Raw genomic sequence first — 72,089 nt, 5'->3', positions numbered from 1 at the left:
CTGCAGAACTCGCTGCTGACCAGAACTGGCAGTCTCTGCGACCTGTTGTAACAAAATAATAATTTCCCCAAGACAATTCTCTATCACATTGGTGCCTAAGGTTATCATGGGATGAGTTTCTCGGCGATCAATATCTATAATAATCATCCCTTCTGATAGCAATTCTACTCGGCCAACCTTTATGGTCAACTCTTTATACCCCACCTGAGGCAAGGGCTGATCATTGCTGGCAAAGAAGTTAATAGGTTCATCTGGACTGCGGATAATGTCTGAATCAGTCCAGTATCATTTGAAAAGGATATATGGCATCGTTGTTACCTGGGAACCAGTGTCCAGTAACACGTTCATCGGGATGCGGTTGTGACGCTCACAGCCCTCCCTGGGAAATGGGGTACTCGGAGCCGGGTCTGATGTTGGGGAGGCAGTCGTGGCCTGGACCCGTTCCGTGCCCAGGGCCGTCACATGAAAGTAATGGGCTATCAGGGTTGAGTGGTTGCTATCGACTACGCCAACTGTGGTACCAGGTGAAGACCACCAGCGCTGCTGCAGTCCTCTGAGGCTGGATGTTGTGGCAGCCGGCATTGATACTACTCCCCACAGGCGGAGCAGGGCCTCAGGGCAGAGACTTGGATAGAGGGAGACGTAGTGAAGAGGTCTGGTGCCGTGCGGTGTGATGCAGAAATAAAGAGTCTGGAGGCCATAGGGGTTGACTTTCAGGGTTTTTTTACTCACGGTGGAGCATGCAGCTGCAAGGCTTCTCCCTGCTCCTCACAGGGTTCTGCGGTCACCAGGAACGGGGGTCCGACAACCTCCGAGTAATTCAAGTACATAATCAGGACCCCACACCAGAGTGTTCCTAGACTTCAGACTGAGTCCTCTCCTGTCTGTGTTAGTAGATAGGCCGGGTCTCCCTCTGAACTACGTGCAGAAAAAGGGTACGGGTGGTGACTCCGCTCCTTCCGTTACCCGGTGGGATCCTCTGTGCCCTCCGGGCTTCCCTGACTAGGACGTAGAGTAGCAAAGTCAGGTGTCGGGGGCCAGTACCCCTCTTGCAGCCGGAATCCCTCTGACAAGGCTACAATAGCGAGGACAGGTGGCATACACCGTTCCCTCTGCATCCCCCTGGGATCCTTTTGCGATGGAGCTAGACTCCTAAGCTCCAGGCCTTCTTGGGCAGGGACTTTGACCGGGTTGAGACAACCGTTAACTCAGACCCGCTCCTCGACTCAAGGCCAGAGCACGAGGACCGTGCCCCCATCTACTGCAGGTTCACACAGAAAGCCACGTTCAGTGATGAAGATCACAATCAAAAGACCATGAGCCCATGATGGCTGTTTATTAAATAAGAATTATTAAGTGTAACCTAAATGTGCGTCCTCCACCCTCACCCACTACTTGGTTCCCCCTATCTTTTGGTTCCCCAATCTCCCATTTTCCGGCAGGGGCAGCACCTAGGTGCCTATTAGCCCCCCCTGGGTGGGAGAAGTGTGGTGTTGGATGTAGAGGTGGGGTCCTGACAATTGCACCATCCTTACCTCGAAGGAGAGATACCACACCCCACTAAAGAGGTGCAGTATCCCTGTGGCGGTCGAACCCCCAGGGGCGCCACATTCCCCCCTGGTGAAACACAGCACGTCCGCAGGCTGCAAAGAGAGTAAAACCTGGTACAGCCTTTTTATATTTTTGATAACAGTTTAACAATATTCCCATTATGGGAGGCACTTCTCTTTTAACATTACAACAGTAAACATTATAAAAGTATAAAAATATAAAACCATCAAGAGACATTAGGCATAGACAGACGGGTTTAAAGTGCAATGAAGAAGAGTTAGTTCAGAAGCGCGAGGGACCTGTCCCAAACCCCCAGCATATGCCCTGGGGTGGCTGCAGGGCATGAAGATCCCGAGTTGGACCTCCAAGAGAGCCACTCCAGACAGGTTTTTCTTCCGAGGTAGAAGTATACGCGGTTTTACATAAAACCAATAGGGAGCATCTAAATAGATGCAAACTATATACAGTGGAAGAGTCTGCCTACTGCAAGTCCGCAGGGACTAATGTCCCTAGAATCCGGGAGGAGAACATGATAAACATAAAACATAACATTATAACTTCAAACAGGTTACAGCCGCCAGGGCCGCTTAATCCACGGGTCCCCACCGGGGAAAAGGCTCATTCCTCCCGACGGAGGCTGACCGGTCCTCCATTGCCGAGCGCGAGGGGGCATCACTCCTGGACACCTTGTGAACATCCAGGGCGTACCACCCCCGCACCCCGTTGTGGCGGGTGTATGACACAAAGTCACCCGGAAAGAGGTTCCGGCCAGGGTGTCCCTTTTTCAGCCGCGGCTCGACGTCCCGCCGGCTGACGAAGACGTCCTGCTCAAACTGGGGACTCCTGATGAAGCCCCATCCCGCCTCATGGTGGAAGCGGACAAATTGCCCTTCCTCACGGGGGCTTGGACGGCCTGCCTCCTCTTGGCGGGCCCAGGATTTTGCAGCCTTGGTGCGCACCTCGAGGCGCTCGCAGCAAACCTCCCTCTGTCGTTGCTCCCGATCAAGCTGGAGGATCTGCTGGCGACACAGCTCGCTCCTCCTACGCACTTCAGCCCTGGTCTCCCGGGGGAAGCCCATCAGGTCCCCCCCCTGGTTGTCCCAGGCCCACTCTTCAGCTGCCGGCCAGACCACTGTAGGTGCGGGCAGCGGTGACAGCAGGGGCTGCTGCAGGTCCTCAAGAAATGCGGACCAGTCCGGGTTGGGGTCGGTGGATACCCCTGCTGACTCAGGTTCTTCAGAGTCGGGAGCCAGGAGGCAGCGCAGGTCTCCGCCGATAGCGGGGGCCTCAAGCTCTGGAGCAAAGACCTGCTCCCAGGTGACTGCACCAGGCAGCAAGTACTCAGTCATGAGATCCAGAAGGGGCAGGGTGGGCTCAGCAGCCGGGGCAGGGGTAACACACTCATCCGTTCCTGGGCTGCACGCGACCTCTGTTGCTGCCTCCTCCTGAGTTGCTGCTCCTTGGCGGCAGGTCCGGATGCGCTGCAGCATTTCTTCCCGCCAGGCAGCGGATGACGCTTGCTGGGCCTCAGCCACACTCCGAGCAAGGTCCGGGGTTTCTTGGCAGAGAAACTCTATATCTCCCGATGTCAGAGACATGCCACCTTCCTCACCGACGAGAGAAGAACCTGAGCCGGGTTCGGAAGGCTCTGTTTGACTCACTTCAGTGGCGTCCATGTCCGCTCCTGAGGATAGTAAGCCTCCAACTGTTATGGCCGCACCTTGTTGTTTCTTCACGACCTCCTCATTTTGGGGTGGCTCCTGGGCGGTAGGCTGACAGGCACGCCTTTGTACATCCCATCCATTTTGACGGGCATTACCCCGCGGATAGTCTCTGATGGAAGGGGGCTCTTTTGGCGCCATGGGGAAGCCTGGCCCACGATAGGAGGTGCTAGGGGACTGTCTTTTCAGCGCCTTATGGTGTCCGTTCTTCTTGGGTTGGGCGCCATTTTAAGTGGAAACGACAGTCTAATGGTGAAAGGCGCACAGTACCCGGTAGCAATGGGCAATCTCCTTCCGTTGCTGCGGGCACGGGTGCCTGCCGACTAGGCCAGGTTGTGACACTCACAGCCCTCCCTGGGAAATGGGGTACTCGGAGCCGGGTCAGATGTTGGGGAGGCAGTCGTGGCCTGGACCCGTTCCGTGCCCAGGGCCGTCACATGAAAGTAATGGGCTATCAGGGTTGAGTGGTTGCTATCGACTACGCCACCTGTGGTACCTGGTGAAGACCACCAGCGCTGCTGCAGTCCTCTGAGGCTGGATGTTGTGGCAGCCGGCGTTGATACTACTCCCCACAGGCGGAGCAGGGCCTCAGGGCAGAGACGTGGATAGAGGGAGTCGCAGTGGAGGAGGTCTGGTGCCGTGCGGTGTGATGCAGAAATAAAGAGTCTGGAGGCCATAGGGGTTGACTTCCAGTGTTTTTTACTCACGGTGGAGCATGCAGATGCAAGGCTTCTCCCTGCTCCTCACGGGGTTCTGCGGTCACCAGGAACGGGGGTCCGACAACCTCTGAGTAATTCAAGTACATAATCAGGACCCCACACCAGAGTGTTCCTAGACTTCAGACTGAGTCCTCTCCTGTCTGTGTGCTAGTAGATAGGCCGGGTCTCCCTCTGAACTACGTGCAGAAAAAGGGTACGGGTGGTGACTCCGCTCCTTCCGTTACCCAGTGGGATCCTCTGTGCCTTTCGGGTTTCCCTGACTAGGACGTAGAGTAGCAAAGTCAGGTGTCGGGGGCTGGTACCCCTCTTGCAGCCGAAATCCCTCTGACTAGGCCTGAATAGCGAGGACAGGTGGCGTACACCGCTCCGTCTGCATCCCCTGGGATCCTTTTGCGATGGAGCTAGATTCCTAAGCTCCAGGCCTTCTTGGGCAGGGACTTTGACCGGGTTGAGACAACCGTTAACTCAGACCCGCTCCTCGACTCAAGGCCAGAGCACGAGGAAAGTGCCCCCATCAACTGCTGGTTCACACAGAAAGCCACGTTCAGTGATGAAGATCACAATCAAAAGACCATGAGCCCAAGATGGCTGTTTATTAAATAAGAATTATTAAGTGTAACCTAAATGTGCGTCCTCCACCCTCACCCACTACTTGGTTCCCCCTATCTTTTGGTTCCCCAATCTCCCATTTTCCGGCAGGTGCAGCACCTAGGTGCCTTTTAGCCGCCCCCCCCTGGGTGGGAGAAGTGTGGTGTTGGATCTAGAGGTGGGGTCCTGACAATTGCACCATCCTTACCTCGAAGGAGAGATACCACACCCCACTAAAGAGGTGCAGCATCCCTGTGGCGGTCGAACCCCCAGGGGCGCCACACCATTAAGCACGACAGGTAGGACCAGTCGTCCTCCCACGTACTTGTCTCGCCAGCTTTGTGGGCTTGGTCATCTTACTCCTGGGGGTTGAGCCTCTGCCCCAGGGGTTGCTTGTTTAAATCACAGAATCTTGCGAGGTGTCCCACCTTTGGACAGCGGCGGCAGATGGGTTGTCAGTTCTGGTCTTAGCAATCACTGTCTCTCCCTCTGGTCGGTGGAATTCTTCTCTGCCTTCGCCACGGGATGTCACGTGGACTGGAAACCAGCTGGATCCTTTCCTTTGGAGACACTTGCATGGCCTGCACGGTTTTGGTTAGTGTAGCCACACTTTCGGTCACCTCCTGGACCTGAAGACGTAGGTCGGCAGAGGGGTCATTATCTGGGGTCTGCGCGTCAGCCTCCACAGGTGCGGGGGAGAAGGCCGCCGCCTCATTGTGGTATGTGATAACTGGGTGCTGGAGGGGTGCAGTGCCACTTTGGATTGATCCTCGCAGCACCAGGATGGCCCGGTCTTTAAATTGCACAAAGTCCATATCAGGCTTTTGCAGAGCCCTAATAAGCAGCTGTGTCCGGTGTGCATTAGACAGGAGCCCCTCGATAAATTGTTCGGTTACCAATATGTCTTCGTCTCGTACACGGTCGGGGTCTACCTGTTTAATGGCCTGCAGCGCCTCCTGCAGGTTTAGAGCATAGTCCCGTACACTGTCCTGCACCCTTTGTTTGCACCCGTAGAACTTCATTTTAATCTCCGCTGCTGTGCGGGTGTCAAAGGTATCCTTCAACCTGGCCATAATTTGCTTAACAGTTCTTTTGTCCCTGCCCGGTCAGGACTTCACCTCCCTCTGGGCTGCACCGATTAGCTGGCCTATAAGGATGCTGACTTTTTGCTCCTCAGACAGAGGGTACACTTGGAACAAACTGCGCAGTCTCTCCTCAAATTCTCTCAGGGTGTGCGACTCCCCTGAGTACTGAGGCACCTGCATCTGGACCTATTCCAGGTTGGGCATCTTCCTCCCCCCCTAGTGAACCTCAGCCAGGTCCTGGGTTTCTGCTGGCGTACCAGTCTGCTGCTCTGCAGGCGAGAGGGATCGCTTACCCAGTGGTTCCATAATCTGGGCCTCCTGTTTCCCCTCCGCTGATGTCAAATGACGTGATTATACAGTTCAGCAAAGTCTATAGCACACAGTACCCGGTTATACCGGCTTCGAATCCTGTTTGTGACGCCAAAGTTGACGCGCCCCCTGGAGCTATGGGGTACATGGTAGCCGAGCCGGTCCTGTATTGGAGTAGTCACGGTGACAGTGACACAGTCCGTGGCCCAGGGTGGTCAAATAAAGAACAGTCAATTGGAGAAATAAAGTGTTTTGGGATAAAGTTTGTGATGCCACCTGTGGCATGCGGCTATATGGGGCTGCCGCTGTGGTGCAGATCCACTGGAGCTGATGGTGATGCAGCAGAGTTGGTTCAGCTCTCCACAGGCAGAGCTAGGCTCCAGGGCAGTATATGAAGAATTGTGGAGGTAGATGTCATTGGTGTGGTGTAATGCAGCTGATGGCACAGATAATGACCAGTCAACAGATTAATGGCGGTTTCCTCTATATTTTCTTGCGGTTTGTCAAAGCAGACCGGGACATGGGTACTAGCTGGTAGTGGAGGTCCGGGCAGCCTGGAAGCAAGTTGGGGATCCACCTCGCCAGGTAGAGTTGTAGGCCTTCCCTAAGCGATTCTCTTTGGCCCTGCTGCTTGAAGCTATGCTGCGGCCCTCGTCCCTGAGTAAAATGTCTCTTCCTCACCCGTTTGATTGGCAGCTTGAGCCTTCCTCAAGTGTAGCTCCCACGTGGCGGTGCTGGGCCCTATGATACTGCTGAGCCGCCGGGCATCTGGTGGGGCCAAGAGTCCTGCAGTCTCCTGCCCTCTGGATTCAGCTGCTGGGACTTCAGTGCCCCACAACCATGGACTCCAGTGTCCGGCTCCTTTGCACTTCTCTCTGGGGCGAGTTTATTCACAGCTCCCTTCCCCAGGTCCTTCCTTGTCGCTCTCCTGTCTCCAACTCCTCTCAACTCACTCTACTAACTCCGCCTCCAGATTCCAGTTTGAAGGGGAGGAGCTCCCCTTTCTGGTCTGGAGCCAGTAAAGTGTTGGATGCTGCTATACCTGATTAGGGGACCCCTCCTTGTTACAGGCATGGCATCACCCCCTGTGAGGGAGGCAATGCCACTGTGGCAACTGGACTCCTGGGGTGCCACGTATATATGTTGTGGAATACCTATACTAACTATAAACAAGTAAATCTCTCCTTGATGCAGCAGCACCTCTCCCTACTCTGCCTGATTCCGGGGTAGACTGTGACAAGCATGGCGGCGCCCGATCTTATATACACCTGATGATGCTGTGCGGCCATGTACATGGCTATGGCATTACAGTGTGTGGCACGCAATCCCTGCCTGTTCATTGGCTCTCTAAAGAGCACCAAACATGCAGGGAGGGGACCGAGCTCCCGCCCGAGCAACCAGGAAATACTCGCAGAGCGCCAAGCATCTCGAGCAGTGAGATGCTCGGGCTAGTACCGAGCAGTGGCGAGCACGTTTGCATATCACTAGTGACTACTCTATTATCCTCCTTAATATCTATTCCAACCTCATGTGATCCACTGATCTGTCTGTTTGGGGTACTGGAGGAAGACTTTTCATATCCCTATATTAACCCCTTTACCCCCGAAGGTTGTTCGAAGGTTAATGACCTGGGCAATTTTTACAATTCTGACTACTGTCACTTTAAGAGGTAATAACTCTGGAATTCTTCAATGGATCCCAGTGATTCTGAGTTTGTTTTTTCACTACATATTGTACTTCATGATAGTGGTAAAATTTATTAGATATGACTGGCGTTTATTTGTGAAAAAAAATGAAATTTGGCGAAACTTTAAAAAATTTAGCAATTTTCAAACTTTGAATTTTCATGCCCTTAAATTAGAGAGAGATGTCACACAAAATAGCTAATAAATAACATTTCACACATATCTACTTTATATCAGCATAATTTTGGAACAAATTTTTTTTTTGTTAGGAAGTTATAAGGGTTAAAAATTGACCAGTGATTTCTCATTTTTACAACAAAATTTACAAAACCTTTTTTAAAGGGACCACATCACATTTCAAGCGACCTTGAGGGACCTTTATGACAGAAAATATCCAAAAGTGACACCATTCTAAAAACTGCACCCCTCAAGGTGCTCACAACCACATTAAATAAGTTTATTAACCCTTCAGGTGCTTCACAGGAATTTTTGGAATGTGGAAGAAAACAATGAACATTTAACTTTTTTTCACAAAAATGTTAATTTAGACCCAAATTTTTTTATTTTTGCATGGGTAACAGGAAAAAATGGACCTCATAATTTGTTGTGAAATTTCTCCTGAACACGCCGATACCCCAAATGTTGGCGAAAACCACTGCTTGGGTGCATGGCAAGGCTTGGAAGGGAAGGAGCGCCATTTGACGTTTTGAATGTAAAATTTGCTTGAATAATTAGCAGATGCCATGTCGCGTTCGGGGAGCCCCTCATGTGAGTAACTAGTGGAAACCCCGCACAAGTGACATTATTTTGGAAACTAGACCCCTTAAGGAACTTATCTAGATGTCTGGTGAGATCTTTGAACCCCCAAGTGTTTCACAAAAGTTTATAACGTAGAGCCCTGAAAATAAAAAAATCACTTTTACCACAAAAATTATCTTTTAGCCCCAATTTTTTTATTTTTACAACTCACGGCCAACACTGCGATCATGGATTGCATTAGTTACTTCAATAATTCCATATGAGTAAAACAGTCTATCAAAATCGAGGATGTCCATTAAAATTTTCCAAAATTTGGGATTTTTGGAATTGATAAAAAGGCACATGTGAATCTGAGTTTTTTTCCACTCTTTATTATTTATTTTATTTATTTATTATGCTTTGCTTATATAGCGCTATCCTATTCCGCAGCGCTTTACAGACATAATTATCGCTGTCCCCATTGGGGCTCACAATATACATTCCCTATATATATGCCTTTGGAGTGTGGGAGCTAACCAGAGAACACCCACACAAACACGAGGAGAACATGCAAACTCCTTGCAGATGTTGTCCTTGGTGGGATTTGAACCACCTCACAGCTCCCAGTGCACTGCACCATTACAGAGCCAGCTGTCAGTCAAAGTGCCAGGGCGTGCTTACAGCAGCCACTCACAGTGCTATGAGCAGCAACTTTAGACATTTGATATTTATTACAAACAATGTCTACAATTGAGGACGTTTTTCTTTATCTCCGAGAGAGCAGGTTTTGGATGCAAAAATAAAGTTTTTTGCTGCATGTGAACATAGCCTTTAATTTGCATTTAAATAATTCATGTGCCAGTAGCTTGGTCAACATAAGTTTCATCTCATGATTAGCCAGACTGGCAAGATGTCATCTGTGCGCTGCACAATGAACAGATGATGAATGCAGGAGGTCGGCTGAGATAAGCGCTCATTTGTATATGGGAGTTAGAGAGATGGCTTGGCTATGCCACATAATGAATATTTGATATACTAGCAATTTTGCACATTTTTCCACCTACAAACAATGGAGAGGTCTGTAATAGTGATGAGCAAGCGCTATAATGCTCAGGTACTCATTGCTCGGGTCGAGCAAATTTAAATGCTCCAGTGCTCGGTCCGAGTAACGAGCCCAATGTTAGTCTATGGGAAACTCGAGCATTTTTTCTGCTACCCCCGGCGGTCTGCAGAGTGCCTAAAAATTGCCCAAATCGATGGGAACAGTGCTCAAATGACATGGGAACAGCATGGGGAAGACCCCTGGAAGCATTTCTGACTCCCAGGTCACTGCTGTTGTCAGAGGTATTACACCACTTTTACGGACTCACAATTAAACATACAAAAACAAAACCAAAATGGATTTTCCTGGGAAAAATGTTAAGGAACATCCTTTCCAGGGTAATGTCTTGTATATAAAGCAAAATAAATAACCAAAAACAAAAATACTCCTCCACACCTTGGGCTATGTTCACACATAGCGTTTTTGATGCGTTTTTGCACTTTTGCATTGCTTTCAACCAAGACAAATGCATTCAACGGGAAATGTAATTTTAACATTTTACTACCTTATCTGGCCATGTGGTGTGTGAGACATGATCAGACACATCCTGTTTCATTTATGAATGAGGGACTCTGAAAGTCACAAAGACTATTTTTATAGGGCCATCAGGTGACCTTTACTAGTCTTAAAGGGCCAGCTGTCAGCTATGCTTTGTTCTTCCCATTATTAAAGAGTGTGTCTCCTATACTGTTATTGCAGGTAGACTTTCCCAGTAACTGCGTTGTTGAGCGCACGGCTAATGTTGTGGGACACGTGCTCATGTAATGCGGGGACGGCACACTGGGAGAAATAGTGGTGGCTGGGTACCGAGTACCGTGGGACGGCCGCCGCCATCAGGTTGCGGAAAACTTCCGTCTCCACGAGCCTAAAAGGCAACATTTTGAGCGCAAGCATTCGCAAATTGTGTGAATTTAGTAGTGTGGCCTGTGGGTTGTTGGCTGCGTATTTGCTCTTGCGTTCCAAGGACTGGGGTAGGGACAACTGAACGCTGCACTGGGACAAAGACCTGGACGTGCTTACTGATACTGCTAGTTGAGAGTGTGCAATGACACGTGCAGGCTGGGAGGCATCTTTGCATGCGCCATGGACAGGGGACTGGTGTGCATGCACAACAGCGGAAGAAGATGTGGTGTCACCCGTAGACACTGTTTCTGGACCCTGGGGTCTGGCCCGCTTAGTTGGGTGCTTTGCTTCCATGTGCCTGATCATGCTGGTGGTGCTCAGGCTACTGGTTTTGCTACCCCTGCTGATGCTGGCCTGACAGGTGATACAAATGACCTTCATGGGGTTATCTGCAGAGTCTTTAAAAAACAACCACACTCGGGAAGACCTAACAGTTGTACTGGCAACTTCCGTCGTTCTGGCGTTACAGGAAATACTTTCCTGCCTTGTGTCTGCGGCCACCACACTGCTTCTTCCTGACTGTTGTGGTGCTACACCTCCCTCTCGCTGTGTGCTTCTGTCCTCGCTCTGCATGTCCCCCTGCCAGTTGGGTCAGTTACTATATCTCCACCACCTCGTCTTTCACTTCTGTACAGGGGCGTACATAGAAATCATGGGGCCCCATAGCAAAAGTCCAAATTTGCCCCCCCCCTAAAAAATAATAATAAATTCTGCAGTGTACGTAGAATCACAGTATATAGGCGCTTTCACAAAGGGCATAGCTCAACTTTTGAAGACAGGGAAATGAACATGTCTTGTGGCATGTACATAGTGAATGTGCCCATACTGAAGTCCTTTAGTGTTCTCATCCCTTTTTATCGCCCTATTGATTTAAATACAACAAAACATGCATCCAACACACAGCATTATACCCCCCTGCAGTAAATTCCCCTACTGTAACCCCCACACACACACACAGCATGATGACTCTATTTTCCCCACAGTAAGATATGATGCCCTCACAAACACCCACACAGCATGATGGCCCCCCATGTACCCACACTTTATGACGGCTCCCTAGCAACCCCCCTCCCTCACACAGTATTATGGTTCCCAAGAAGTATGATGATACCCACAGACCCACATTGTATGATGGCCCTCACAGCTGCCCACACAGTATAATGGCCCACAGGTCCTCCACTGTATCATGGTCTCCACAGGACCTCCATACAATATGATGAAAGTACCCACAGTATAATGGCCTGCACAGGTACCCCACACACAGTAATGTTGGCCCCCACAGTAGTCCTCACCACAATATGATGGTCACCACAAGCCCTCCACACAGTATGATGACCCCACAGTAGGCGCCTCCACAGTATAAGGCTCCACAACCCCCTACAAGTCCTGACTGATAAAAAAATATATAAAAATTAATCACCTACCCCTGTTTCCCCAATGAGCTGCTCTATGCACCGTGTGAATGGAGGCGATGCACAGCAGACGTGACATAGTGACATCATGCTTGGTGCGCTGAATGGTACAGCAGGGAGCCTTTAAGCATCTGGTCTCCTAAAGAGCTCAAAAGTGGCCATATGATCTGCCGCTATTAGTGGTATGCCACTGGTATTATAGTAAGAGCTATTTTACACAGTGACATTCTTATGTACATACATATGTAGTGAAGTTCATATTACGTATAGAGCTTCACTTATAAAGACAACCTTTGTCCATTTGCCAAAATATCAACATCGTGGATGAAATCCCCTGATCAGAAACTGGGCTAACTTTAGGCTATGTTCACACGTTGCGTTTTTTATGATAATTTTCTGCTGCGTTTTACAGTACCAGCAAAGTCTGAGATTTCAGAAATCTCATGCACACACTTTGTTTTTTTTTCCTGACTGTTTTGTAAAAGAGCTGCGTTTTTGCAAACAGCAGCATGTCACTTCTTTCAGCGTTATTCACCCATAGAAAGCAATGGGTAGTGCAAAATTGCAGCAAAAATGCAGGTATCAAGTTTTGCTGTGTTTTTGGTGCAAAAACCTGAGGAAGTTGAATCATGTTTCTTTTTATGCACTAAACTTTATCAGCATGCACAAGAAACAAATGTACCCTGACAAAAACGCAGAAAAAAACTCAGCAAAACCTGCTTTTTTGACGCTGCTTCTCTACTGCCAAGAGAGCAGGTTTTGCCTGCGGAAAAAAAATTAGCAAAAACACAATGTGTGAATATAGCCTTAAGGGTTTGTAACCTGTGAAGATTGTGCAAAGCGCATCTCTCTATACTCCACTGTGTTAGCACTCAGAACGTCAGCTGGCTGTGAAGAACAGACTGGCCTGCCGAGAATCTGAACAAAAATATGGATGTGTGAATGAGGTCTTAGGCTGATGGGAGGGGATCAGTCAGATATGGAGACAGTCACCACCTCCAATAGTATATGATCTCCCATCAGACTAAGGCCTCAATCACACGAGCAATATTCGCATACGAGTGCTATCCATCGTCTTCAAGGATAGCACTCGTACCTGTGATAGTCTATGGGGCCATTCACATGTCCGTGATTTTAGAGACATGCCCGATTTTGATCCAAGGGTCAGATTACACTTGGCCATGCATGGTCAATGGGTTTGTGAAAAAAAATACGGACTGCACTCTGATGACATCTCAGTGCAGTCGATTTTCATGGTCTGTAAGAATGAAGAAGGTGGAGAATTGTTTTATTTTTTTATTTCTCCTGATACGAGAACAACGGATGACACTCAGGTCACACTCTGATTAAAGTCTGATCAGAATAATCGGTCCATTTTTCTTGTATGTGGAAAAATCAGAAGTGTGAATGAGTCCGAAGGTTGTTTTTAATTAGTAGTGGATCCTACCTGCCCTTTAAATTTGGTTAGTCCTATGAAAGAATGGTACATATTGTCGTTCTTGATGGGCTCCCATTAATTGGCCAATTTATGCACCAAGTACCTTCATTTTCCATATCTCTATGCTTACAGAGGCGACTGTATTCTTTATTATGCAGTGATAGCAGCAGCGCCTGTTCACACTTATTTTATTCTGTCTGCAGGCGATATACATACATAAACACAGAGGGGTTGTCCAAGTTTGGGATGAAAGTCTACAATCGCTCTATATGACTACGGTCATTTGAATCCTCACATCATACGCTGTCAGGATTCTTCGATGACAGTGGCAAGAACAGCCGGTCACGTACAAGTATGTGTTTTGCATATCTGTGGTCACGTGTCGATTAAACGTGCTCGGCCGCATTCAGTTCCCTTGTATTGATCGAGGACGAACACGTCTAGTCAGAATGTGACTGGAAGCATGCAAATTGTTAGAACCCTCCTGTTTGTTTTTTTTTCCTTCCTGTGTTTTGCGGTCATGTGACCATTTGCCTTTATATTCCAGCTCCGCCCTTTTGGCTGTGCTGGACTTCAGTTTTTGACTGCTTCTCTAGCCAGGTGCTTCGGTGCCTTTCTCTGTCAGTTCGCTTGGTCCTTCTGGGACCTTTAGTACCTTTTTGTCAGTTTGTCTTTTTGTGTTCTGCAACTACTTCTCTGTTTAGGAGGTGTCCCATTTTTGTCCCAGTCCTTAGTTCTTTTAGGGACCCCTTCTCTAATGCTATAGGTCTCCGTTCACACTAGCTGAAGACTAAGGCGGGTCTGTTAGCTAGGAACAGGCAGCCCGCTACATTGTAGGGATTCAGCTTAGTCTTATTGTAGGGACAGCCTTCCCCTATCTTTCCTTAGTTCATGTTGCAGATCATAACACAAATCACATACTTGTGGTCGCATGACCGCCTGCACGAGATGTGTGTGCTGTGAGGATTCAGAAGTCTGCAATCTTAGAGTGATTGCAGACTTTCATGTCAAGCCTGGACAACCCTTTAAAGGGGTTGTCCACTACTTTGACATTGATGCCCTGTTCTTAGGATAGGGCATCAATGTATGATCAGCCGGGGTCCCACACGTGGCATACCTGCCGATCAGCTGTTATCGTGCCGGTGGCCGCCGGCCGGAAGTCATTGCCTGTGGTGCCTGGCCGTCAAGTTGTAGTGGCGGCCGCTTGTTGTAACTGTATATCCGCCTCCTATTCAATTGAATGGGAGGCGGATGTGCAGTTACGAGCAGCGGCCACTACAGATGGACCGCCAAGCACCGCAGATAAGGACTTGTGGCCGCTGCCGCTGGCACGATAAAAGCTGATCGATGGGGGTGGGGCGTCCGGGACCCCGGCCGATCATACATTGATGCCCTATCCTATGGATAGGGCATCAATGTCAAAGTAGTGGATATCTTCTTTAAGAGTACATTCCCACTTTCAGGATTTGTTGCGGTTTTCACATTGCAGAATTTTTGTACTTATTATGTAAATTACTGGACACGCATTTTTACACATGCGGATCTTCCTCATCTAAGCAAGTCTATGAGGAAAGTCTACATGCGGACCCACAAGAGAAATCGACATGCTGGGGGTCTGAAGGACACGCCGCATCTCAGTTTCCGCTGGTGATCCACAGGTGCACAGAGACGCATAGTGGACATGGGATTTCTAGAAAGAACATCCACTATGCTGTAACATCTGGCTGTTGCGGGTTTGACACTGCATAAATATGCAGCGTCAAAACCGCAGCATAGTTACATAGTACATAGTTACATAGTTTATAAGGCCGAAAAAAGACAAGCATCCATCCAGTTCAGCCTATTTCTTGTGCACTGCAGCTATTCCGCAGCGTTGATCCAGGGGAAGGCAAAAAAAACCCATGCGGTATAGGCCAATTTACATCATTGAGGAAAAATTCACTTCCCGACACCAATCTGGCAGTCAGATTAAATCCCTGGATTAATTAACTATCACTAAGCATAAGATGTAATTTTATTCTTCTCAAGAAAGGCGTCTAGGCCTCTCTTGAACTCATTAAGTGAGTTGGACATCACCACTTCCTCTCCCAGAGAGTTCCAGAGTCTCACGGCTCTGACCGTAAAGAATCCCCTTCTATGCTGGTGCAGGAACCTCCTTTCCTCCAGACGCATAGTGTGCCCCCTCGTCTTTGTCACCATCCTTGGTATAAACAGGTCATGTGAGAGATCTCTGTACTGCCCCTACGTACCCTTAGGCTATGTGCCCACGATCCGGAGTCGCTGCGGGTTTGACACTGTGTGTTTATGCAGCGTCAAAGGAAAGTTTGCAGGTGAAAAAAAAAATGGCGCCGCTCATTTGCAAATTGATAGCCGGCAGCTATTCCGCAGCATTGGGGGCGCAGGCTGGTACGCATTGTGCGCACATACAGTGTGGCTAGCTGCAGAAATACTAGTGATTAGTGATGGTCTGGGGTCAGATGTACTCACTCTGACAGCCGTGTCCTTTGCTCTGCTGTGCACTCTGCAGCCTGTCCATTCCTCCTTCAGTTAATCCTTCGTTAGGAGTGCATGATCTGCAGTGCAGATAAATGTGTGTAAAGAAGTAATTTAAACAATTTATTAATAGGCTTCCATTGTCACAGGTGTCCTAATGTTTAGCTCAACCCTCTGGTCCCAGGTTCAGGATCTCTGTGGTGACTGACAGACACAAGACAGTGGCTTGGTGTGAGGGGCTTCCTGACTTTTTATTTGTTCACAGCCCTCCTCCCCAGTTACCCTAGCTAGTTGGCAGAATTCCAAACACGACCCCTCCCCCCTGCCTTAACACCCCCACATCCAAAACAGGACACAAGGTAAAAGAAACTCGTTTACATTTCACACTTACAGTACAGAGTGCTGCAGTGAGCCAGTCAGAGACTTACCCTGCAGCCAGGCAGGCTCCCTCTGCAGCCAGTCAGAGACTTAAGGCCCCGTCACACTAAGCGATGCAGCAGCGATCCCGACAACGATACGACCTGTCAGGGATCGTTGCTGCATCGCTAATACATCGCTGGTGAGCTGTCAAACAGGCAGGCTCACCAGCGATGAGAGGAGCAGCGATATCGTGGAAAGAATCGTTCCACGATGTCCTGCTCCCGTTACCAGCCTGCTGCTTAAGCAGCAGCAGGCTGGTAACTATGGTAAATATCGGGTTACTAAGTGCGCGTGTGCCCCTAGTAACCCGCTGTTTACCATGGATACCACTCTGCTACGGTGCGCTGGAGCCTCCGCTCACCGTAGCAGAGTGGTATCTATGGTAAACAGCGGGTTACTAAGTGCGCTCATGCCCCTAGTAACCCGATATTTACCATGGTTACCAGCCAGATCTTTGGTCCCGCTGGTCACACACAGCGATGTGTGCTGGCCAGCGGGAGGCCAACGACCAAAAAATGGTCCAGGACACTTTGCAACGATCAGCGACCTCACAGCAGGGGCCTGATCGTTGCAAAGTTTCACACATAGAGACATCGCTGGTGAGGTCGCTGGTGAGTCACCAAAACCGTGACACAGCAGCGATCTCGCTAGCGATATCGCTTAGTGTGACGGGGCCTTTACCCTGCAGCCAGGCCGGCTCCCTCTGCCTCCACTAGGCAGCTCTAATGATGATCGGTCAGGCTGCTCAGCCTCAGCTCCTCTCTGCTGTGCACGCAGCCTAGCGATTTAGAGGGGCGTGTCTATGGACAGGACATCCGACGCCACGCCCCCTGAACACTCGGGCCCCATAGCAGTCACGTAGTCTGCCTCTATGGACGGTACGCCACTGCTTCTGTACCTTGGTCCTCCTCCTGACTTTCGGCAATTGTGTCTCATCATCATCATCCACCTCTTGCGACAGTAATTATACTTTCCCACCGTTGCCTTCGTGTGACTGTGGCTGCTCCAATATTTGGGCATCGCAACACGCGATCTGCTCTTGACTCGCTTAAAGCTGGTGGGGGCGAGAAGCCCGAATCTACAAATGTAAAAGTGAACAGCTCTTCTGAGTGTCCAAGTGTGGGACCAGTTGTCTTCGGGCACTTGGCATGGTGGGAGGAAGGAGGATCAAGGTGAGGAAACGGTTTTAAATAGCAGGCCAGTACTTTACTAATACTATTCTTCACAATATTCTATTGTGAATTGCTTGACCGACACATTGCAACAAAATGAAAATGGAAGCCAGAAATTTCTGATTTTGGAACACATTTATGTGTGATTCGTCTGACAGAGAACCACGGTTTTAAATAGCAGGCCTGTAGATTACTAATACTATTCTTCACAGAGACCTAGTGTGAATAGCTTGACCGACACACTGCAACAAAATGGAAATGGAGGCCAATATTTTCCACGTTCAGTTCAGATTTCTGGATTTTTATCGCTGTAATATGGAAAAGATCTGGCTGTGTTCTGCAGTGCTAACAAGCAAATGGAGCAGAAAAATGGTATACTCTGGATTGCTTTTTAAGCAAATAATCAGGATTAAGATAAAAAAAATGAGCCCTGGCTCCAGATATCTGGGGCTATGTCTACAAATATTTGTCACAGCAGGATCATTCAGAAGTTGAACGTGCAATGGACCCCCTTGTGCTTTATCACGCACTGCAGTCTGTCACATACCCTGCCTGCCTGCCTAACTCCTGCTATCACCTTCACATCTGAAAATATGCAGCTGGATTAGTCCTCAGAAGGACTGTTAGTTCAGGTGGATATATATTAGTGTTGAGCGAGCATGCTCGACACTGCTCGGTACTCGCCCGAGCCTCTAACTACTCGGGATGATTAGCGAGCACCGAGCATTTCCGGGTTACTCGGGCGGGAGCTCGGGTCTCCGCCCTGCATGTTTGGCGCTCTTTACAGAGCCAATGAACATGCAGGGATTGCCAGCCAGTCACTGTAATGCTGCAGCCATGTTGGTTGTGGGCATTACAGTGATTGGCTGGCCGCACAGAGTCACCTCGAGTATTTAAAACCGGGCGCTGCTATCTTGGACACAGTCGCTCCGGATCAGACAGTGTAGGGAGAGTGCTGCTGAGCTAATGAGAGATTTATACTGCGAAATAGGTAGTGTAGGGTCTCTAAAGCCTGCAAAATCAAACAAACAGTCCTTCTGAGAACTAATATCCATCCTAGATCTAAGACAGGCAGGCTGTATAGGAGACGCAGTGGTTATACCAACAAACACTCCATTACAGTCCTGTGTGCTGCTGCTCAAATTGCTAGACTTAGCCCCAGGTTTCAGGGGCCAGGAAAAATCCTTTTTTTTTTCATCTAAATCCTCTTTTTTTTTTTCCCTCACTCAGACTATACAAATACCCATCTTATTAACCTTTTGGTATTCCCCCCCCCCTAAAAAAAAAATTGAGTGTGTCTGAGAGTGTTCAGACACAAATATATCTGTTTAAAAGAGTCTGGTTTCGGCCAGATAACTAGAACTGTGGTTTTGCAGTTCCACGGTTCAAATCTTTGTATTATCCATTGTTTTGCCTTTTTTCAATAAAAAAAAACAGTTTGAGTGTCTCGCTGACTGTTCAGACACAAATATATCTATTTAAAAAAGTCTGGTGTACGCCAGGAAATTAGAATTGTGGCTTTCCTCTTCCATGGTTCAAATCTGGTTGTTATCCACCTTTTTGCCTTTCTTCCATAAAAAAAAAACAGTTTGAGTGTCTCGGTGACTGCTGAGAAACAAATATATCTATTTAAAAAAGTCTGGTATACGCCAGGAAATTAGAACTGTGGTTTTCCTCTTCCACGGTTCAAATCTGGGTGTAATCCAACTTTTTGCCTTTTTTCAATAAAAAAAACAGTTTGAGTATCTAGCTAACTGTTCAGACACAAATATATCTGTTTAAAAGATTCTGGTGTAAGCCAGAGAAATAGAACTGTGGTTTTCCTCTTCCACAGTTCTAATCTCCTTTTTATTACCCTTTTGCCATTGATAGTGTGAGTGTAAACTATTTTACTTCATTTACAAGGGGCAAGGCGCGTGGCAAGGGACGTGGAACTGGACGTTCTGGTGATGGTGCGTGCAGAGGATGGGGCCCTGGCCAAGGTGAAAATGTGCCACAACCAGCAGCCACATCTTCTCGCTTCCAGTTCTTGACCGAATTACTAGGGAAGCACACAACAACACCACTATTGCGAACTAATCAGTGTGAACAGGTTATTAATTGGATAGCAGATAATACTTCCAGTCACCTGGGCACCACCACCTCTGGTCTGTCTTCCACACGGTCAAGTCTTAGTAGCCGTGAGTCTCGACCGCAGACTCCTCCTCACCCTGATGCTCCTTCCTTCCACCATGCCGAGTGTCCTCAGACAGCAACTGATCCCACAGTTGGACACTCTGAAGAGCTGATCACTGGTCCATTTCCATATTTGGGCCCCTCGCCTGCTCTGCTTGAAGTGGTGGAAGAGGAGATCCCATGTAGCGATGGCCAAATATTTGAACAGCCACGGCCACAGGAAGGCGACCCTGGCAATTTGTCACAAGAGGTGGACGATGACGAGACACAATTGCCACGAAGTGAGGAGGAGGATCGTGGTGCGGAAATGGAAGAGGAGGAGGTGGTGGATGATCTAGTAACTGACCCAACGTGGCAGGAGGACACACAGAGCGAGGCCAGCAGCACACAGGGGGAGGGAGGCAGAGTATCCCAACAGGCAGGAAGAAGCAGTGTGGTGGCTGCAGACATAAGGCGGGCAACCGTTCCCCGTAACACCAACACGAGGGACGTTGCCAGTACAACCGGTAGGTCTTCCAGAGTCTGGAATTTTTTTAAAGACTCTGCTGATAATCCCAAAAAGGCCATTTGTACCACCTGCCAGGCCAGCATCAGCAGGGGTGACAAAACTACCAGCCTGACAACCACCAGCATGATCAGGCATAAGTCAGCAAAGCACCCGACTTTGTGGGGCGAACCCCAGGGTCCACGAACAGTGTCAGCGGGTGTCACCACTGCTTCTTCCACTGTTGTGCGTGTAAGAGAACCCCCTGTTGTGTGTGCAAGGCAATCCCCTGACCATACTGCATGCAAAGATGCCCCCTCCTCTCAGTCTTCACTTGTTATGGCAGTTTCTCAAGAAACAGCATCAACGTCCACGTCCCAACGCAGCATTTAATTGTCCATATCCCAGACCTTTGAATGAAAGCGCAAATTCGCAGCCAACGCCCCACAAGCCACAGTCCTAAATTCGTACATTTCACGACTGCCTGCGTTGGAAATGCTGCCTTTTAGGCTGGTGGAGACGGAATCCTTCCGCAACCTTATAGCGGTGGCCGTCCCTCGGTACTCGGTCCCCAGCCGACACTATTTTGCCCGGTGTGCCACCCCCGCACTACACAAGCACATGTCCCAAAACATCTGCCGTGCCATCAACAGCGCAGTTACTGGGAGAGTCCACCTGACAACGAACACGTGGACAAGTGCTTGTGGCCAAGGAAGGTACATCTCCCTGATGGCACATGGGTAAACATAGTGGAAGCCAGGACCCAGTCGGACCTTGGGACGGAACACATCCTCCCCACACCGAGGATTGCGGGCCCTATGTCACTCAGAGTTGCCCCCACAGTGTACAGCTCCTGTGCATCATCCTCCTCCTCATGTTCAGCCTCCATCTCAGATATCACCACATCAGCTACAAGCTGGAAACACTGCAGTACTGCCTCAGCCAAGCGGCAACAGGCTGTGCTGAAACTCATAAGCTTAGGTGATAAACCTCACCCTGCTTGTGAGTTGTGGACAGCTGTGAAAGAGCAGGCAGATCTGTGGCTGAGACCGCTGAACCTACACCCAGGCATGGTCGTGTGTGACAATGGCCGTAACCTTGTGGCGGCTCTGAGGCGAGGCGAGATCACACACGTACCATGCCTGGCTCATGTGCTTAACCTCGTGGTTCAGCGGTTTCTTAAATCGTACCCCGAGTTGCCAGATCTGCTTGTCAAAGTACGCCGCCTGTCAGATCATTTTCGGAAGTCGGCTACAGCTTCCGCCGCCCTTGCTGTGTTGCAGCAGCGTTTGCAGCTTCTGGCACACCGACTGGATTTGTGAGCATAAGAGAGCAGTTGAGGAGTACCAGTTGCAACAAGGCCGTCTATATTCAGGTCAGACCCCACACATAAGACCTCAGGAGTGGACCTGGATGTCTGAGATATGTACCATCCTGACAAACTTTGAGGAGTCAACCAAGATGGTGAGTGGCGATGACGCCATCATTAGCATCAGCATCCCACTTGTCTGTCTTTTGCAACGCTCTCTGCTGAGAGTTAAAGAGGAGGCATTGCAGCCAGAGTATGATGAGATGGATCAAGAAGCCGTAGCAGGCGATTACACACAGCCCAGCCTCATCTCATCCCAACGTGCATTGGTGGACAATGAGGGAGAGGAGGAAGAGTAGGAGGAAGAACAGGAGCTGGTATCATGCGCTGTAGATGGTAGTACCTGTACAACTGTCATACCGTCGGTTGAGCGTGGGTGGTCTGAGGACATGGGGGAGGAGGAGGAGGAGGAATGCATGGTCAGTCGTCATCTTGGTGAGGACACGGAAGTCTTGCCCGTTACCAGTCTGGCACGCATGACTGACTTTATGTTACGCTGCCTTAACCGTGACCCTCGCGTTGTCAAAATGTTGAGTGACAGTTATTACTGGTTGGTGACACTTTTAGACCCCCCGCTGCAAGGAGAACTTTCACTCTCTTATTCCTGAGGTGGAGAGGTCTACAATAATGGGGCAGTACCAGAAGGCCCTTGCTGCAGAACTGTTAAAAAAAATTCCCATCTGAACACACTAGCGGCAGAGGTCACAGTTCGTTGCCCAACCAAGGCGTACAGGTGAGAGAGACGCAACTCCAATCCAGCAGAGGCAGTGGAACACTGTCAACGTTCTGGGACAGTTTTCTGAGACCCATCCAACTTACAGGCCCTAAGGCGCGGGGTACTCTCACAAGGAGTGGAAAGTTTCAAAAGATGGTGAGGGAGTACCTTGCCGACTGTACCAGCATCCTCCGTGATTCCTCTGTGCCTTTTAATTATTGGGTATCCAAGCTGGACACTTGGAATGAACTCGCTCTGTACGCTTTGGAGGTCCTGGCCTGCCCTGCCGCTAGCGTGTTGTCGGAGTGTGTTTTTAGTGCCGCTGGGGGAATTATAACTGATAAGCGCACTCGACTGTTAACTGACAATGCTGACAAGCTGACCCTTATCAAAATGAACAGGGGCTGGATTGGGCCAGACTTCTCATCACCACCAAATGACAGCAGAATGACATAAAGTCAAATCCACTGTGTTATTTCGGGAGGTGTATTCCCATGCACCGCTTCACACCCACATATGGGTATACACTTACTCATTTTGGCTGTTTTTTGCTCTTCTCCTTATCCTCAGCCTCCACCACCACTATACCACCAGGGTGACCATGGTCAGTGTTGCCAGTATTGCAAGTTCCTCCGTCCTAATTTTTGGCAGCTTTTACTTGGAAGGCATAAGCAAAGACTATGTGAGACCCACTCCCCAATAATGGGAATAATGTTTTTAATATGCTGTACTGCATGGCTTTTGTAAGGGGCATTGCAAGTTACTCCGTCCTAATGTTTAGCAGCTTTTGCTTGGAAGGCATAGGCAAAGACTATGGGAGACCCACTCCCCAATAATGGGAATAATGTTTTTAATATGCTGTGCTGCATGGCTCTTGTAAGGGGCATTAAAATCGTCTTATTAAGCTACTGTGACCTCCACGTCTCTTCGAAGATTGATATTGTCTTTTTATTCCAATGGGACCTCCACGTCTCTTCCAAGGGGCATTGATGTTGTCTTTTTATTCCACTGTGACCTCCACGTCTCTTCCAAGGGTCATTAAAACCATCTTGTTAAGCTACTGTGACCTCCACGTCTCTTCCAAGGGCCATTAAAACTGTCTTGTTGAACCACTCTGAACTCCACGTCTCTTCCAAGGGGCATTAAAATAGTCTTGTTAAGCTACCGTGACCTCCACGTCTCTTCCAAGGGTCATTGATATTGTCTTTTTATTCCACTGTAACCTCCACCACTTTTCCAAGGGGCATTGATATTGTCATTTTATTCCACTGGGACCTCCACCACTCTTCCAAGGGGCATTGATATTGTCTTTTTATTCCACTGCGGCCTCCACATCTCTTCCAAGGGGCATTAAAACCGTCTTGTTAAGCTACTGTGACCTCCATGTCTCTTCCAAGGGGCATTGATATTGTCTTTTTATTCTACTGCGACCTCCACCACTCTTCCAAGGGTCATTGATATTGTCTTTTTATTCCACTGTAACCTCCACCACTCTTCCAAGGGGCATTGATATTGTCTTTTTATTCCACTGGGACCTCCACGTCTCTTCCAAGGGGCACTAAAACCATCTTGTTAAACCACTCTGAACTCCACGTCTCTTCCAAGGGGCATTAAAACCGTCTTGTTAAGCTACTGTGACCTCCACATCTCTTCCAAGGGGCATTAAAACCGTTGTTAAACCACTCTGAACTCCACAGCTCTTCCAAGGGGCATTGAAATGTTGTTTTTAATTACCTCTAACCTCCACGACTCTTCCAACGGGCATTGCATTTCCTCCTAATTTTAGTCAGCTTTTGCTTTTCAATGCATAGGCGAACACTAAGGGAGACCTACTCCCCAATAATTGGTAGAAGGTTTTTAGTACGCTGTAATCCATGTCTGTTTCAAAGGGCATTGCAGTTCCTCATCATTTTTGCAAAGCCTTCCATTCACTGCTTAGGCCAACAGTGTACAGGGGACCCAGTTGCTATAAATGGAAAAAAGCGGTTTAGTTAATGCCCTCTGACCTTCATGTCACTTCCAAGGGGCATTGGAGTGCCTCAAAATTTTTGGTGGGCATTGCACTCACTGTATGCCCTATAACTGTGTAGCCGAACTGCTCCTTTTGGTACAGAAACATATCCTACAAGACATGTGTGGTTGAGTTGCCTGATATTGATGTGAATGGTCCCTGTTCCTCCTGCTCTTTTTCCTTTGCCACCACCTCATCCATCATTCATCACCTAAAGCTTTGCTTTAACGGGAGTAATAGAACTGGGAGAGTAACAGGAAAACATCCATCAATCCTCGGAGGAGGTAGGATATGCGCCAATACGCTGACCACCTCAGGCCTAGCCACTACTACATACATGCGCTTGCATTCCAAGGAACAGAAAGCTAAGGAGATGGATGGCCTCATGATCATGAATAATTTACTCGTTGTGTAGGAGGCCGACCACTGCTGCTGTCTACCTTCTGAACTTTGTGTTGAAGCCTGATTGACTCAGGACCCGCAATCCTCTATGTCTGGAGGACGTGTTGCATCCCAGTGTACAACTGTGTCCCAGCTTCCACAATATTAACCCAGTGTGAAGACGTCAGTGAGATGGACCATCCCTGGCCACATTCACTTGTCCACGTGTTTGTGGTTAGGCTGTCCTTCACACTAAATGCACTGGGGAGGGCAGAGGTAATGTTTTGGTATGCGCGCTTGTGTATAAGGCACACTGGGACTAGTGAAGGTGGATGGGTACCCTTTATGGACACCTGGCCGCCCCAGGCAGCTGGGGACCGTGTGTGGGCATCTGGCCTCGGAGCGGCTGGGTACCGAGTATGGACATCCGGCCGCCCCCTGGCGGGTGGGGACCAAGCATGGACACCCGGCCGCCGAGCGGCTGGGGACTGAGTATGGATACCAGGCTGCCGACGCAGCCATGACGTGGTGGCCAGATTCCGCCTCCACATGCCTAAAAGGCCCAATTTCAAGTGCAAGCAAACAAGCAGTATGGTATTGCAGCCTGGGGGTGGGTGGGTGGCAGGCTGCATACTTGCGCTTGCATTGCAAGGAATGGGGGAGGTACAATTGAACATTGTCCTGGTACAAGGACTTGAACGGGGATAGTTGCAAGTCTGCAATGACAGGTGCAGGGCTGGAGGCATCTTCGCATGTGCCATGAACAGGAGGTTGGCGTGCACACACTACAGCGGAATAGGCTGTCCTTCCCACTAAATGCACTGGGGAGGGCACAGGTAATGTTTTGGTATGCGCGCTTGTGTATAAGGCACCCCAGGACAAATAGGGGTGGCTGGGGACCGAGTGTGGACACCGGCTGCCCCCTGGCGGCTGGGGACCGAGTGTGGACACCCGGCCGCTGGGTGGCTAGGGTCTGAGTATGGATACCAGGCCACCGACGCAGCCATGACATGGTGGCCGGCGTCTGCCTCCACAAGCCTAAAAGGCCTCATTTCAAGTGCAAGCAAGCTAGCAGTATGGTATTGCAGCCTGGGGGTGGGTGGGTGGCAGGCTGCACACTTACGCTTGCATTCCAAGAAAACAAAGCAGATGCTAACTTCTATCATCATCATCATGCTCCTCACCTTGGCACTCTCAACTTCCCTGATGGAGAAGCCAGGGCCCACCGGAGGAGCTGGTTGTTTGGTGGGCTCGTCCAATGCTGCCCTAAAGCAGGCCAGGCTAAGAAAAGTGTGGGGAAGGTTACCGGGACAAATAGTGGTGGCTGGGGACTGAGTATGGAGACCTCGCTGCCGAAGCAGCCATGAGGTAGTGGCCAGCTTCGGCCTCCTCCAAACTAAAAGGCCCCATTTCAAGTGCAAGCTAGCAGTATGGTGTTGCAGCCTGGGGGTGGGTGGGTGGCAGGCTGCACACTTACGCTTGCATTCCAAGAAAACAAAGCAGATGCTAACTTCTATCATCATCATCATGCTCCTCACCTTGGCACTCTCAACTCCCCTGATGGAGAAGCCAGGGCCCACCGGAGGAGTCTGGTTGTCTGGTGGGCTCGTCCAATGCTGCCCTAAAGCAGGCCAGGCTAAGAAAAGTGTGGGGAAGGTTACCGGGACAAATAGTGGCGGCTGGGGACTGAGTACGGAGACCTCGCTGCCGAAGCAGCCATGAGGAAGTGGCCAGCTTCGGCCTCCTCCAAACTAAAAGGCCCCATTTCAAGTGCTAGCAAGCAGTATAGTATTGCAGCCTGCGGGTGGGTGGGTGGTTGGCTGCATATTTGAGCTTGCATTGCAAGGAATGGGGGAGGTACAATTGAACACTGCCCTGGGACAAGGACTTGCACGGGGATAGTTGCAAGTCTGCATCTTCTGATGCGGCAAGGATCACTTCTGATGGGCACACTTTTAGGCAGTGACCTGGGTGTCAGAGATGCTTCCAGGGGTCTTCCCCATGCTGTTCCCATGTCTTTTCAGCACTGTATGCATGTGTCACATAGCACATGGCCAGATAAGGTTGTAAAATGTTAAAATGACATTTCCTGGTGAATTCATTTGTCACGGTTGAAAGCAATACAAAAGTGCAAAAATGCATAAAAAATGCTACTTGTGAACATAGCCCAAGGTGTGGAGGAGTATTTTTGTTTTTGGTTATTTATTTTACCTTATACACAAGTCTTTACCCTGGAAAGGATGTTCCTTAACATATTTCACAGGAAAACAGTTTCAGTTTCGTTTTTGAATGTTTTATTGTGAGCCCGTAAAAGTGGCTTAATACCTCCGACCTCGTTGTTGACAGCAGTGACCTGGGGGTCAGAAATGCTGCCTAGGGTGATCCCCATGCTGTCCCCATGTCATTTGAGCACTGTCACTATCGTTTTGGGCTCTTTTTAGTCTTTCTACCGGCTGCCGGGGGTGCCGCCACAAAAATGCTCGGGTCTCCCATAGACTAACATTGAGCTTTTTGCTCGGGTCGAGCACCCGAGTATCACGGTGAGCTTGGCCTGAGCTTCGAGCACCCGAGCATTTTAGTGCTCGCTCAACACTAATATATATATATATATATATGTTGTGGTATACCTATACTAACTATAAACAAGCAAATCTCTCACTGACTCAGCAGCAGCTCTCCCTACTCTGCCTGTTTCCGGGGTAGACTGTGACGAGCATATCGGCACCAGGTCTTATATAGACCTGATGACGCTATGCGGCCAGCCATTCACTGTAATGCCCACAACCAACATGGCTACGGTATTACAGTGCGTGGCACTCAACCCCTGCATGTTCATTGGCTCTCTAAAGAGCACCAAACATGCAATGCGGGGACCCAAGTACCCGCCCGAGCAACCCGGAAATACTCAGCGTGCTTGTTGAGCACCGTGATGCTCGGGTGAGTATTGAGTAGTGGCGAGTACATTCGCTCATCACTAGTCTGTAATTTTTATTGAAGGTACTCTTCAACTGTGAGGCTGTATGCACACGATGCGGTTTTTAATGCGTTTCCGGAGGAGGGAAGCGTCTTCCTTGATTCCTCTGTGCCTTATAATTATTGGGTATCCAAGCTGGACACATGGCATGAACTGGCTCTCTATGCCTTGGAGGTCCTGGCCTGCCCTGAAGCTAGAGTTTTGTCAGAGTGGGTATTTAGTGCCGCCGGTGGAATTATAACCGATAGGCGCATTCGCCTGTCAACTGAAAATGCTCACAGACTGACTCTTATAAAAATGAACAAGGTCTGGATTGGGCCAGATTTCTCAACACCAACGAATGATAGCAGTCTAAGATAAACTCTAATACAGTGTCTTTTTTGGGAGGTCTAACTTTGTTGCCATGCACCTCTGTCTTCACACTCAGACATGGGTGATTTTGTCTATTTGCTCTTGTCCTCCTCCTTCTCCGCATCCTCATCCTCCGCATTCTCCTCCATATCACTACCATATGTACCATATCAACATATCTACATCTCTTGCAAGGGACATTAGAGTTCCTCCAAATTTTTGGAAGCCGTTGCTTCACTGCATAGGCAAACAGTATGGGAGAGCCACTTCCTAATAATGGGAACATTGTTTTCAGGAGTCACTCCGACCTATTTGTCTCTTGCAAGGGGCATTGGATTTACTCCAAATTTTTGGCAGCCGTTGCTTCACAGCATAGGCAAACAGTATGGGAGACACACTTCCTAATAATGGGAACATTATTTTCAGGAGGCCCTCTGACCATTACGTCTCTTGTATGTGGCATTGGAGTTCCTCCAAATTTTTGGCAGCCGTTGCTTTACTGCATAGGCAAACAGCATGAGAAACACACTTCCTAATAATAGGAACATTGTTTTTAGGAGGCCCTTCGACCTCTACGTCTCTTGCAAGGGGCATTGGAGTTCCTCCAAATTTTCGGCAGCCGTTGCTTCACTGCATAGGCAAACAGTATGGGAGACACACTTCCTAATAATGGGAGCATTTTTTGCATGAGGCCCTCTGACCTCTACGTCTCTTGCAAGGGGCAGTGGAGTTCCTCCAAATTTTTGGCTGCCATTGCAGTCACTGCATACGCTATAACAGTATAGATGACCCACTCGTTAATAATGGGAACAACAAAGCATAGCCGACTGCTGGCCCTTTAAGAATAGTAAAGGCTGCCTGATGGCCCTATAAAGATATTGTCTCTGTGAGTTTCAAAGTCCCTCTATCAAAAATGAAGCAGGATGTGTCTGATGATGTGTCACACACCACATGGCCAGATAAGGTTGTAAAATATTAAAATGACATTTCCTGGTGAATGCATTTGTCTTGGTTGAAAGCAATGCAAAAGTGCAAAAACGCATCAAAAACGCTACGTGTGAACATAGCCCAAAGTGTGGAGGAGCATTTTTGTTTTTGGGTATTTATTTTGCCTTCAATACAAGTCATTACCCTGTGAGGATGTTCCTTAACATCATCTACAGGAAAATCCATTTTGGTTTCGTTTTTGTATGTTTTATTGTGAGTCTGTAAAATTGGCGTAATACCTCTGACAACATTGTTGATAGCAGTGACCTGGGAGTCAGAAATGCTTCCAGGGGTCTTCGCCCATGCTGTTCCCATGCCATTTGAGCATTGTTCCCATCGATTTTGGCAATTTTTAGGCCCTCTGCAGACCGCCGGGGAGAGCCGCCGGAAAAATGCTCGAGTTTCCCATAGACTTACATTGGGCTCGCTACTTGGTCTGAATACTCGAGCATTCCAATTTCCTCGACTCGAACAACGAGTACCCAAGCATTTTACTGCTCGCTCATCATTACTTCTAGTGTATATTTGTGCCTGCTTGTGACCTAGTGTGTAGCTCTCAACAAATATTATCCGAGACACATTATCTGCTGACTCCAGCCTCATTTAAGGAGACCTCTGGTTTAATGTACATGCAACTTAGGTACATTTCCTAGGATTATAGCTACACGGTAAAATAAAACCATTACACATCGACCCTCAGATGCAGGGCTCTTCTGTGGGAGTAGCTCTCTAGAACACTTGAGACATTCAGGAATGGAACCATAGTTTCTTCTTATTTAGAATCATAGAATCATAGAATCATAGAATGGTAGAGTTGGAAGGGACCTCCTGGGTCATCTGGTCCAACCCCCTGCTCAAAGCAGGATTAACTAAATCATCTCAGACAGATGTCTGTCCAGCCTCTGTTTGAAGACGTCCATTGAAGGGGAACTCACCACCTCTCATGGCAGCCTGTTCCACTCATTAATCACCCTAACTGTCAAAAAGTTTTTTCTAATATCTAATCTGTGTCTCCTCCCATTTAGTTTCATCCCATTGCTTCTAGTCTTTCCTTGTGCAAATGAGAATAAAGATGATCCTTCTACAATGTGACAGCCCTTGACATATTTGTAGACAGCTATTAAGTCTCCTCTCAGTCTTCTTTTTTGCAAGCTAAACATTCCCAAATCCTGCAACCGTTCCTCATAAGACATGGTTTGCAGACCAGTCACCATTCTGGTCGCTCTTCTCTGAACTTGCTCCAGTTTGTCTATGTCTTTTTTAAAATGTGGTGCCCAAAACTGTACACAGTATTCCAGATGAGGTCTGACCAAAGAGGAGTAAAGACCGATAATGACTTCATGTGATCTAGACTGTATGCTTCTGTTAATACATCCCAGAATTGTATTTGCCTTTTTTGCTGCTGCATCACACTGTTGACTCATGTTCAGTCTATGATCTATTAGTATACCTAAGTCTTTTTCACATGTACTGTTGCTTAGCTCTATTCCTCCCATTCTGTATGTGCTTTTTTCATTTTTATTGCCCAGATGTAGTACTTTGCATTTTTCCCTGTTAAAAACCATTCTGTTGGTTGCTGCCCACTGCTCCAGTTTATTTAGGTCTTTTTGAATCCTCTCTCTCTCTTCTCTAGTATTAGCTATCCCTCCTAGCTTTGTGTCATCAGCAAATTTAATCAGTTTACCCTCAATTCCTTCATCTAAATCATTGATAAAGATGTTGAACAATACAGGTCCCAGGACGGAGCCCTGTGGTACCCCACTTGAGACATTCATCCAGCTGGATGTGAAGCCATTTACAATCACCCTTTGAGTCCGATCACTAAGCCAGTTATGAATCCACCTAACAGTTGCCTGGTCCATTGCATACTTGGTCATTTTTTCAATAAGGATGGTGTGAGATACTTTGTCAAATGCTTTGCTGAAGTCAAGATATACTATATGTACAGCATTTCCCTGATCCACCCAGTCAGTGATTCTGTCATAGAAGGAAATTAAGTTAGTCTGACATGACTTGTTAGTTATAAACCCATGCTGACTCTGGTTAATCACTTCATTCTTATCCAGGTACTTACATACATGTTGTTTAATAATTTGTTCAAAGATCTTTCCTGGTATAGAAGTCAGACTCACCGGCCTATAGTTCCCTGGGTCCACCTTCTTCCCCTTTTTGAAGATAGGAACAACATTTGCTCTTCTCCAGTCTTCTGGGACTTCTCCTGTTCTCCAAGAATTTTCAAAGATTATGGAGAGTGGTTCTAAAATTTCTTCTACGATCTCCTTCAGCACTCTGGGGTGTAATTCATCTGGACCTGGAGACTTGAACTCATTTATGTTAGCTAAAAATTCCCTCACAATCTTTCTGTTTACAGATAACTTGGATTCTTCTATTCCTTTAAAAGGACAGTGAAGATCAGTTGATGTTACATTTTCTTTCTGAGCGAAAACAGATGCAAAATAGGAATTAAAAAGTTTGGCCTTCTCAACATCCTCTCTTACCATTTCTCCATTTTCATCCTGTAAAAACCCTATAGCATCTTTGACTTTTCTTTTACTTTTGACATACCCCCAAAATACTTTTTTATTGCTTTTGACATCTCTTGCAAGCCTTAATTCATTGTCAGCTTTAGCTAACCTGATACATGCCCTGCAGGATCTGCAGACTGCATTATAATCTTCTTTAGATATGCCTCCCTCTTTCCATTTAATAAACATTTCTTTCTTTCTTTTTAGCATGTGTTTAAGTTCTGTGTTCATCCATCCTGGTTTCCTTAAATGCTTCCCATTCTTCCTACTTTTCGGGATTGTTAACGATTGTGCTTTGAGAATCTCAGTTTTAAAAATTTCCCATCCTTCCTGGACATTTTTGTCCTTAAGGACATCCAGCCATTGGATCCCTCCTATTCTCTTTCTGAGTCTCTTAAAATCTGCCTTTCTAAAATCTAACCTTGAAGTTTGAGTCTTCACATGTCTTCCTCCTCTAGTTATCCAAAATTCTATAATAGCATGATCGCTGCCTCCTAGGGTCCCAGCCACTTTTACCTCCTCAACCATTTCCTCCTTGTTTATAAGGATTAGATCCAAAGTAGCAGATCCCCTTGTTTTCTCCCCTACCTTTTGGAAGATTAAGTTGTCAGCAAGAGAGGATAAGAATTTGCTTGACCTGTTAGTTTTACTTGAGAGAGATTCCCAACAAATGTCTGGATAGTTGAAATCTCCCATGACCACTACGTCATATTTTTTTGAGAACTTGGTCATTTGATACATAAAGAGTTCATCCATATCTTCAGCTTGCCCAGGTGGCCTGTAGTAAATGCCTACAATGGTGTCCTTTCCGTTGTTCTCTCCTTGTATTCTTACCCAAACAGTTTCCACAGAACTCCCAGTCTCTGAAGCTTCAATCTCTGTGCAGATATACGCTTTTCTAACATACAATGCGACAAGTCTGTTTCTTGCAAATAAGTTGTATCCTTTTAGCCTTTTATTCCAATCATGTGTATCGTCCCACCAAGTTTCAGTGATTCCAATGACATCATATTTCTTTTCCTGCATTAGTAGTTCCAATTCTCCTTGTTTGTTGCCCATGCTTTGTGCATTTGTATAAAAACATTTTAGTTTGTGATTGGTTTCTCTTCCTCCCATATTTTTATTATTTAAATTGTTTTGTCTTTGTTCTTCCTTTCCACTTCCAGTAGCAGAGATCTCAATAGTATTTGTCAGCTGTATGGCTTTTTCTGGCCTTTTGCTTCCCTTCCCACATTGTTCTAGTTTAAAGCTCTCCTGATGAGTGTAGCAAGGCGACTTCCAAATACATGTTTTCCAGTCTTTGTAAGGTGCACCCCATCTCTAGCAAGTAGTCCATCGTATAGGTAATCCATTCCGTGATCCAGAAATCCAAATCCTTGTTGACGGCACCATCGATGTAGCCAGTTGTTCACCTGTAGAATCTTATTCCACCTCATTGTTCCATGGCCATCCACTGGGAGGATGGATGAGAAGACCACCTGCGCTCCCAATTCTTTCACTTTCTTGCCCAAGTCTTCAAAGTCACTGCAGATGGTTTCCAGGTCCTTTCTTGCGGTGTCATTTGTCCCCACATGTATTAGCAGGAATGGGTAGTGATCTGTAGGTCTGAAGAGTCTTGATATCCTGGCAGACACATCTTTAATTTTTGCTCCTGGAAGACAGCACATTTCTCTTGAGGTTATGTCTGGTCTGCAGATAGCATCCTCTGTTCCTCTTAACAGGGAATCCCCCATGACCACCACTCTCCGTTTTTTCTTCACAACATTCTTCTTTCTCCATCCAGGAGGATTCTGAGGGCTTACAAGGTTATTCATTGCTGGCAAAGTCTTATCTTGCTGTATTTCTTCATGGTTCTCCTGCGTGAGAGCCTGGTACTGGTTCCTGAGCAGTATGGGTGCTGACTGCCTCTCGATCCTCCTGCTTCTGTGGGTCACATGCTTCCATTCCTCTGTTTCGTCAGGTGCAGTTCGAATTTCTTCTCTTTCTGAATCATGAAGAGATAATTCTGCTCTGTCTAAGAACTCTTCACCTTCCTTAATGATTTTCAAGGTAGTTAACCTCTCTTCTAGATTTCGCAACTTTTCCTCCAACAGGGACACAAGCTTGCATTTCTGGCATGTGAAGTTTGGCTTTTCCACTGGCAAGTCTGTGAACATGTAGCAGGATATGCAGCTCACCAAATGGCTCCTGGACTCTTCCATGTTCTTACTGTTAATGTTCTGAAAACAGTGAAAAAAGCTTAAAAAAAAAGCTTCAAAATGCGCGCGCCTACCGGCGCGCGGTTTACCGATGTCCTCTTTTCAGCTCCAACAGCCAAAATCCAGTGTTCTTTGAGCTCACGGAGACTCTTCACTTACCCCAAAATGCAGTGGGAATATGGAAATTATCTCCTCAGGACTCCTCCCCTGGTTTAGAACCTGTAAAGCCTATCTATTCTGCAAAACTATTAGTTAGCAAAGCATTCAAATTTTTAAGAGCAATGAGTCGCATCTTTCAATACAATGAGGCTTTTGGTGAAGTGCAATAGATTTTGAAAACCATCACATTGCGGCTCCCAAACAGCAGAAGGAGTCCACACAATGGGCAAAAGTACTTGAACAGTATAACTGGGGTTAATGTGTAAAACCGGAAAGACCATGAACAGGGTGCTTTCCAGTGAAAAACAGGATCACGGGGAGCTCAAGTATTCATCTGAGTCCTTTCTCTGGACACATGGCTTCAAACGTTACATAACAGTAGGGTGAGGTACTTATTGTTAAAGAGGTCAGTGTCTGCGGCATTGCAAGCTGGATGGCAGCTTTCGGCTGCGATCCAGCCTGTCATGTCAATGTAGCAGAGCTGGAGCCGTCGTGGGAACCATGGAAAGGTAAGGATGAGGTTGCTTTATTATTTTACTTTTATTGCAGAAGACATTGGCTTCAGCTGGAAAGGGCGTGATGGTAAGTATGGTTTAATTTAGAACATTAAAAAATTGTGTGTTTATTTCAATTAAAGTACTTTATTCTGGGTGTTGTGTTTTTTTAAATACTTTACTAGAAATTGATGGCGGTCATGTCTAATATTGGCGTGACCCCATGAATTTCGGGCTTAGGGCCTGCTGATAATGCCAAGCTGGCCCTAACCCCTTTATTACCCAGTGAGCCACCGCACCAGGACCCTGGATGAGTTGGGTACAGCGCCAGAAGATGGCGCTTCTATGAACGCGCCATTTTCTGGGGTAGCTGCGGACTGCAATTTGCAGAGGGGGGGGGGCCAGAAAGCTTGGGCCTCCCTGCGCTGCGGATTCCAGCCCCCAGCTGCCTAGTTATTCCTGGCTGGACACAAAAATAGGGCGAAGCCCCAAGTATTTTTTAAAAAAATTATTTCATGAAATTCATGAAATAATTAAAAAAAAAGGGCTTCCCTATAATGTTGTGTCCGACCAGGTACAAATAGGCAGCTGGTGGTTGGGGGCAGCCCGTTCCTGCCTGCTGTACCTGGCTGGACACAAAATTAGGGCGAAGCCCCATGTATTTTTTTTTTAATTATTTCATGAAATTCATGAAATAATAAATTAAAAAAAGGGTTACCTATATTGTTGTGTCTGGCCAGGTACAAATAGGCATCTGGTAGTTGGGGGCAGCCCGTTCCTGGATGCTGTACCTGGCTGGCATACAAAAATATGGCAAAGCCCACGCCAACAATTTTGGGAAAAATTAATTAAAAAATAAATAATAATTCAGGGACTGCATCTTTATTAACCCCTCAAGTGTCATTTAGTGTTAAAATAAAGGATTTATTTTAAAAAAAATTGCCGTGGGATCCCCCATAATTTTAGTCTCTAGCGGAGGTTAATCAGACAGCTGGGGCAGATGTTTGAAGCCTGGGAAGGGGGTAATACCCACGGAGCTTCCCAGGCTACTAATTTCAGCCCCCAGCTGAATACCTAGCCTTTACTAGCTATTAAAATGGGGGACCCCCAAAAAAATGATGTGGGGTCCCCTTATTTTAATAGCTAGCAAAGGATAGGCAGACAGCTGGGGGCTCATATTAATAGCCCAGGAAGGGTGCCATGAATATTGGCCCCCTCCCAGGTTAGAAACAGCAGCCCTCAGCCGCCTCAGATTTGGCACATCTTATTTGTGCGCCAAATCTGGTGCTTAGCCTCGCTCTTCCACGCTGCCCTGGTGCGGTGACAGTGGGGTAATAGTGGTGGGGTTCATGTCAGCGCCAGCTGCCATGAAGCCCAGGTTAGTAATGATGGGCGTCTATAAGACACCCTCATTACTAACCTACAAAGTGTTAAAAAGAAAAAACACACACTACACCCAGAAAAAAATAATTTATTTGAAATAAAACACACAACTTTATTTAATTCTTAGTTTACTATAAAAAAAAATAGTTACCTGTCCATGTTCCTGCGCTGATCTCCCATGCACAGCTGTCACATCTGGAGATGTGACAGCTGTCATTCCTGCTGTAAGCTCACACTGCCGGGAACACGTCCGCTCCCAGCAGCGTGAGCCCCTGACTGAGGTCACCAGAGTGCATTCAGTCAGCGCTGCTCCGGTGACCTCCTTTACGGCCCTGCTGTACCGTGGGAATTTCTCACGGTCAGCGGGGCCGTAAAGGAGGTCACCGGAGCAGCGCTGCCTGAACTCTGGCGAACCTGCTTATGCAATGACGGGGCTGCTTTACGGCCCCGTCATTGTAGCTGCAGCAGCGGTTTAGAGCGGTCACATTTTATGTGGCTGCTCTAAACTGGAGATCATCGTGGGACACTCGATTTGGACTACTACAGAGGGGTAAGGATAAAATTGCGGTTTATTATTTTATATTTTATTACAGGAGATCGATGGCTTCGGGGAATTAGGTGTCTAGGTGAGTATAGGTGTATTTTTTTATTTTTTACTTTATTTTAGGTGGCGATCGGCGGGGACAGGTAATGTATGAACTAATTTATTGTAGGCAACCACTGGCCACCAATGACATGTATTTAACATTTATTGGGGACCAAAAACAAAACAAAAAAATATGGGGGCCTAAAAAAATAAAACATGTATAAGGGCAAAAATATAAACCTATGGGGGCCAAAATAACATATGGGGCAGTTTAAAGGACACAGTAGGGCAATTTAAATAGCAGGATCAGGCTGATGGGAACTACTTCTCCCATCGAGCTGATCCTGCCGGCATGAGTGGACGGGGGACAGACATAGGCCGATGAGAGTAATAGTGTCACATCGGCCTATGTGTGCCTGCACGCAGACACCCGCAGACATCGCAAAGACACCGGCAAACACCCGCAAACACCCGCAGACACCAATCATACATCATACCACATACATCAGGGAGCGGGGAGCACAGCACAGAACGGGAAAGCCGGCGGTGAAGTCTTTTCACTGCAGGCTTCCCCGCCCGGGTCCTTCGCTTCCCACTCCTTGGTGCTGCACTCCCCGCCCAGTTCTAACTTAGGATCGGGATGTGAGGTGGCGGGGGGAGCGGAGGATCGGGATGGGAGGCTGCGGGGAAGCAGTATGGGGCTGTGTGATTGTTTAAAAGCTGGCGGCTTTTTACCGCCCGCCGCTTTTAAACAATCAGGAGAATTCTCTCACGCTGGGATGGCATTCTGATGACAGGCTGGATCGCAGCTAAGCGCTGCCATCCAGCTTGTCATCCTTCAGAGACACTGCAGAGCGCAGGCATTATGGGAACTTCTGATTCCGGTATCCGATATTCTAAAAGTATCGGAACTCAGTATCGGAACTCTGATACCGCGAATATCGGTCGATACCCGATATTTCAGTATCTGAATGCTCAACACTAGTTATGATACATGTCCAAAACCATTTTAGTGTCTCTTCTGATCCACCACTTGGAAAATTCTCTTATAAGTTTCTGGATCCAAGGTAGTTCTATGCAATAGGCCCTGTTGGACAAAGAGCCGTTTTCTCTGTCACCAGAGACGTTCCAGCTCTGCATCAGCTCTCTTCCTTTGGATTCTTTCTGTCACTCGCCCACTGGAAAAGTAATCCAGTAGTTCTCCAATGGCTCTGCTCTCGGCCTGGAGATTCTTCCAGAGCTCCTTTTCAACGAGAGGCAGAAGATCATCTGGCTGGGAAGCACTAATAGTCCTAGAAATCTGCTGTCTGATCTGCAGGGCTTCCTGCCGGGCGAAACGGGTATAAAAAGTGGGCATCTCCACATCTTCCCATTGATTGTCTGAGGATTTTAGTTCTGTCTGAGCAGGGAGCCTGGACAAGGCATCAGCATTATCATTGGCCTTGCCGGCCCCGTATCTTATACTAAAACTGAAGTTGGCCACTCGAGAGGCCCATCTCTGCTCCAGAGCTCCCAGGCGGGCTGAATTCAGATGTGCCAACGGGTTGTTATCTGTGTACAAAGTGAAGGGTGACGCAGCCAGATAGTCCTTAAATTTCTCAGTTATTGCCCAGACGAGGGCCAGGAATTCCAGCTGGAAGGAGTAATAGTTCTGATCAAGTTGCTCAGGTTCTCTTAGTGAGTGACTGGCATAGGCAATAACCCTTTCTGTTACGCCTGCATTTGGGAAAGCACTGCTTCTAAGCCTTTTTTCTGGCATCCGTGTATAGGTTAAAAGCTAAACTGTAATCTGGATACCCCAGCATTGGGTAGCAGTCAGCTTCTCTTTCAGCAACTGGAATGCAGTTTCTCTGTCAGCAGTTCAATCCACCTTGAGTTTGGCCTTTTGGCAGCCTTTGGGCTGCTCCTTTAGGAGCTCTTGGAGAGTACCGGCTATCTGAGAAAATTTTGGGATAAATCTCCGATAGTAACTGGCAAAACCCAGGAAACTCTTCACTTCCTTGACTGTGGTAGGAGCAGGCCAGTCTCTCACTGTAGCTATTTTGTCTGGGTCTGGCTGGATTCCAGCAGCACTCACAATGTGGCCAAAGTACTTCACTTGAGGCTTCAGGAGGAAGCACTTGGAAGGTTTTATCTTAAACTCATGTTGGGCCAGGGTCTGGAACACTTCCGCCAGATGTTGCAGATGTTCCTCATACGTCCTGAAGTACACTATTATATCGTCCAGGTATAGAAGAACTGTTTCAAAATTCCGGTGTCCAAGACACCTCTCCATCAGTCTCTGAAACGTCCCTGCTCCGTTACAGAACATTAGTGTCTAGAATCAAAGGAAAGTTGTCATTTTCTGGAACTTGGATCACTACTAGCCCTTGCCGTGTGAGTTCAGTCTCTCCAATCTGAAGCATTGGTTGCCAGTAGCCCCTTATTGCTACTGACTTTCCATTGGTGACTATGATGTGGAGCCAGGCCTTTGGAGGTTGTGTCAGATTGGCTCCTTTTCTGCACTCTTCAAATTCTGTATGCCGGATAGTGGTCACTTGAGACTCGGTGTCCATCAAGGCAGGGAAACACACTCCGTTAATGCTGACTTCAGCCATGGGACGAGCGCCCACATGCTTTGGCATCCAGGCTGGATCTATGGGACTTAAAGTCTCTACTCCTGAGGGGTGTCCCGCTGCCTCAGGGGATTATCGTTTAACTGCCAGCAATCCTCTTCTTTGTTCCCATGTCGATGACAGTATCCGCATTCATTCTAGTCTTCGGGTACTTTTGTACTAGGTATCTGAAGACCTCTCTTAGGGTCGGCATCTGTTCTCTCTTGGTCCTGCAGTTGGCCATTCCCATTCTAATCTTGGAGAATCTTCTCTTTTCCACCTAAAGGGGTACTCCAGTCGCTCCATCCGCTCCATCACCTTTTCCAGGTTTGCAGCGAGACGAGAAACTTGTCCGGCCAGGGTGGCTTGATCTTCTGAAGGTGGGACCCGGGCTCCTTGCTTAGCAATATGACTTGAAAGGGAGAACTCGGAGACAGGCTTAACCCTTCCATCATCCTTGGTCTCAGACTCAGGCTTCTTCTACAGGACCTCTATGGCTAGTTCCTTGAATTCCAGGGAAGAGGTACCCGGATGCTGGATAGATAGCATTTTTAGATGACACTTTAGAGTCTTGTCTAACAAACGCTCTATGAATTGTTTTCAAGAGTCTGATCTTGACCCTCAACCTCTCGAGGGTCAACATGGATGATGTCCCTCAAGTCTTCTTGCAGTGACAGGGTAAAGTCTCTGAGGGACTCAAGGTTTTTTCCTCTTTCCATAAAAATGCTTCTTCAGCTCTGAAGCGGTCCTTGTTTCAAAAGTGAACTTCAGTCTCTTCAAGATCGGATCTACAGTTTCACGTTCAAACCGAGGCCAGGACTTGACCTCCTCGAGTGCTGTTCACTGTAGCTGACCAATTAAGATCTCCACTTTATGCTCTTCAAAGACAGGGGACAGTTTGAAGGTAGCCTGCATTCTCTGTCTGAATTCTCTGTAGCTGTGAGGCACTCCTTCATAGCGGGGAAGCCAGGGGACCCCGAAGTAATATGGCATGGTCAGAGGCTTGATACAGCTGGCTGCTGTGGCTGTTTAGGATGGGCTATCATTCGCTGGGGTACTAGGTAAACTTCTCCGTGGCCGCATCACTTGGGTTGCTGATGAGTTCTCCTGCTCCATGGTGTAGATATCTTCACTGTGAGACATTGCTTTTGTTATCCTGCACTAGACCAGATGAATCAATTTGAGTGAACTCGAAATTTTGGGAGGCGTTGCCATAGGCAACAGCCAGGGAATAGGAGCGTGGCCCCTTTAAGGGTTGCAGAGGCAGCTTTTTCTGTAAAATCCGCTATACCAGAGGACAGAAAAGTTTAGACAGTCTTTGATTTCTTCAGCAGTACTCACTCAGGCCTCTGTAGCACGATACTCTGAGCTACAGTGATTCAGGAATCACAGTGGTGCATAGGAAACTGCAAAATGGCGGATGACCCTGGTGTGTGCTGAAGCACCCGTGGCAGCAGGATCTTACCCTATTCTCAGGCAAATAAAGTTCTTTTAAAACAGGACCAGGAAAATTCAGTACAAAGTGAACAAAAGGCACAGAAGTAAATATCTTATTTGTGACGCCAGAATTTCATATGTAATGCATGCCACACCCGAGTAATGGAGCCAGGAGGCACCATTAGGCCCAGACATAGGTGCTGAGTGGTGGTATGGCTCTTCTGCGATATTGTGTAGTTTGCGGTGTCACGGTGATCCTACTTGGTTCGTGGCGCTCCAGAGCCTTTCACAGGGTACAATTAAAGGATTTAGAGGTAGGTAGGAAGTAGGCAGACCAGACCTTGGTATGAACAGTTAAAATGGTCTCTGTGCTGTTACACTGACAAAATGGTGCTAAAACAACATGTCTGCTCTTTATATGGAGAGAGGCATGTGACTTCAGCAGCCAATGGCACAAGCCCTTGTGTCTGGACGTTGTGGATGGTTCCTGAGCCTCGATTGGCTTGCTGCAATCTGCAGACATTAAGTTAAGAAAAAAAAATTAACAGCCCGCTGCTGCCCTAACCTCTCTCCACCTCCTCCCCTTATCAAACATGACGCCCCTGCAGATCATACAGCACCACTATCCTAGCCAAAGTCATAAAAAATAGAGTAGTGAAAGCACAATCATTTACTGCACTTTTGCCGAATTGGGATGATTTTCAGTGTCATTTTGAGTGTCTGATCACAAATCCGAATGTGCAATGTTTGTGCCGAATTTGAAAAAAGCGCATGTTTGCTCATCTCTAGTTATAAGCAGATCTGTGGGGAACCTGGTCCCTCTAAAAATCTCTTAGAAAATGCAGCTAATGAGACAGGAGAGAACACATTACAGAGTGGATGTAGTAGAAAGTCATGCTCCTGTCTCCTGAGCTGTGCAATTTTAAGAGTTGTTTTGAGCAATTGATGCGGTCTCAGGACACATTGCGGCACCAATCTGTTCAGAATTAATGGATCTAAAACATATATGATATGTTCCAAAAGTTAAGTTACTCTTTAAATTTTTACTAGTGCTACTTCCTGCAACTAATCAGTACTGTGGTTCCTATATGGTCCACGGTCTGATGATGGCTGGTAACAACAAAAACTCCCATTATCTCCTTACCATTGTTAAGGACATACTGGGAGTGGCAGTTTCATGCAATGCGTATGATGGAGGCTAACCTTACGCTGCAAGTGATCGCTGTACTAACCTTGGTGATGTATTCATGCACTGATGATGGTTCTGATGCTGTATTTCTGTACTGATGATTGTTCTGGTGCTGTAGTCATGTACTGATAGTGGTTCTGGTGATTTATTCATGTACTGACTGTGGTTCTGGTGATGTATTCATGTACTGATGATGGATCTGGTGATGTAGTCATGTACTGATGGTGAGTCTAGTGATATGTTTATATACTGATGATGGTTTTGGTAATGTATTCATGTACTGATGGTGGTTCTGATGATGTATTTATGTGCTGAAGAAGGTTCTGATAATGTAGTCGTGTACTAACAAAGGTTCTGCAAATGTGTCAAATTAGATGTTGTAATGATCAATTTATTAGGCATGATACTTGATCATTATAGAGTCAATGTACAGGGCTGATAATGCAGGCATCTGAATTTGTCTTTATTTTGTCAGCCGAAGAAGTGTTTGACTTATGCCCCCATAGATTATAGACAGTTATCTGATCATTCGGCAAGGAGCTATCTCGCTCATGTATAGGACAGTATATAGGACCGCTCAGTTTGGCAAGAGCTCCTGTTTTCCCTTTGAGAGAGCCACTGATAGACATGTGGCTTATCATTTATAAAACAAAAAGATCTTCAGAACTAAATCAAATGTGCCTGCTCCTTATCTCCTCCGATATCATCAGTCAGGGTCTCCCATCCACATTAGACTCTGGGCCAAACCTGTCTATATTGGCAGCTTCGGATAATTTTAGTGTAATGTATATGGAAGGGTTTAACTACTATCTAAAGGGTATGGGGACTTTCAGAGTATGTGCACATGATGTCTTTTAGACATCTGTGAATTCCATGAGTTTTTAGGCAGAAGAAGCATGCCAAGCGTCTTGTGCTAAAGCTAATAATTGTTTTGCTTTTTTCAGTTGTCTTTTCTGATATCTTTTGAGCACCATTTTTTAAATGAAATTGTATTAACTAAAGTAGTGAGCAGTTTCCAAGCAAAAGTCATTTGAGGAATGGTCGAGTCACTTCTTTTAACTGATTCAAGTTTCCAAAGATGCAAATCAGTTAAACAAAGTTCAAAATACTGATTGAGCAAATGGCAAGCAACTCATTTACGCTGCAGCACATATATTCAGTCTTTTTAGAGTTTAATTAGCACTTTTTCAGGCTGGTTATGGAATGGATCCGCCTGAAAAAGATGTTGTGTGCACATACCCTTTACTGACTTAACAGTGGGGACATGACAACTTAATGTACCTAGGGCTGCATGAACACCAAATATGGCCCTGCACACAGGCAACAATGCAGCAAAAGTAAATAAATTCCTGATGTTCACTGCAGGTCTTTACCAAGACTGCAAAGGTGATGTCACACATAAACCAGAACACCAGTGTAGCCAATCGCTCACCAGAATACACTGGACAAGTCCACTAAGACCAATAATTAGCTTCTAGTGTTCATGTAGGAAATACAGGACTAAATAGCTGCAGGGAAGGTAAACATAAGACCATTGGGGAATATCAGGAAATAGGAACCACAAAGGCAGGAACAAATTGAGTGAGTATATTCATTTATTTTAGCTACATTGCTGTTTCTGTGCAGTTTTTTATTTAAATCGGTAAACCCCTTTCATGTTTTTATCTTATACACTGTGACAAAGTCATTGGTGTTATATGTGAGGGTAAGTATGTTTTGCTATGGCTACTAGCCTTAGTAAACTGAACTTACAACTATTCTCCAGCATGTTATATGTTGGGCGCTTAACACACCATTGTGAAGGGAGTGGTTTGGTGTGAATGACATTGAGACAGGAGCGACGTCATTCACCTTACCTCCCCTCGGGGTGTGGCTGAGCAAGGTTAAATGCTCAGTCCTGTTTCTTTTTCTGTTGTTGGTGAGTCTGGAGAGTGAAGTTTCCAGGCTGTGGAGTCTCAGCTCAGGAGGAGCAGAAGTTTGCTGAAAAGTGGTGCAGGCGAACCAGTACAAACATGGACTGTGTTATCCTTTGTCTTTTTGTTTTACATTTATGCCAGCAAGGCTAAGTTTTATATTGTTGAAGTCTGCAGTGCTTTATGTTGACATAATAAACCTGCAGGCGGAACTGTTCCTGTGTCTACTTCAGACCACAGCCGAGTGAGTCATCTTGCCACAACACATTATTGTAGCGCCGGCGTCCCTGCCCTCTGCTAGGCAGGGACGCTGTTCCCCTCACCTCTCTGTTCCGTGCCCGGCGTCCTCCTCCCGCTCTGCTGGCAGCGCGCGCTCCTTCCCGGCCACTGTGCTTAGGGTGCGCGCGCGCGCTCTCCCTCCCTCTTAAAGGGGCCGCGCGCGCCGTCCTAAGGAGTCCCCGGCCAATGGCCGGAGGACTTCACCATATATAAGGCACCTCCTCCAAAATGGAGGTGCCCGAGCAATGTTGTTGCACTGTTCACTACTCTGCTTCAGCCCTCAGGTCCCGTTGCCAGTTACCTGCCAGATACCTGCCAGATTCCTGCCAGCTTGCTGTCTTATTCCTGCCTGTTTATCTGCTACCTGCCTGCTAGTCTGAGGTCCGACGGTCTGCCTTACTACTCCTGTCAGTCTGTCTAAGGACCAGCCTGTCCGCTCACCTGGGAGCGCACTTCAGCCACCTGCCTGCTTGCCTGAGGTCCGACGGTCTGCCTTCCAACTCCTGTCAGTCTGTCTATGGACCAGCTTGCCTGCTCACCTGGGAGCACACATCTGCTACCTGCCTACTAGCCTACCTGGAGGCTCTGCCGTCACGTGCTGTGACCACCCGCCTGTCCAGAGACTTCTGCCCGCTCACCTGGGAGCGCTCATCTGCCGCCTGTCTGTTGGTCTTCCTGGAGGCTCCGCCGTCACATGCTGTGACCACCCGTTCATCCAGAGACTCTCGCCTGCTCACCTGGGAGCTCACGTCTATCATCAGCCGCCACAGGTCGTACCAACCCTTTACCCAGAGACTGCCCCGGTCACTTGCCGTAACCATCTGCCCGTTCATCCAGAGACTGCCCCGGTTGCTTGCCGTGACCATCTGCCCGTTCATTTAGAGACTGCCCCGGTCACTTGCCGTGACCATCTGCCCGTTCATTCAGAGACTGCCCCGGTCACTTGCCGTGACCATCTGCCCGTTCATCCAGAGACTGCCCCGGTCACTTGCCGTGACCTCCAGCCCGTTCACTCAGAGACTGTCCCGGTCACCTGCTGTGACTTCCTGCCCGTCTTCCCTGGTCGCCACCCGCTCCCTTACAAGGATCGCCCCCTTGTATAGTAGCTCAGTGGTTCCGCCTCCCAGACCCGTTACAGTTTGCTCGGGCCATGGAACCCGGTGGCACCCAAGCTCCCTCGCTCTCGGACCTGTGTCATGAACTGTCCCGTCAAAGGTCCCAACAGGAGTCCATCCTGGGTCACCTGCGGAATGTCAATACTCACCTGGACACTCTGACTGCTCCACCAGCAACCTCCGCCAGTGCCATGTCTCGCAATCCGGCAGCTCCGCTGCCCACTAATACCATGGTATCCTACCCCGGACCCCGGCTTTCTGCACCTCCTCGCTTCGGAGGCAACTCCGCCCAGGCTCGGGGCTTCATAAATCAGTGCACCCTGCACTTTGAACTATTGTCCCACCAGTTTAACTCCGACCGAGCCAAAATTGCATTCATCATGTCCCATCTCACCGGGGAGGCCCTGGCCTGGCTAAATCGTCTATGGGAGAGAGGAGACCCCCTGGTGTCCAACTTGCCTGCTTTTCTCACGGCTTTCCGGAAAGTCTTCGACGAACCCGGAAGGAAGACCTCATCCGCATCATCACTGCTACGCCTCCGTCAGGGAAGTCTCATCGTGGGCCAATATGCCATACGGTTCCGTACCCTTGCCTCGGAGCTGGCCTGGGATAACGACGCTCTGGTATCCGTCTTCTGGGAGGGTCTGTCCTGCCGTATTAAAGATGAACTTGCCGGTCGGGACATCCCTACCACTCTCGATGACCTAATAACTCTTGCCACCCGGATTGACCTACGGTTCCAGGAGCGTGCCAAAGAGGTCACCCGTGAGAGGAGGTTACCACGTCTAGCTCCTACTTTTCAGAAACCCGTCACTCCCTCCGTCTCTACCCAGGTACACTCTCCTGAGCCTATGCAGGTCGACCAGACCAAGATGGTCAAAACCCGTCAGGACTTACGCCGTGCCGAGGGGAGCTGCTTCTACTGTGGCAGTAAGGAGCACCGGAGAGGTCGGGAAACGCCTGTGTCTAGGTTCGCTCAGAGAGGTCGACCTAGACAAGAATAAATCCTCTCCATCTCTGCTGTTGTCAGTCTCAATCGTCTGCGGGGAGAACCGTTATTTCGAACTAGCCCAACTTGACTCTGGAGCAGCCGGGAATCTTATTTCACAGTCCCTGGTAGAGAAATACCGCATCCCCACCAAACCTCTGGCTGTACCCTTGTCTGTTGCTGCCGTGGATGGGGGCCTCTTACCACGCCCCATCCAACTCATCACCGAATCCATTCCTCTGCAGGTGGGAATGCTGCATTCTGAGAGTATCTCCTTTCATGTTCTGCCTGGACTCTCCCACGCCCTCTTGCTAGGCCTACCTTGGCTCCAGAGATATGCACCCGTGCTTGACTGGCAGACCGGAGAAGTCCTTCGCTGGGGACAGGACTGCCATAAGACCTGTCTGGTTCCCGTCCATCCCGTCCGTCCTTCTCCTACCCCAGCTAATCTACCTGGACTTCCGATTCCTTATTGGTCTTATGCTGATTTCTTTAATAAAAAGGAAGCAGAGACACTACCCCCTCATAGACCATACGACTGCCCTATCGACCTGTTACCTGGTACTACTCCTCCCCGTGGGCGTATTTATCCATTATCCGCTGCTGAGACCCGGTCGATGTCCGAATATATTGAGGAGAATCTGGCCAGGGGATTCATCCGGAAATCTACCTCCCCGGCGGGAGCAGGCTTCTTTTTCGTCAAAAAGAAGGACGGCTCTCTCCGTCCCTGTATAGACTACAGAGGCCTTAACCAGATCATGGTGAAGAATAAGTACCCCCTTCCGCTCATTCCGGAGTTATTTGATCGTCTGAGGGGGGCTAGGATCTTCACCAAACTGGACCTCCGTGGGGCGTACAACCTGGTTCGTATCCGTCAGGGGGATGAATGGAAGACGGCATTCAACACCCGGGACGGCCACTATGAATATCTGGTAATGCCCTTTGGTCTCTGTAACGCTCCTGCGGTCTTTCAAGAGTTGGTCAATGACATCTTCCGGGACCTTCTCTACTCCTGCGTAGTGGTGTACCTGGACGACATCTTGGTCTTCTCTCCGGATCTCCAGACTCACCGGAGGGACGTTCGTCAGGTCCTGCTCAGGCTCAGGCAGAATCACCTCTTCGCTAAATACGAGAAGTGCCTCTTTGAGCAGACCTCGCTTCCGTTTTTGGGCTACATTATTTCTCAGACCGGCCTACGAATGGATCCAGAGAAACTGTCTGCCATCGAGAAATGGCCTCGACCGGAGGGGTTGAAGGCCATTCAGCGATTCCTGGGCTTCGCTAACTACTACTGCCTCTTCATACCACACTTCTCTTCCCGGACTGCCCCAATTTCCGCGCTCACCCATAAGGGTACTAATCCCAAAGAGTGGCCGCCCGAAGCAGAGGAGGCCTTTCTTTCCCTAAAACAGGCCTTCTCTTCCGCCCCGGTGCTGCATCGCCCGGACGGCAACAAGCAGTTCTTCCTGGAAGTTGACGCCTCCTCCTCTGGAGCCGGAGCGGTACTTACTCAAAAATCATCTTCCGGGAGAATGGTAACTTGTGGCTTCTTCTCCAAACTCTTCTCCTCTTCTGAGCGCAAGTATTCCATAGGAGACCGAGAGTTATTGGCCATCAAGCTGGCGTTGGAGGAGTGGCGTTACCTACTCGAGGGGGCTCTTCACCCGGTAATAATTTACACTGACCACAAGAACTTGGCTTACCTCCAGCATGCCCAGAGACTTAACCCGCGCCAAGCCCGGTGGTCCTTGTTTTTTGCTCGCTTTGATTTTGTTCTTCATTTTCGCCCGGCTGACAAAAACGTCAAAGCAGACGCCTTGTCCCGATCCTTTCTGGTGTCCGATCTCAAGGAAGAACCTAAACATATCATCGATCCCGCCAGAGTAATGCAGGTGGCTCCCGTGAGTCTAAATCGTCTCCCTCCCGGTAAGACGTTTGTTTCAGTACCTGATCGGAAGAAGATCCTACACTGGGGCCATTCGTCTAAACTAGCTGGCCACGCCGGTCAGAAAAAGACCCTCCAGCTTATTGCCCGGCACTACTGGTGGCCTACCCTGCACAAGGACGTAATAGACTTTGTTTCTGCCTGTGTGTCCTGCGCCCGCAACAAAGTCCCGAGACACCTGCCAGCCGGTCGCCTCCTTCCGCTTCCTGTGCCTGCTGCCCCCTGGCAGCATATTGCTATGGACTTCATAACTGATCTCCCCGTCTCTGCCGGTTGTACGGTCATTTGGGTGGTCGCTGATCGCTTTTCCAAGATGGCTCACTTTATTCCCCTGCCAGCCCTCCCGTCTGCACCCGAGCTGGCTAAAGACTTTATCCGCCACATCTTCCGTCTTCATGGCCTGCCCCTCCACATCGCGTCGGATCGTGGGGTACAGTTCACCTCACGTTTCTGGAGAGCCACTTGTAAACTGCTAGACGTCACCCTGGACTTCTCTTCCGCTTACCACCCACAGTCCAATGGTCAAGTGGAGCGGATCAATCAGAACCTGACCAGTTACCTCCGGCACTTCGTTAATGCCCATCATTCAGACTGGGTGGATCTCCTACCATGGGCCGAGTTCTCTTATAACAATCACGAGAGCGAATCCTCCTCCAAATCCTCGTTTTTTGTAGTCTTCGGTCAGCATCCTCGGATTCCTTTTCCTGTCTCCACCTCTGTGGACAACCCGGCTGCGGAATCTCTCGTTAGCAAATTTTCCTCCATTTGGGAGAGTACCCGATCCGCACTCCTTCAGTCGTCCGAACGGATGAAAAAACACGCTGACAAAAAACGCCTGGATCCTCCACAATTTCGTCCTGGAGATAAAGTCTGGCTCTCATCTAAATATGTCCGACTCAAGATACCTTCTTACAAGTTAGGGCCTCGGTTCATCGGTCCTCTGGAGGTCATCAGTCAGATCAACCCGGTGGCCTATAAATTGAAACTCCCGGCCAACTTACGGATCCCTAACTCCTTCCATGTATCTCTCCTCAAACCTGTGGTACTTAACTCTTTTTCCAAGTCTACAGGTACGCCTCCTGCTCCGGTTTCTGCTGAGGACGAGTTTGAGGTAGAGAACATTCTTGCCACCAAAAGGGTAAGAGGAAAGACCTTTTTTCTAGTAGATTGGAAGGGGTTTGGTCCTGAGGAGAGAACGTGGGAGCCCCGGGAGAACATCCACGCCCCTCTTATCCTAGCTAAATTTCTGTCTGGCCTAAAAAAGGGGGGGCCTAAAGGGGGGGGGTACTGTAGCGCCGGCGTCCCTGCCCTCTGCTAGGCAGGGACGCATTTCCCCTCACCTCTCTGCTCCGTGCCCGGCGTCCTCCTCCCGCTCTTCTGGCAGCGCGCGCTCCTTCCCGGCCACTGTGCTTAGGGCGCGCGCGCGCGCTCTCCCTCCCTCTTAAAGGGGCCGCGCGCGCCGTCCTAAGGAGTCCCCGGCCAATGGCCGGAGGACTTCACCATATATAAGGCACCTCCTCCAAAATGGAGGTGCCCGAGCAATGTTGTTGCACTGTTCACTACTCTGCTTCAGCCCTCAGGTCCCGTTGCCAGTTACCTGCCAGATACCTGCCAGATTCCTGCCAGCTTGCTGTCTTATTCCTGCCTGTTTATCTGCTACCTGCCTGCTAGTCTGAGGTCTGACGGTTTGCCTTACTACTCCTGTCAGTCTGTCTAAGGACCAGCCTGTCCGCTCACCTGGGAGCGCACTTCAGCCACCTGCCTGCTTGCCTGAGGTCCGACGGTCTGCCTTCCAACTCCTGTCAGTCTGTCTATGGACCAGCTTGCCTGCTCACCTGGGAGCACACATCTGCTACCTGCCTGCTAGCCTACCTGGAGGCTCTGCCGTCACGTGCTGTGACCACCCGCCTGTCCAGAGACTTCTGCCCGCTCACCTGGGAGCGCTCATCTGCCGCCTGTCTGTTGGTCTTCCTGGAGGCTCCGCCGTCACATGCTGTGACCACCCGTTCATCCAGAGACTCTCGCTTGCTCACCTGGGAGCTCACGTCTATCATCAGCCGCCACAGGTCGTACCAACCCTTTACCCAGAGACTGCCCCGGTCACTTGCCGTGACCATCTGCCCGTTCATCCAGAGACTGCCCCGGTCGCTTGCCGTGACCATCTGCCCATTCATTCAGAGACTGCCCCGGTCACTTGCCGTGACCATCTGCCCGTTCATTCAGAGACTGCCCCGGTCACTTGCCGTGACCATCTGCCCGTTCATCCAGAGACTGCCCTGGTCACTTGCCGTGACCTCCAGCCCGTTCACTCAGAGACTGTCCCGGTCACCTGCTGTGACTTCCTGCCCGTCTTCCCTGGTCGCCACCCGCTCCCTTACAAGGACCGCCCCCTTGTATAGTAGCTCAGAGGTTCCGCCTCCCAGACCCGTTACAATTATTAAGACATCTAAGAGTTTAATCAAGGGAAAATAAGAATACAGACAAGCCTATTGATTTTATCATGAATCCTTTTTTGCTTTAATAAAGAAAAATATTATAGTACATTCTCTGTAAACAGTTAACTAACCACATCAGATTTAAAGAAGAGAAATTAAATTACATTTTAGGTGTAGTTCTGATCATAGCCAATGGCTAAATGGTTTGTACTGTATATACTCCATCAACAAGCTTACGTTATTGATTGATTGGTTCTCAATTTCAATCTTTTCAATAAAATTCTGGCACCCTTCTAAATGAACCAACCCTTGGTGTTAATGCCCCCCAATCGGTACATCTCTTATATTCCGCTGGCTTTAAGTAAAATTGTCGCCCCCGAAAATTTTCTTTTTCATAGAAAATCCAATTTCCTTCAATTATATTGCAAGAGAAGATGTCACAGAAGCTGAATTCTGATAATGTATTTGGACAATCTTGGGTAAATTCTATCATTTGATCATTGAAATTCTCCTTTTTATAAATCCTGATCTTGAAGTTTTCTCGATACTATAATATGAAAAAGACAAATTATTTCATTATAAATATAGTTTTCATTCCATTCTTATTTCAATAAATAAGAAGTATTTTAACAACTTACAAGTAAAAAATTAGCAATGTTTTGAATTTGTCAAATAAAGCTCTTTGTATTGAAATCTATATAGTTATTTGATTCAGATTTCTCTTTTGCTCTTTCACTTTTTGTTAAAAGATAAAAACAAATTATTAACAACTCTTTATTAACAACAATTTTTGAAAGCATTCTTACTTTACAGAATTTCTCCCACACATGTCTAAAACTTTTTTACATTACCATATAATACAACAATACATACAAACACACACTATATAAGCATAACTACTACCATAAACAGTAGATGTGTGTAGCGGGTCTCACTGGTTGATGTCAGTTCTGAATTGATGACACTGCTGGACATCTAATATAGTAGAGAAATTAGCATGGTGTGTTTTTCTTCTGGTGCACTAAGCTTCATTGGCTGATCACTGTGTCTACAATTTTTAACATTGTCCATTTCTGGGTGTTTTTTCAAAAGTTCCCATCTTGATACCCAGGTCTGCTTTGAACTCTTTGACTGAGAGAGTCCTTGCTGATGCAGTATTACTACTTTGTGACTTATCACTGTACTCAGTCTTGCCATGGTGTATGACCTGTAGCATGAAAACTTCTTCCACAACTGCATTTTTGTAAAATAGATTGGCTATTCCTCTCCCAGTTTTAATCCTTCTACACAGCTGTTTCTGTTTCAGTCAATAGCTGTGTTTCAACCTATATATGAAAATGATGAACATTGTCGCCTGTTTGATATAATTGATAACTCATACACAGAGGTGTAATGACCGTGGTCACAAAGGATGTGAAGGGGTCCGTGCGGGAGGGGTGCCTGCCAAGGCTAGCATCTATATCAGCTGGATGTGCATCCGAAGAATGTTTTTTTTTTGTGGCAGGACTTTGAACATTACTACAGGATGGGCCCAGGATGGGTTGATGAATAGAAACATTATTACTGGATGGGAAATGATGACATTGTACCAGGATGGGGGAAATCATACCAGGAAAGGGTCCAGAATGGGTGGCATTATATCAGGAAAGGGCTCAGGATGGGTGACATTATACAAGTAAGAGGCCAAGGATGGGGGACATTACTGTATACCAGGAAGAGATCTAGGATGTGGGGCATTATAACAGGAAGGGGACAAGATAGGGATATTATTACTTCATGGGGCTCATGATGGGAGACATTAAAGCAGCAAGGGGGTCAGGATGTTTGAAATTATGACTGGAAGGGGCCCAGGATGGGGAACATTCTTACTGGAAGGGGCACGAGAAGTTAGACATTATTACTGCAAAAGGCCCAGGATGGGAGACATTATTACTGGAAGGGGCACTAGATAGGGAATAATATTGCCTGAGGGACCCAGGATGTGGGACTTATACCAGGAGGAGCCCAGGTTTGTTGACATTAGTACATAATGGGGACATTATTACTTTACAGGATTTAGAATGCTACAAGGGCTCAAATAGTAGACCAACATGCAAATGGGAGCCCATGTCCAAATTTTGCACCTTGGCGCATCGGACTCTAGTTACACCACTGATTATACAGCTGATTATAATATAAGAATTGTCACACCAAATAGTGATTTGATTTAGTTTTCTCATTTGTGTACACACCTTGAATTTTGTTAATTGATAAGAGTAAACCATGGCTAGTGTATGTATATATAAGTACATATATATATACTGTATATATACATACAGTAAATATATGCTGTTTACCATAGAACACTATACTATTCTTTACTATAATGTGTCTATATTTTTTTTTGTAAGTGCTTAAAAAGGGAAAAAAATTATCAAATGAAAGACACAAATTTACGAGTACTTCTCAGTCTAAGCATTGTAACATATATTTTACTGCTAATAATCTCCCTACTTTCATATTTATTGGCAAAAATCATTTGTTGTTTTAATTCTTTGTTTTCTTAAGGCATTAAATCAGACTACCTGTATGATTAAACGACAGGAGCAGACAGTATCGTTGTATCCAAAGAATTGCTGAAAATCAGGATATTCTCCTTTTTGCAGAAAATATTGATGACCTTGGTAGTTGGGGTGTTCATAGAGAATCCAATTTCCGCTCTTAACACGAACCGAGTTGCAGTGATTGATGTAAGAATGAAGGTCAGAACAGTCTGACATGCATTTGTAGGAGTAACCGTGAAAATTCTTGTCTTCATAAAAGATGATCTGTTATGCAACAAAAAAAATTAATTGCTGTAGTCAGTCACATATATTCTTTTAAGTGAATAACTTACCATTGCAGCTTTACAGTAGTTGGTGAGTTCATCAGCTGATTCTACAAAGCTACCGAATAATAGATCTCATAGCTTTTATATACACTCACAGTGCTGACTAAACAAATACTGTGATATATTCAGAAAAGTGAAAAAGGTTGGCACCGTTATACAGATAGATAGGTAGACAGACAGATACTGTATAAGGATCGTGCAATTATATATTAGGAATTGTAACTAGATAATGTATACAAATGAGAGATTGCGTTAGCATAAAATGAAACAAAACAGCAAAACTGTAAAGTCTACAATTATATGAAATGAAGAGATAACATATTATATTGAACTCTGCTATAGATGGTATTGTATGAAGCAGATTTGTGTATGAAAGAGTCTATTGCACAAGCATGACTACACATAGAGCAAGGCATAACACAGTTGTATTCTCTAGAATACTGGCAGTGCAGCACAGAAAAGACAGAAAAAGCTCAGGGAGATAAAGGTGTGGTTTAATTTTTGGTGCATTTTGGTGTAAGGAAGAGGGGTTTGGTTAAAGATTTTACCTTTTTATTGGAATCCAAATTGTATGTCATATATGAGTTGCAAAAAATTATGTTAAAGTGTATGTAAAGTGTATATTAACAAATTACAGAAGTCTATCAAGCATAATGGGGACACTGGAGGAACAAATTAGAAGAGTTATCGTTGCTGAAACATGTTTGGGCCTCATTTGATAGTGTTGTAGTAAATCTTCATTATGTTTTTATTTTATGTTCCTTGAAAAGACAGGGCAAATAGGAAAGGAATAGAGTATGTTTGTTTTATACACAAAATGGCATTACTGTACATTGGTATGTTGTGTTGAGTATACTTAACTAGAAAACATGTTATTACTAGTGTTGAGTGAGCATGCTCGACACTGCTCGGTACTCGCCCAAGCATCTTGCTACTCGGGATGTTCGGCGAGCACCGAGCATTTCCGGGTTACTCGGGCGGGAGCTCGGGTCTCCGCCCTGCATGTTTGGCGCTCTTTACAGAGCCAATGAACATGCAGGGATTGCCAGCCAGTCACTGTAATTCCGCAGCCATGTTGTTTATGGGCATTACAGTGATTGGCTTGCCGCACAGCGTCACCTCGAGTATTTAAAACCGGGCGCCGCCATCTTGGACACAGTCGCTCCGGATGAGACAGTGTAGGGACAGCGCTGTTGATTTAGGGAGAGATATATCCTGCGAAATAGTTAGTGAAGGGTCTGTAAAGGCTGCCAGATCAAACAAACAGTCCTTCTAAGGACTAATATCCATCCCAGATATCAGGCAGGCAGGCAGGCTGTATAGGAGATGCAGTGGTTATACCAGCAAACGCTGCATTACAGTCCTGTGTGCTCCTGTTGCTGAAATTGCTGGACTTAGTTCCAGGTGTCGGGGGCCAGGAAAAATCCTTTTTTTTCATCTAAATGCTCTTTTTTTTCCCTCCTTCACACTGTACAAATACCCATTTTATTAACCTTTTGGTGTCCCCCCCCCCCCAAAAAAAAAGTGTGTCTCTGATTTTTCAGACACAAATATATCTGTTGAAAATAGTCTGGTGTAGGCCACAGAAACAGAAGTGTGGTTTTGCAGTTCCACGGTTCAAACCTCTATATTATCCACTTTTGGGCCATTTGTGTCTAAAAAAAAACAGTTTGAGTGTGTCGCTCACTGTTCAGCCACACATATATATATTTAAAAAAGTGTGGTATACACCAGTAAATTATAACTGTGGTTTTGCTGTTCCACGGTAAAAAATCTCTATTATCCTGCTTTTGGCATTTTTTGCGGTAAAAAAAAAATAATAGTGTCTCCCTGATTTTTCAGACACAAATATATCTGTTGAAAATAGTCTGATGTAGGCCAGAGAAACAGAAGTGTGGTTTTGCAGTTCCACGGGTCAAATCTCTATATTATCCTGATTTTTTGCATTTTTTGCTGTAAAGAAAAACAGTAGTGTCTCCTGATTGCTCAGACACAAATATATCTGTTGAAAATAGTCTGGTGTAGGCCCGAGAAATACAAGTGTGGTTTTGCAGTTCCATGGGTCAAATCTCTGTATTATCTTGCCTTTTTGCATTTTTTGCTGTAAAGAAAAACAGTAGTGTCTCCTGATTGTTCAGACACAAATATATGTGTTGAAAATAGTCTGGTGTAGACCCGAGAAATACAAGTGTGGTTTTGCAGTTCCACGGGTCAAATCTCTATATTATCCTGATTTTTTGCATTTTTTGCTGTAAAGAAAAACAGTAGTGTCTCCTGATTGCTCAGACACAAATATATCTGTTGAAAATAGTCTGGTGTAGGCCTGAGAAATACAGTGTGGTTTTGCAGTTCCATGGGTCAAATCTCTGTATTATCCTGCTTTTTTGCATTTTTTGCTGTAAAGAAAAACAGTAGTGTCTCCTGATTGTTCAGACACAAATATATCTGTTGAAAATAGTCTGGTGTAGGCCCGAGAAATACAAGTGTGGTTTTGCAGTTCAATGGGTCAAATCTCTGTATTATTCTGCTTTTTTGCTGTAAAGAAAAACAGTAGTGTGTCCTGATTGTTCAGACACAAATATATCTGTTGAAAATAGTCTGGTGTTGGCTAGAGAAATACAAGTGTGGTTTTGCAGTTCCACGGGTCAAATCTCTGTATTATCCTGCTTTTTTGCATTTTTTGCTGTAAAGAAAAAAAGTAGTGTTTCCTGATTGTTCAGACACAAATATATCTGTTGAAAATAGTCTGGTGTAGGCCCGAGAAATACAAGTGTGGTTTTTGCAGTTCCACGGTTCAAACCTCTGTATTATCCACTTTTGGGCCATTTTTACCTAAAAAAAAACCTGTTTGATTGTTTCGCTCAATGTTCAGCCGCAAATATATATATTTAAAATTGTCTGGTATACCCCAGTAAACAATAACTGTGGTTTTGCCATTCCACGGTAAAAAATCTCTATTATTCAGCTTTTGGTATTTTTTCCGTAAAGAAAAACAGTAATAGTTTCTCCCTGATTGTTCAGATTGTTTAAAAGAGTCAGGTGTAGGCCAGAGAAATAGAACTGTTTTCCTCTCCACGGTTCTAATCTCCTTTTCATTACCCTTTTGCAATTGATAGTGCGAGTGTAAGCTATTTTACTCCCTTGACAATGGGCAAGGCGCGTGGCAAGGGACGTGGAACGGGACTTTCTGGCGATAGTGCGTGCAGCGGACAGGGCCATGGCCAAGGTGAAAATGTGCCACAGCCACATCTTCTCGCTCCCACTTCTTGACCGAATTACTAGGGAAGCACAGAACAACACCAGTATTGCGAACTGATCAGTGTGAACAGGTTATTAATTGGATAGCAGATAATACTTCCAGTTACCTGGACACCACCACCTCCGGTCTGTCTTCCACACGGTCAACTGTTAGTAGCCGTGAGTCTCGACCGCATACTCCTCCTCACTCTGATGCTCCTTCCTCCCATCATGCCGAGTGTCGTCAGACAGCATCTGATCCCACACTTGGACACTCTGAAGAGCGGTTCACTGGTCCATTTCCAGATTTGTGTCCCTCGCCTGCTCCGCTTGAAGTGGTGGAAGAGGAGATCCCATGTAGCGATGCCCAAATATTTGAACAGTCACGGCCACAGGAAGTTGACGCTGGCAATTTGTCACAAGAGGTGGACGATGACGAGACACAATTGCCAGGAAGTGAGGAGGGGGATCGTGGTGCGCAAGTGGAAGAGGAGGAGGTGGTGGATGATCTAGTAACTGACCCAACGTGGCAGGAGGACATGCAGAGCGAGGCCAGCAGCACACAAGTTGAGGGAGGCAGAGTACCCCAACAGGCAGGAAGAAGCAGTGTGGTGGCCGCACACAGAAGGCAGGCAACAGTTCCCCGTAACACCAACACGAGGGACGTTGCCAGAACAACCTGTAGGTCTTCCAGAGTCTGGAATTTTTTTAAAGACTTTGCTGAGGCCATTTGTACCACCTGCCATGCCAGTATTAGCAGGGGTGACAAAGCTACCAGCCTGACCACCACCAACATGATCAGGTACATGGCAGCAAAGCACCCGACTTTGTGGAGAGAACCCCAGGGTCCACGACCAGTGTCAGCGGGTGTCACCACTGCTTCTTCTGCTGTTGTGCATGCAATAGAACCCCCTGTTGTGTGTGCAAGGCAATCTTCTGTCCATACTGCATACAAAGATGCCCCCTCCTCAGCATCAACGTCCACGTCCCACGCAGCGGTCAATTGTCTATATCCCAGACCTTTGAACGAAAGCGGAAATTCGCAGCTAACACCCCACAGGCCACAGTCCTAAATTCGCACATTTCACGACTGCTTGCATTGGAAATGCCTTTTAGGCTGCTGGAGACGGAATCCTTCAGCAACCTTATGGCGGTGGCCGTCCCTTGGTACTCGGTCCCCAGCCGACACTATTTTGCCCGGTGTGCCATCCGCGCACTACACAAGCAAATGTCCCAAAACGTCTGCCGTGCCCTCAACAACGCAGTTACTGGGAGAGTCCACCTGACAATGGACACGTGGACAAGTGCTTGTGGCCAGGGATGGTACATCTACCTGACGGCACACTGGGTAAACATAGTGGAAGCCGGGACCCAGTCAGACCTTGGGACGGAACACATCCTCCCCACACCGAGGATTGCGGGCCCTATGTCAGTCAGAGTTGCCCCCACAGTGTACAGCTCCTGCGCATCATCCTCCTCCTCATGTTCAGCCTCCATCTCAGATATCACCACATCACTTACAAGCTGTAAGCACTGCAGTACTGCCTCCGCCAAGCGACAACAGGCTGTGCTGAAAATCATAAGCTTAGGTGAGAAACCTCACACTGCTTGTGAGTTGTGGACAGCTGTGAAAGAGCAGGCAGATCTGTGGCTGAGACCGCTGAACCTACATCCAGGTATGGTCGTGTGTGACAATGGCCGTAACCTGGTGGCGGCTCTGAGGCGAGGCGAGATCACACACGTACCATGCTGGCTCATGTGCTTAACCTCGTGGTTCAGTGGTTTCTTAAATCGTACCCCGAGTTGCCAGATCTGCTCGTCAAAGTACGCTGCCTGTCAGCTCAGTTTTCGCAAGTCGACTAATGCTTCCGCCGCCCTTGCTGTGTTGCAGCAGCATTTGCAGCTTCCGTAACACCGACTGGTGTGTGATGTCCCCACACGTTGGAACTCTACCCTCCACATGTTGCAAAGGATTTGTGAGCAGAAGAGAGCAGTTGTGGAGTACCAGCTGTAACAAGGCCGTCGATATTCAGGTCAGACTCCACACATAAGACCTCAGGAGTGGACCTGGATGTCTGACATATGTACCATCTTGACAAACTTTGAGGAGTCCACCAAGATGGTGAGTGGCGATGACGCCAGCATTCCACTTGTCTGTCTTTTGCTATGCTCTCTGCAGAGAATTAAAGAGGAGGCATTGCAGCCAGAGTATGATGAGATGGATCAAGAAGCCGTAGCGGTTGATTACACTCAGCCCAGCCTCATCTCATCCCAACGTGCATTGGGGGACAATGAGGGAGAGGAGGAGGAGGAGGAAGAACAGGAGCTTGTATCATGCGCTGTAGACGGTAGTACCTGTACAACTGTCATACCGTTGGTTCAGCCTGGGTGGCCTGAGGACAGGGGGGGGGAGGAGGAGAGCATGGTCAGTCGTCATCTTGGTGAGGACATGGAATTCTTGCCCATTATCAGTCTGGAATGCATGGCTGACTTTATGTTACGCTGCCTTAACCGTGACCCTCGCGTTGTCAAAATGTTGGGTGACAGTTATTACTGGTTGGTGACACTTTTAGACCCCCGCTACAAGGAGAACTTTCACTCTCTTATTCCTGAGGTGGAGAGGTCTACAAAAATGGGGCAGTACCAGAAGGCCCTTGCTGCAGAACTGTTAAAAAAAATTCCCATCTGAACATGCTAGCGGCAGAGGTCACAGTTTGTTGACCAACAAAGGCGTACAAGCGAGAGAGAGGCAACTCAAATGCAGCAGAGGCAGGGGAACACTGTCAACATTCTGGGACAGTTTTCTGAGACCCTCCCAGCTTACAGGCCCTGAGGCTCGGGGTACTCTCACAGGGAGTGGAAAGTTTCAAAAGATGGTGACGGAGTACCTTGCCGACCGTACCAGCATCCTCCGTGATTCCTCTGTGCCTTTTACTTATTGGGTATCCAAGCTGGACACTTGGAATAAACTCGCTATGTACGCCTTGGAGGTCCTGGCCTGCCCTGCCGCTTGCGTGTTATCGGAGCGTGTTTTTAGTGCCGCTGGGGGAATTATAACTGATAAGCGCACTCGCCTGTCAACTGACAATGCTGACAAGCTGACCCTTATCAAAATGAACAAGGGCTGGATTGGGCCAGACTTCTCATCACCACCAAATGACAGCAGAGTAACATAAAGTAACATAAAGTCAAATCCACTGTGTTATTTCGGGAGGTGTATTCACATGCACCGCTGCACACCCACACATGGGTGTATGCTTCCTCATTTCGGCTGTTTTATGTTCTTTTCCTTATCCACCACCACTATACCACCAGGGTGACCGTGGTCCATGTTGCCTTTATTGAAAGTTCCTCCGTCCTTATTTTTGTCAGCTTTTGCTTGGAAGGCATAAGCAAAGACTGTGGGAGTTCCACTCCCCAATAATGGGAATAATATTTTTAAGATGCTGTACTGTATGGCTCTTGCAAGGGGCATTGCAAGTTCCTCCGTCCTAATTTTTGGCAACTTTTGCTTGGAAGGCATAAGCAAATACTATGGGAGACCCACTCCCCAATAATGGGAATAATGTTTGTAATATGCTGTACTGCATGGCTCTTGTAAGGGGCATTGCAAGTTCCTCCGTCCTAATTTTTGGCAGCTTTTGCTTGGAAGGCATAAGCAAAGACTATTGGAGACACACTCCCCAATAATGGGAATAATGTTTTTAAGATGCTGTACTGTATGGCTCTTGTAAGTGGCATTAAAACCGTCTTGTTATGGTACTGCGACATCCACCACTTTTCTGAGGGGCATTAAAACCGTCTTGTTAAGCTACTGTGACCTCCACATCTCTTCCAAGGGGCATTCAAACCGTCTTTTTAAGCTACTGGGACCTCCACGTCTTTTCCTAGGGGCATTAAAACCATCTTGTTATGCTACTGTGACCTCCACGTTGTAACAGGTCTGGGAGGTGGAACCTCTGAGCAACTATACAAAGGGGCAGTCCTTGTAAGTAAGCGGGTGGCTCCCAGGGAAGGCGGGCAGGTAGTCACGGCAAGTGACAGGGACAGTCTCTGGGTAGAAGGGCAAGAGGTCACGGCAAGTGACGGGGACAGTCTCTTGACAGGCGGATGGTCACGGCAAGTGACAGCAGGGTAAGAGTCTCTAGACAGGCCGGTGATCACGGCAAGTGACAGCAGGATAAGAGTCTCTAGATGGGCAGGTGGTCACGGCAAGTGACGGCAGAGCCTCCAGGTAGGCTAGCAGGCAGGTAGCAGGTGAGCGCTCCCAGGTGAGCGGGCAAGAGTCTCTGGACAGGCAGGTGGTCACGGCAAGTGATGGCAGAGCCTCCAGGTAGGCTAGCAGGCAGGTAGCAGGTGAGCGCTCTCAGGTGAGCAGGCAAGAGTCTCTGGACAGGCAGGTGGTCACGGCAAGTGATGGCAGAGCCTCCAGGAAGGCTAGCAGGCAGGTAGCAGGTGAGCGCTCCCAGGTGAGCTGGCGGGCAGATCCATAGACAGACTGACAAGGGTTGGAAGGCAGACTGTCGGACCGCAGGAATGCAAGCAGATAGACTGGAATCAGGTAGGTATCAAGCAGAGATCTGGCAGGTAACTGGCAGGTATCTGGTAACGGGACCTGAGGGCTGAAGCAGAGTTGAAAGGCTTTGCAACAACATTGCTCGGGCACCTCCATTTTGGAGGAGGTGCTTTATATGTGGTGAGGTCCTCCGGCCATTGGCCGGGGACTCCTTAGGACGGCGCGCGCGGCCTCTTTAAGAGAGGGGGAGAGCGCGTGCGCCCTAAGCACAGAGGCCGGGAAGCAGCGCGCGCTGCCAGCAGAGCGGGAGGAAGCCGCCGGGCACGGAGCGGAGAGGTGAGGGGAACGGCGTCCCTGCCTTGCAGGAGGCAGGGACGCCAACGCTACAGTACCCCCCCCCTTTAGGCCCCCCTTTTTTAGGCCAGAGAGAAATCTATCAAGGATGAGAGGGGCATGGATGTTCTCCCGGGGCTCCCATGTTCTCTCCTCAGGACCAAACCCCTTCCAATCCACTAGAAAAAGGACTTTCCTCTTACCCTTTTGGTGGCCAGAAAGTTCTCTACCTCAAACTCGTTTTCAGCGGAAACCGGAGCAGGAGGCGTACCTGTAGACTTGGAAAAAGAGTTAAGTACCACGGGTTTGAGTAGAGATACATGGAAGGAGTTAGGAATCCGCAAATTGGCCGGGAGTTTCAATTTATAGGCCACCGGGTTGATTAGTTTGATAACTCCCAGTGGACCGATGAACCGAGGCCCTAACTTGTAGGAAGGAATCTTGAGCCGGACATATTTGGACGAGAGCCAGACCTTATCTCCAGGACGGAATTGTGGTGGATCCAGACGTCTTTTGTCAGCCTGTTTTCTCATCCGCTCGGATGACTGAAGAAGTGCGGATCTGGTACTTTCCCAAATGGAGGAAAATTCGTTAACGAGAGATTCCGCAGCCGGATTGTCCACCGAGGTGGAGACGGGAAACGGGATCCGAGGATGCTGACCGAAGACTACAAAAAACGGGGATTTGGAGGAAGATTCGCTCTCGTGATTATTGTAGGAAAATTCGGCCCACGGTAAAAGATCCACCCAGTCGGAATGGTGAGCATTAACAAAGTGCTGGAGGTAACTGGTTAAAATTTGGTTGATCCGTTCTACTTGGCCATTGGACTGTGGGTGATAAGCAGAAGAAAAGTCCAAGGTGACCCCCAGCAGTTTACACATGGGTCGCCAAAAGCGAGAGGTGAACTGAACCCCTCGGTCGGATACGATGTGGAGAGGAAGACCATGAAGACGGAAGACATGATGGATAAAGTCTTTAGCTAACTCTGATGCAGATGGGAGACACGGCAGGGGAATAAAGTGAGCCATTTTGGAAAAGCGGTCAGTGACCACCCAAATGACCGTACAACCGGCAGAGACAGGGAGGTCCGTTATAAAGTCCATAGCTATATGCTGCCACGGGGCAGCAGGTACAGGAAGAGGAAGGAGACGGCCAGCTGGCAGATGTCTCGGAACCTTGTTGCGGGCGCAGGACACACAGGCTGAAACAAAGTCTATTACGTCCTTGTGCAGGGTAGGCCACCAGTAATGCCGGGTATTAAGCTGGAGGGTCTTTTTCTGACCAGCGTGGCCAGCTAGCTTGGATGAGTGTCCCCAGTGTAGAACCTTCTCACGATCAGGTACAGTTACGAACGTCTTACCGGGTGGAAGACGATTAAGATTCACGGGGGCCACCTGCATTACTTTGGCGGGGTTGATGATGTGTTTAGGCTCCTCCTCAAGATCAGAGACCAAAAAGGATCGGGACAAGGCATCAGCTTTGATGTTTTTGTCAGCTGGGCGAAAATGAAGAATGAAATTAAAGCAGGCAAAGAACAAGGATCACCGGGCTTGGCTCGGGTTAAGTCTCTGGGCACTCTGGATGTAAGCCAAGTTCTTGTGGACCGTGTAAATTATTACCGGGTGAAGAGCCCCCTCGAGCAGGTAACGCCACTCCTCCAGTGCCAGCTTAATGGCCAACAATTCTCGGTCTCCTATAGAATAATTGCGCTCAGAAGAGGAGAAGAGCTGGGGGAAGAAGCCGCAGGTTACCATTCTTCCGGAAGACGACTTTTGGGTAAGTACCGCTCCGGCTCCGGAGGAGGAAGCGTCTACTTCTAGGAAGAATTGTTTGTTGCCGTCCGGACAATGCAGCACATGGGCGGAGGAAAAAGCTTGTTTTAAGGAAAGGAAGGCCTCCTCTGCTTTGGGTGGCCATTCTCCGGGATTAGCGCCCTTACGGGTTAGCGCCGAGATAGGGGCAGTCCGGGAAGAGAAGTGCGGAATGAAGAGGCGGTAGTAGTTGGCGAAGCCCAGGAACCGCTGAATAGCCTTCAACCCCTCTGGTCGGGGCCACTTCTGGATGGCAGACAGTTTCTCAGGATCCATTCGTAGGCCGGTCTGAGAGATTATGTAGCCCAGAAACGGAAGCGAGGTCTGCTCAAAGAGGCACTTCTCATATTTAGCGTAGAGGTGGTTCTGCCTGAGCCTGAGCAGGACCAGACGAATGTCCCTCCGGTGAGTGAGAAGATCCGGAGAGAAGACCAAGATGTCGTCCAGGTACACCACCACGCAAGAGTAGAGAAGATCACGGAAGATGTCATTGACCAACTCTTGAAAGACGGCGGGAGCGTTGCAGAGACCGAAGGGCATTACAAGGTATTCATAGTGACCGTCCGGGGTGTTGAATGCCGTCTTCCATTCATCCCCCTGACGGATACGGACCAGATTATATGCCCCACGGAGGTCCAGCTTGATGAAGATTCTAGCCCACCTCGTACGGTCAAATAATTCAGGAATGAGCGGAAGGGGGTATTTATTTTTCACTGTGATCTGGTTAAGGCCTCTATAGTCTATACAGGGACGGAGTGAGCCGTCGTTCTTTTTGACGAAGAAGAAGCCTGCTCCCGCCGGGGAGGTAGATTTCCGGATAAATCCCCTGGCCAGATTCTCCTCAATATATTCAGACATGGACTGGGTCTCAGCAGCGGACAAAGGGTAAATACGCCCACAGGGAGGAGTAGCGCCGGGCATCAGGTCGATTGGGCAGTCGTATGGTCTATGAGGGGGTAATGTCTCTGCTTCTCTTTTATTAAAGACGTCCGCAAAAGACCAATAGGGAACCGGTAGGCCGGGTAGATTGGCTGGGGTAGGAGAAGGACGAGCAGGATGAACGGGAACTAAACAAGTCTTATGGCAGTCCTGTCCCCAGCGAAGAACTTCTCCGGTCTGCCAATCAAGCACGGGTGCATGTCTCTGGAGCCAAGGTAGGCCTAGCAAGAGGGCGTGAGAGAGTTCAGGCAGAACATGGAAGAAGATGCTCTCAGAGTGCAGCATTCCCTCCTGCAGAGTTATGGATTCGGTGATGAGTTGGATGGGATGTGGTAAGAGGCCCCCATCCACGGCGGCGACAGATAAGGGTACAGCTAGAGGTTTGGTGGGAATGCGGTATTTCTCTACCAGGGACTGAGAAATGAGATTTCCGGCAGCTCCAGAGTCAAGTTGAGCCAGTTCAAAATAACGGTTCTCCCCGCAGATGATAGAGACCGACAGCATTAGAGATGGAGAGGGTTTATTTCTGTCTAGGGCGACCTCTCTGAGCGATCCTAGACACAGGCGTTTCCCAACCTCTCTGGGCAGGAACGGATCCGGTGCTCCTTACTGCCACAGTAGAAGCAGCTCCCCTCGGCACGGCGAAATTCTTGACGGGTCTTGACCATCTTAGTCTGGTCGACCTGCATAGGCTCGGGTGAGTGCGCCGGGGGAGTAACGGAGGAAGTGACGGGATTCTGGAAGTTAGGGGCAAGGCGTGGAAACCTCCTCTCACGGGTGGCCTCTTTGGTGCGCTCCTGGAACCGGATGTCAATCCGGGTGGCAAGTGTAATTAAGTCGACGAGAGTGGTAGGAATGTCCCGACCTGCGAGTTCATCTTTAATACGGCCAGACAGACCCTCCCAGAAGACGGACACCAGGGCGTCGTTATCCCAGGCAAGCTCCGAAGCAAGGGTACGGAACCGTATGGCATATTGGCCCACGGTGAGTCTTCCTTGGCGGAGGCGTAGCAGAGATTAAGCGGATGAGTTCTTCCGTCCTGGTTCGTCGAAGACCTTCCGGAAAGCCGTGAGAAAGGCTGGCAGGTTGGACACCAGGGGGTCTCCTCTCTCCCATAGAGGATTTAGCCAAGCCAGCGCCTCCCCCGTGAGATGGGACATGATGAAGGCTAATTTGGCTCGGTCGGTGGAAAACTGGTGTGCCAACAGTTCGAAGTGCAGAGTGCACAGGTTAATGAAGCCCCGCGCCTGACCGGGATCTCCGCCAAAATGAGGCGGGGCAGAGAGGCGGGGACCGGGAAGAGATGCCATGGTATTGATGGGCAGTGATGCTGCCGGGGTAGGAGTCGTGCGACTGGAAGCAGGTCCCGAAGAGGTAGACAGTGCGTCCAGGCGGGAGTTAACACTACGCAGGTGGCTCAGGATAGACTCCTGTTGGGACCTCTGACGGGACAGTTCATGACATAGGTCCGAGAGCGAGGGAGCTTGGGTGCCACCGGGATCCATGGCACGAGCAAACTGTAAGGGGTCTGGGAGGTGGAACCTCTGAGCAACTATACAAAGGGGCAGTCCTTGTAAGGAAGCGGGTGGCTCCCAGGGAAGGCGGGCAGGTAGTCATGGCAAGTGACAGGGACAGTCTCTGGGTAGAAGGGCAGGAGGTCACGGCAAGTGAAGGGGACAGTCTCTTGACAGGCGGATGGTCACGGCAAGTGACAGCAGGGTAAGAGTTTCTAGACAGGCAGGTGATCACGGCAAGTGACAGCAGGATAAGAGTCTCTAGACGGGCAGGTGGTCACGGCAAGTGACGGCAGAGCCTCCAGGTAGGCTAGCAGGCAGGTAGCAGGTGAGCGCTCCCAGGTGAGCGGGCAAGAGTCTCTGGACAGGCAGGTGGTCACGGCAAGTGACGGCAGAGCCTCCAGGTAGGCTAGCAGGCAGGTAGCAGGTGAGTGCTCCCAGGTGAGCAGGCAAGAGTCTCTGGACAGGCAGGTGGTCACGGCAAGTGACGGCAGAGCCTCCAGGAAGGCTAGCAGGCAGGTAGCAGGTGAGCGCTCCCAGGTGAGCGGGCGGGCAGATCCATAGACAGACTGACAGGGGTTGGAAGGCAGACTGTCGGACCGCAGGAATGCAAGCAGATAGACTGGAATCAGGTAGGTATCAAGCAGAGATCTGGCAGGTAACTGGCAGGTATCTGGTAACGGGACCTGAGGGCTGAAGCAGAGTTGAAAGGCTTTGCAACAACATTGCTCGGGCACCTCCATTTTGGAGGAGGTGCCTTATATATGGTGAGGTCCTCCGGCCATTGGCCGGGGACTCCTTAGGATGGCGCGCGCGGCCCCTTTAAGAGAGGGGGAGCGCGCGCGCGCCCTAAGCACAGAGGCTGGGAAGCAGCGCGCGCTGCCAGCAGAGCGGGAGGAAGCCGCCGGGCACGGAGCGGAGAGGTGAGGGGAACGGCGTCCCTGCCTTGCAGGAGGCAGGGACGCCGACGCTACACACGTCTCTTCAAAGGGGCATTAAAAGCGTCTTCTTAATCCACTCTGAACTCCACAGCTCTTCCAAGGGGCATTTAAATGTTGTTTTTAATTACCTCTAACCTCCACGACTCTACCAACGGGCATTGCATTTCCTCCTAATTTTAGTCAGCTTTTGCTTTTCAATGCAAAGGCAAAAACTAAGAGAGACCCACTCCCCAATAATGGGTAGAAGGTTTTTAGTACGCTGTAATCCACGTCTGTTTCAAGGGGCATTGCAGTTCCTCATAATTTTTGGAAAGCCTTCTATTCACTGCTTAGGCCAACAGTGTACAGGAGACCCAGTTGCTATAAATGGAAAAAACGGTTTAGTTAAGGCCCTCTGACCTCCATGTCATTTCCAAGGGGCATTGGAGTGCCTCAAAATTTTTGGTAGGCATTGCACTCACTGTATGCCCTATAACTGTGCAGCTGAACAGCTCCTTTTGTTACAGAAACTTATCCTACAAGACACATGTGGTTGACTGGCCTGATATTGATGTGAATGGTCCCTGTTCCTCCTGCTCTTTCTCCTTTGCCACTACCTCATCCATCATTTATCACCTGAAGCTTTGTTTTAACGGGAGTCATAGAACTGGGATAGTAGCGCCAAAACGCTGACCACCTCGGGCCTAACCGCTACTACATACATGCGCTTGCATTCCAAGAAAACAAAGCAGATGCTAACTTCTATCATCATCATCATGCTCCTCACCTTGGCACTCTCAACTCCCCTGATGGAGAAGCCAGGGCCCACCGGAAGAGTCTGGTTTTCTGGTGGGCTCATCCAATGCTGCCCTAAAGCAGGCCGGGCTAAGAAAAGGGTGTGGGGGGAAGTTGACAAGGGAAATAGGGGCGGCTGGGGACCGAGTATGGACACCCGGCCGCCTCCTGGTGGCTGGGGACCGAGTGTGGACACCCGGCTGCCGGGCGGCTGGGGATTGAGTAGGGATACCAGGCCGCCAACGCAGCCATGACGTGGTGGCCAGAATCCGCCTCCACATTCCTTAAAGGCCCAATTTCAAGTGCAAGCAAGCAGTATGGTATTGCAACCTGGGGGTGGGTGGGTGGTTGGCTGCATATTTGATCTTGCATTCCAAGGAATGGGGGAGGAACAATTGAACACTGCCCTGGGACAAGAACTTGCACGGGGATAGTTGCAAGTCTGCATCTTCTGAAGCGGCAAGGATGACTTCTGATAGGCACCCTTTTAGGCAGTGACCTGGGTGTCAGAGATGCTTCCAGGGGTCTTCCCCCTGCTGTTCCCATGTCTTTTCAGCACTGTATGCATGTGTCACACAGCACATGGCCAGATAAGGTTGTAAAATGTTAAAATGACATTTCCCGGTGAATGCATTTGTCACGGTTGAAAGCAATACAAAAGTGTAAAAACGCATAAAAAATGCTACTTGTGAACATAGACCAAGATGTGGATGAGTATTTTTTGGGGGGGTTATTTATTTTACCTTATACATAAGTCTTTACCCTGGAAAGGAACCTCCTTAACATATTTCACAGGAAAGCAGTTTCAGTTTCGTTTTTGAACGTTTTATTGTGAGCCCTTAAAAGTGGCTTAATACCTCTGACCACGTTGCTGACAGCAGTGACCTGGGGGTCAGAAATGCTTCCTGGGGCGATCCCCATGCTGTCCCCATGTCATTTGAGCACTGTCACTATCGTTTTGGGCACTTGTTACGCTTTTAAAAGGCTACCGGTGGTGCCGCCTCAAAGATGCTCGGGTCTCCCATAGACTAACATTGGGCTCGTCGCTCAGGTCGAGTACCCGAGTATCACGGCAAGCTCGCCCTGAGCTTCGAGCACCCGAGCATTTTAGTGCTCTCTCAACACTAGTTATTACCTTGCGATAGTACATTTCTAATGGACAAAAACTATTAGCAAATACCCTGCGGTAAGTAAATAAATAGAATTAATGCATAAAAATAACATAGGGTACTTAGTTAATATTGTTTTGATAAAAAAAACTAAATGCCATCCCACCACATCAAGGTGATCTACTATTAATTACCACAAGAACACTGCGAAAATGCATTTCTGAACACTTGTACAATGCACAAAATCACACTACTCGCAGTCTCTCTGGTGCTTCCCAACACTTTCTCAAACAACACAAAGGAGATGTCAGCCATTTAAGAGTTGATGTTATAGAGAAAATTCCTCCTCCTAAGAGAGGTGGGGATCGATTAAGTAGTTTGAAGTATAAAGAAGCTTCATGAATTTTAAAATTAAAGAGCAGAATGCCAAATGGTATGAATATAAAAAATGATTTGATGTGTATCTATTAGCTAGAAACACTTTCTCTAAGGCTCATACATATTCATGAAGTATCAGTGATTCATCTACATCATATCCTATGTTCCACACTATTTTACTAACATCTAGCGCCATACTATGTCACACTATGAATAAGAACATAGAGTTTGAAACGCGTCAGATATGCATGCCACTGAAAAGCGCTATTTTTAAGATTATATTTTTTTAATCATACTTATAATAAACTTCAGTTTTTAAACTCACTTCCTTGGAATTGGTGCTGGATACACCCTTTTTTTCAGCCGTGTATGAGTAGCCAGGGACTGTGTTCTTTAGTTAGCACCTGGACATAGCTAGAAATGTATGTTTATGATTTTGTTTTGGTGCTGTGCAAGCTGTGGAAATAAACATCACATTGTTTTGACGAAAGAATCCAGTGCATTAGTGAACACTACCTACTGCCTGTCTGAGAGCATGAAACCCTACAACATATAAATAAAATGGTAGAAATTGTGGAAAGTATACTGTAAGTAGTGATGAGCGAATTTGCTCGACGAATGTTCTAAAGCTTCAAATTCGACACAAATAAGGCACGTACGGATAAATGGAAAGGCGAGCAAAATTCCTTAAAATCAGAAATTGTTTGACGAATAAGCACGGGAACGCGAATACAGGGCAACCACAGCGTTCTGAATAGTTTTGGTAGTATAGTGCAAGTGTATGTTGAGCGTGGAGACATGGTAGCTGAGCGTGGGAGCTGTGGAGAGCTCAAAATAGGTCAGATCAGCAGCTCGTTTTTTTTTTCCTGTAGTCTGTAACTTCAAGTCAGGAAAGCGCGGCCAGCCAATCAGAGCGCAGGAAGCATCCACACTGTCCAGACAAAAGGGCTTGTGCAATTGGCTGCTGAAATCACATGTCCTCGCCATATAAAAACCGGCTATGTTCCCTCAATGCCATTCTATCAATGTAACTGCTGAGTAGACAGACTCAGCTCAGTGTGCTCCTGTGTAATGACAGATAATAGCTAGCTAGTTGGCGCTTGTGTGGAAGTCAGATAGTGTAGATAATTCCTGGCTTGTGTATCTGTGCAATAGATGGTGCAGCACATTTTTTGTTTTCTTGTGCAAATATATTAGACTGTTTTTGGAAGTTTCACTGTCCAAATTCTCACTAAACCTTTCTGGAAACGTAATACTCATTGCCTAGAGTGTCCACCCTCTATGGGCTGTCCTTTTAGCCAATTAACTCTTCACCATCATCCTGCTAGTATACTCTCACTAACAGCTGTACCCGACAGTGGCATCTTGTGGCTGGTTACAAGTAATGCAGCCCACAAGGAATTATGTTAAACTAAGCTCCAGATGCACTCAATGTCTGATCATGGCACTAATTACATTCATTAATTCTAATTTATTTAATAGGATGACGATAGCTGTCCAAACATACATCCCACCACAAGAACCACTCTGCAGTAATCCCTGGAGAATGAAATCATCCTCAGTTACAAAGTGAGGGGCTACGTGTCCCCTGTGGCCTCAGGGTATTTACTTTTCTAAGAATGCTGCTCAAACTGTTGGGGTGTAGCTGTGGGACCCTATTTACAGAGGTGATGTCTTACACCCAACTCTCAAAAAGCTGAAAGGGTCTTCAGTAGAGATGGGTAGTCGAGTTGGGCTATCAAATGTTCGCCTTTCTAGCTGTGGTGTCATCCTTCCTATGATTAATAATTTTTATAGGGCCATCAGAGGCAGTTGGGTGTCTAGAGAAGACGGGCAACTGTTTCCCCAAGCAACCATACGCTGCAATTTTCTTCGTCAAGGTTTAAGTGTTCCTTTTTTTGCAGGTGTATTCCTATTCCCATGCACCCCTTTCCACCTAAAAATGGTTTATGGTTCATGGTTTTTTTTTCCTTCTCCTCCTCCACCATGTCCACAAAGTTATCATGTGGCCCTCACTCAATTTTTAGAGGGCCATCAGAGTCAATCACTTTTTCACACAGGTCCCTGTAGGTTTTGATTTCTTTTTCCCTTAATAATAAACACAAAAATGCAGTTTTTAAATTAAAGTCTTTACTTGTGTTATCATTGTCTAATATTTAAATTTGTTTTGTGATCTGAAACATTTTAGTGCAACAAACATGGAAAAGAATAAGAAACCAGGAAGGGGCAAACACTTTTTCACACCACTGTATGTACTTGTCAAGGCTTTGTGAGCAGCATTGGGCAGTATTTGAATACCAGCTCCAATATGTCCTTTGGTATTCCGCTCAGCCACTGCACATAACAAGTGATAAGTGGCCATGGATGTATGACATCAGTTAGGAATCAACCAAGATAGCAAGCGGTGATGTAACCATAATAAGCGTAAACATCCCACTTCTGTGTCTACTGAAAAGCTTCCTGCTCGAAACTAAAGAGGAAGGTTTGTATGTGGACCAAGCGGAGATGGAGGAATAAATTACACAGGGTGCTACATGCTTGCCAATCTCCTGTCCAGGAAGCAGGCACGGATGGGTCCAGTCCTGCAACTGTCGCTGCACAATTGCAAGCACCATCAGCAACCATGTCCACTTCCTGGTCCCAGCAGAGCGTTCAGCTCATACATTTGAGAGGGTCCTCAGGCAGCCCTCTACCAAACATTTGGGAGGGCCCTCAGGTGGCCCTCTACCTTTGATTTAGGAGGTCCGTCAGGCTGCCCTCTACTATTTATTTGGGGGGTCCATCAGGTGGACCTCTACCATTCATTTGGGAGTGCCCTCAGTGCTGCAGCACTGTCAGACTGCCAGTGGAAGGTGTAGCTGACTTGCGGAAATGGATGCACACATGGTGTACCTTGAAAAGTAGCTCGGAAAATCGAGGTACGTTTTTAGAAAGCGATGAACAACTAAGGTGATCACGTGGGCCAGGCATGGTATGTGTGCAAGGTTGCTAAGCTTCAGAGCCATCAGGTTATGGCCATTAACACAAATGACCATACCTGGTTGTGGTTTCAGCGGTGAGAACCACAGATCTGTCTGGTCTGTTAGACCTTTCAAGAACTTTGCCACGGTGTGTTGTTTATCACTTAAACATATGAGTTTAAGCATAGCCTGTTGCCGCTTTGCCTTGCCAGTGCTGCAGTGATTCTAACTTGCGACTAATATGGACAATAATTCTGAGATGGAGGAAGAGGAGGAGGAGGGGGGTGAACTGATGTAGGAGAAGGGGAAAACCTTGAAGGAACTTGGGTCTGCAATTCTAGGCATCAGTAGCATGTGTGCATCAGATATAAAGACAAAAGCCGTCACCTGTGTAATCCAAAGTGTAACGGGTCCGGGTGGTGGAACCTCTGTGCCTAGGAACAAGGAGGGAGCCAGAGGGGCAGGTGCTACTCTGGGGATGACCTTGTAAAAGAGCAGGTGGCTCCCACGGGTCAGATAGCTGGGACTGACCGGTATAGCAGGTGGACACAACAGGCAGGCAGCAGTCTCTGGGTTAGCTGACGGGTGGTCACGGTACGTGACAGCAGAACACGTAGAAGTCTCTTGGCTAGCAGGCAGGTGGTCACAGCATGTGAAGGCAGAACAGGTAGAAGTCTCTTGGCTA

This window comes from Phyllobates terribilis, unplaced genomic scaffold, assembly GCF_046119375.1.
Source record: "Phyllobates terribilis strain yellow unplaced genomic scaffold, ASM4611937v1 Scaffold_9__5_contigs__length_417890890, whole genome shotgun sequence".
NCBI classification, from domain to species: Eukaryota; Metazoa; Chordata; class Amphibia; order Anura; family Dendrobatidae; genus Phyllobates; species Phyllobates terribilis.
This window is presented reverse-complemented; position numbering follows the sequence as displayed.